This window comes from Pan troglodytes, chromosome X (assembly GCF_028858775.2).
Source record: "Pan troglodytes isolate AG18354 chromosome X, NHGRI_mPanTro3-v2.0_pri, whole genome shotgun sequence".
In the NCBI taxonomy this organism is placed as follows: Eukaryota; Metazoa; Chordata; class Mammalia; order Primates; family Hominidae; genus Pan; species Pan troglodytes.
The window spans coordinates 149,427,078-149,499,166 of NC_072421.2; the positions used below are offsets into that span (position 1 = coordinate 149,427,078).

The following is a 72,089-nucleotide window of genomic DNA, read 5'->3' on the forward strand; positions in this document are numbered from 1 at the left end:
AAACATATGATCTGACAATCCTGCACTGGGTATCGATCTAAAGGAAATAAAATCACTATCTCAAAGAGATATCTGCACTTCTATGTTCATTGCAGCATTATCTTGGCTACTGTGGTAGCCAAGATATGGAAACAATTTAGGTATCAATCAACAAATGGGTAAATAAAGAAAATGTGATACGCACACATACACACGTGCAATGGAATATTACTCATCTTCTTTATTGAAGCATATTTTTTTCTGGGTATAGAATTCTAAATCAGCAGCTATATTTTTTCTGTGCTTTGAGCACATCATACTATTGTATTGTGTCTTCTATAGTTTCTGTTGAGAATTGAACTGTCCATCTAATTATTTCTTTTTTGAAGGATGATAGACTGAGTAATAGCCTCCCCAAAAGATATCCACCTCCTAATCCCTGTAACCTCTGAATATTGCCTTATATGACAATTTACTTTATAGGTCTGTATGAGAGAGTGGCAGAAAGAGATTTGACACAGACAAAAGAGAAAAAAGCAATGTGATCATGGAGGCAGAGATTGGAGTGATACAGCTACATGCCAAGGAATGCTGGTTGCCAGGTGGAAGAGGCAAAGAACAGCCTCTGGAGAGAGCACAACCCTGCTAGATTTTGGCTCAGTGATGCTGATTTCAGACTTCTAACCTCCAGAACTGTGAGAGAATAAATTTCTTTTAAGCTACCAAAGTCGTGGTAGCTTGTTAAAGTAGGCATAGGAAAACGAATACCTGATGACAATCTATAGAATATTTGTAGATGATTTGAATAGGTATTTATTCAATTGCTGCCCATCCTTATCACCATTTACAGAGACTTTAAAAGGTTGTTTTTAAATAGTTTTTACTAGTTTCACTTGGCAGTGGGTCTGCAGAGTTCCTCATACTGTCATGCAAGAAGAAGTTTTCTCCTCTTCAGTTTTTAATTAGCAAAACTCTGCAGAGTCCTAAGGCCAGAACCCTTTTCCCAGACTTCCCCAAAACTTACTCACATGATTACTCTTCCTTCTATGAACTTTTTTCTTTAACTTCTATTTTAGATTCAGGGATACACATGCAGGTTTGTTATATAGGCAAATTGCATGTCACAGGAGTTTAGTGTACAGATTATTTTGTCACCCAGGATATAAGCATAGTACCGGATAGGTAGTTTTTCCATCCTCACCCTCCTCCACCCTCCACCCTCAAGCAGGTCCTGGTGTCTGTTGTTCCCTTCTTTGCGTCCATATACACACGAAGTTAACTCCCACTTATAAGTGAGAACATGAAGTATTTGGTTTTCTGTTCCTGTGTTAGTTTGCTTAGGATGATGGCCCCTAGCTCCATCCATGTTGCTGCAAAGGACATGATCTCCTTCCTTTTTAGGGCTACATAGTATTCCATGGTGTATATCTACCACGTTTTCTTTATCCAGTCTACTATTGATAGACCGGTTCATTCCATATCTTTGCTACTGTGAATAGTGTTTCTATGAACATGCACGTATATGTGTCTTTATGGCAGAATAATTTCTGTTCCTTTAGGTACACACCCAATAATGAGATTGCCGGGTTGAATGGTAATTCTGCTTTAAGTTATTTCAGAAATTGCCAAGCTGCTTTCCACAGCAGCTTGACTAATTTATATTCCCACCAACAGTATAAGTGTTCCCTTTTCCCTGAAATCTTACCATAACTGTTATTTTTTGACTTTTTATTAATTACCATTCTGACTGGTATGAGAAGGTATCTCATTGTGGTTTTGATTTGCATTGCTCTAATGATGAGTGATGTTGAACATTTTTTCATATTCTTGTTGGCTGCATGTATGTCTTCTTTTGAAAAGAGTCTGTTAATGACTTTTGCCCACTTTTTAATGGGGCTGTTTGCTTTTGCTTGTAAATTTAAGTTCTTTATAGATTCTGGATATTTGACCTTTGTTGGACGTGTATTTTGCAAATATTTTTCCCATTCTGTAGGTTATCTGTTTACTCTGTTGATAGTTTCATTTGCTGTGTACAAGCTCTTTAGTTTAGTTAGGTCCCATTTGTTAATTTTTGTTTTGGTTACAATTGCTTTTGGTGTCTTCGTCAAGAAGCCTTTGCACATTCCTATGTTGGTAATGCTATTTTCCAGGTTATCTTCCAGGGATTTTATAGTTTTAGGTTTTACACTGAAGTCTTTAATCCGTCTTGAGTTGATTTTTGAATATGGTGTAAGGAACGGGTCAAGTTTCAATCTTCTGCATATGGCTATCCAGTTATCCCAGTACCATCTTATTGAAAAGGAATTCCTTTCCCGATGGCTTGTTTTTGTCATCTTTGTTGAAGAGCAGATGGTTGTAGGTATGTGGCATTATTTCTGGGCTCTCTCTTATGTTCCATTTTTCTGCGTGTCTGTTTTTGTACCAGTGCCACAATGTTTTGGTTACTGTGGCCTTGTATATTTTGAAGTCGAGTACTATGTTGTGCTCAGCTTTGTTCTTTTTGCTGAGGATCGCCTTGGCTATTTGAGCTCATTTTTTGGTTCCATATGAATTTTAAAAGAGTTTTTTTTTTCTAATTCTGTGAAGAACGCCATTGATAGTTTGATAGGAATAACATTGAATCTGTAAATTGCTTTGGGTGGTATGGCCATTTTAACAATATTGATTATCTCTATCTGTGAGCATTGAATGTTTTTCCATTTGTTTATATCATCTTTAATTTCTGTGGGCTACTACCTAAAATGTTTGCCTCTTTTCTTACATTCTCTTGAACTGGGATCTAATCTAAGTATAAAAATAGAACATAATTGCTTTTCTCATGAAGGGCCAATATTTCCTGGGATGGCATTAATACTGTATTGCCCCTAACAGACTGGATTTAAATTTTGACTACCACATGGATGGCTGCTAGTATTTCCCTTGTTGTCAGTCAGACTTAGTGATAAAAATAAGAAACACCTAACTGACCTTCCCGTAGGCTGCTATTATTCAGTTATTAAAATATAAAACAGATTTGAAATACACACCACACTGGGTCTCCAATTTTGAGGCAATTATTTTACTTTTAGACGAGCTCATAAAGCTTTTAGAAGTCCATCCTTTTGGCTTACAAAGCATCTGCTTTGTTACTACCACCGTGCTGGGGTCCGTGCTGGACTGATTACAACTTTTTTGAAATGCAACATGGGACTATCATGTGCTTCGGACCACACTTTTTGTCCCTTTTATGAATTTTTCCCCCAATTTCAAGTGCTTTACTTGAGACACATATATTTGACCTTGGAGAAGTCATAACGCTGCATTTTCCCTCATGAGTTTGTATTTACTCCAGTGGGAATTAGAGTAATCCTCTGTCTGAGGATTTTACTTGTCTGACCTTACTTCAGGTCCCTATCAGCTTCACTGGGGCCAAGGCAAAACTGCATTTATCAAAGAATTAAACATGCCACATGGTGGCGTGAACCTGGGAGGCGGAGCTTGCAGTGAGCCGAGATCGTGCCACTGCACTCCAGCCTGGGCGACAGAGCAAGACTCTGTCACAAACAAACAAACAAACAAACAAATAAACCAAAAACAAGCAAACAAAAAACGTGCCACATGGTTATTGAGCTCAAACTAAGAGTGTGTAAGCTGCACTAGATTGAATGTGCCCCACAGGATAAAGCAAACATCAGTTTCAGTATCCATTCTTAGATCTTATGTTTTCAAATTTATAAATCAAGAGGTACAGGACCCCTTGGATTCCCTTTCTGATTTGGAACTCCAGGTGTGCTCCTTTGTGCAAAGACTGAGAATTGAAACAATTCACTGGAGGGAGAGAAAAGTCTCACTTGCAAGAATTTTATCCACTTCATACAGGAATATTATTCGCTAAACCCTAACAATATTCCCATCATTTTTCTTCTTTACCCTGGTCTCAGCCATCATGAACTCTCACCTAGACTCTTGCAGTAGTTTTATAGATAATATCATAGACTAATTTTAACAGTGTAGCTTGGGTGATCCTTTTAAAAACTAAGTCAGATTAGAACATTTCTCTGATCAGGAGCCTTCACACTCAGAGGAATAGTCAAAGTACTTACAAATGACCAACAGATTGTGATAGTTAACTGTATGTGTCAACTTGACTGGGCTAAGGGATATCCAGAGAGATGGTAAAATGTTATTTCTGGGTGTGTCTGTGAGGGTTTTTCCAGAAAAGGTTAGCATATGAATAGGTAGACTGAATAAAGAAGAACACCCTCTCCAATGAGGGCTGGCATTTTCCAATCTGGCTAAGACCTCAAATAGAACAAAAAAGTAGAGGAAGGGCCCACTGTCTCTGCCTGAGCTAAGACATCCATCTTCTGCCCTCAAACATTGGTGCTCCTGGTTTTCAGGCCTTTGGACTTGAACCAGTACTTATACCAGCAGCCCATACTTACTAGGGCCTTCAGACTCAAACTGCAACGTACACCATTGGCTCCTCTGGTTTTCAGTCTTTCAGCTTGGACTGGAACTGCACCCGGTCTTCCTGGAAGATAGCAGTGCAACTGATAACATTTACTCAGTGATGAACTGAGATGGTAGAGAATGCATGGCAGATGCAAAATATCAAGTATTTGAGAATTGCAGAGGAATTAAATACAAGAAAAATAGAATGGGTGAACGGTGCTGGGAGCAATAAAAATGTTGGAGAGAGGCAATCAAAGGCTGAGGGTGATTAGTCACCCATTAGAGGTTGTGTGTAAAATAGAAGACCTCCTAGGCAACATATAGAAACTCTACTTGCAGCCAGAAGGTAGGCAGGAAATGCTGACTATGAGAACCGGGGCGTAATTATGAGAAGAGCAGGATAAATTCTAAATTTCTGGAGGTCAGCTACATAAAGGTCAGTGCCCTGATTGGTACCCTAAGACAAGAAGGAAGAACATCTAAGTTGATGTACTCTAGCATCTTGATTGCCCAAACTTCTCTGAACCTTCTAGGCTTTCAAAGGGGACCATTTCTCCCTATTAAAAAACAGTACTCCATGCTTGCTTAAAGTCCATGTGACCTTTATAGACAATATGTATCCCCCTCAAGGTCTGCTTCCACTCACCCTCCCATATACCAGAGCAATAACTAGCATTAAGTTACTGTATAACCTGGTCAGAGAAGTGCTAAACTTGCTAGAAGATGAGACAAACTGTTTTCCAAAGGAGCTACAAGATCTAGCAAATATATACCATCAAGCTGTGACGGTAAGCATGGGACTAGGTTCTGAGAATGTTGGATCAATGGAGGTGGAGCATAACGTTGGATAGGAGAGATATTATAGGTATAGGAGTACTCTCCTGTAACAAAAGATGTAACAGCCTGGCCAGGCCCCTGGGAAACAGTGTTAATGTACTGTTTACATGGTTCTTAGAAGCATTAGGAAAGTGATGGGCCACACTAAGTGAAGGTAAAATGCCAGAACTGTCAAGACTGACAGTGGAAGAAGGGATCAAAACACTCAGAGAAATTAATGTGGAAGAGTGGATATCCTGCATCAGACCAGAAAACCCACCGGAATGGCCATGGGAGAGGCAGGAGGATGCTCGGTTTAGCACAGCAGTAAGTAAATAAGTAAGTACCAGTAACATGAAGAAGTTCAGTGATGGGTATCTGAAGGAAAAGGTAGCCAGTAAAATATGCTGTTACAGAATTGGGTTCCCTATTAACAATAAGAGGATGCTTCAATAATGGAGACCAGGTGATGGTGATTAACCGTTATAAGGAAGGTGAGCACAACTATCAGAATGAGCAACAACATCAAAGTAGCAGCCAGAGGTCTGACTTGAAGAGGGCTATGAAGATAATTATTAGAAAATAAATTTTCTAGTGGCAGATACCAAGGCTGTTGCTCCATCTGTACCACCAAAATAATGGATAATCAGGAGGCAGATGAGGGACACTTCAATAAAAAGTCATGATTCCGTGCCTAGTTTCTGGATGTGAGCCATTCTTCAAACTCAGAATCCATTCAATGAATTTGTGTGTGTGTGTGTGTGTGTGTGTATGTACATAGACACACTAATTTTTATGTATAATATGTACACTATTCATTATATATATGTATATACTATTTTATATATATATATATATACACATTAACAAACATACATATATGCTGTGTGTGTGTGTGTGTGTGTGTATTTTTTTCTCATCCTGGGCCGCGTCTCCTTCTACACAAAGTTAACGACCAGGTGACTAGGTGCACTGCTTGCAGCTCCACTCATTGGGGAGATTTTTCCCCTCTACTGACTTTTAACATGAGTAACTTCACACTATGGGGCAACTGTAACACAGGGGTCTGGGCTACTGCTCTGGCACTGACTCTTGCCTTCTGGTGATGCTCAGGCTCAATTTAGGAAGGATTACTACTGGATATGTCTTTATGACTTGGTAGTTCTGATAGCAACTAGCTAGCAGGCACACAGTCACTTGGTGTCCCATGGTCAAGCATTGTCTCTATCAGGGCCCAAAAGCACAATGGAAGCTAATTGTCTTACGTGGATGGCATGGCCATTCTCCAGAACCCTACGGGTCTGTATGGCCATCCTCCCATGGGGAATGGCCTTAAACCCTACCCTGCCTCCTTTCTTATCACTGACACCTCTGACACTGCACGGTCTGTCAGATGAGATGGTCCAAGAATTGCTTGCACTGCAGCCAGGACCTACTGCAGATCCCTCTCTTGCTCCCAGCCTCTCTCACAGCTCTCAGCCTTCCATGTCACCCAGTGTGTGGACTGGAGAAGTTATCTTATGGGCGGGACATTTTCTCCCACAAACCCAAAGAGGTCTACCAGGTGCACTACTTTCTTCTTTGCAGTGGGAGATTCAAGAGGCAGTGATTTGTCTTTTCCTTTGGTGGGGACATCCTGGCATGCCTTTGACCACTGGACCCTTAAAAACTTCACTGATGTAGAACTCTGAATCCCCATGGCCTTTATCTTCCAATCCTCTGGTGTGCACATGTCTTACTAAGGCCTCCAGTGTGCAGGCTACCTCTTACCTGTCCTGTCCAATCAGAATGATGGTGTCAGGGTAACGGATCAAAGTGATGTTTTTCATGATATCCTGACAGCCTAAATCTTGTATGACAATACTATGACTGGAGGTGTGAGAATTAACATAGCTTTTAGAAAAACTGTAAATAAATGTTCTTATCTTGCCCACTGTTTTTAATCCGCTCTTCTAATTAGAATGGAAAAACACACACTTGCCAAATCTGTTGTATACCATGTACCTACTCTAGTGACAATATTTGCTAGCAACAATCACAGCAGCTGTGATCTGAACTACCACTTAGTGAAGCCCTGGCTTCATTAGCCAGGATCCATCCAGTTTCTACAGGGGCCAGACTGATGAATAAAATGGAGATGCAATAGGAACATCCTTAGGATATTGAAGGGTAGCATTAATTTCCTGTGTTTGGTTTGCAAAATTGTGTTTGATTTACTATCTTGGCAGGAGGAAGGTATTTTAAGAGGTTTTCACTTGGCTTTTCCCACTACAGAAGCTCTTATAACGATCAGAAACTCGATGTGGGGGTTACTCCAACTTCCAGGTACAGCAAATCCAATTATGCATTCCAGAACTGGGAGGATGATTGGACGCGTCTGTGAATCTGATTGGCCCACTAAGAACTGCACTCCAGCCAGGACTAAATTTATTTATTGGTTTCCATAAGCCTGCAACTCTAACAGAGAAGCCTAATAATGCTTTAGTCTTCTGGTATCGGTGTTAATTTAGACCTATATCCAATAGTTCTTGAAATGTCTGGGTGTTCCCTCCTCTCCCAAGTGTACAATCACCTGAGTAAATAGATGGAAAACCCATTGGAAAAGGAGTGGGGATATAATCACAGTATATACTTGCCACGGTGTTGCAGTGTACTTCCTCCTTCGGACCTAGCCGCTTGTTCTGTCAGTAGGCTACAGTTCTGAAAATTGCCTCAGGTGCAATAACTGAGCAAAGCATCATGCCTTTCTAATTTGAGAAATCAGCCTTAGCTTTCTGATCCTGCATCCTTGCCTTTTCAGTGTAGATTTTAAGCAACACCTTTGTTTACTATTAATCTGTTCTTACCTGCTTTGTTGACCATCTCTACAACTTCCTGTAGGTCAAGTTTCTGTGGATGCCCTTCCAACTTTGCTAGTTAACGTAACAGACCCTGGTTTCTGGTGGTTAAGCACTGCTACTTGGTCTCTATTCCTTCAGGGCACTGTCATCCCCATTGCTATTAGCCATCTACTGTAGACTGAATGATTGTTGCCCTCAGATTCTTATGTTGAAATCATAGCTCTTAATGTGAGAATATTTGGAAGTGGGACCTTTAGGGAGTGATTCGGTTATGAGGGTGGAGGCTTCACGAATGGAATCAGTGTCCTTATAAAAGAGACTCCAGAGAGCTCCCTCACTTCTCCAGCCATGTCAGGCCACAGTGAGAAGATGACTGTCTGTAAACCAGGAAGCAGGCTCTCACCAGACACAGAATCTGCCAGGGCCTTAACTGTGGAGGTCCAATCCTCCAGAACTATGAGAAATATTTTTTGTTGTTTATATGCTACCCAATTCATAGCATTTTGTTTTAGCAGCCCAAACAGACCAAGACACCATCCAAGGTAATATTTCTGCTATGGTCAGTCCCGGCCTGCAGAGAATAACTACTTCATTTCTTAGTGGTGTTGGTGCTTCTCTAATCAATGCATTCCTCGTGGTTTTGGGGAATTACATGCCCTCTGGGTCCTCTCATGGAACGTAATTGTCTTTGGGCCTCACCTAGTAGATGATAGTTCTAATCAATATATTGTAGCATGCAGATTTCCCTCAGTCTTTGAATCTTTTTTTTTTTAATACTGTTTGCCAAGGCAACTCAGGCATTTCCACCTCACTCAGCGTTGATCATCACTTTCTTCAAGCTTCTAGGAGCCACTCTAGCAGAGATTTTTGACCCATCCCTTGGGTTTCTTGCCAGGTTTCAATCTCATGTCTTGAAAAACTGTCCAATGTCAATAGATTTCTGTTTATCCATTTTTATGTCTCAGTTATCTTAACAAAGGATCCTCAAACCAAGTCCCTGTGCTACCCCCCGACCCCTTCTAGTACATGACAGTTAATTCTTTATAGCTCATCCAGGGTGTAATCTTTTATCTTTTTATGAGACCTAGGACTGTCCTAACAGATTATGTCTGTTTCTTTTGTTTTTTTGAGATGCAGTCACGCTGTGTCCCCCAGGCTGGAGTGCAGTGGCGAGATCTTGGCTCACTGCAAGCCCGGCCTCCTGGGTTCACGCCATTCTCCTGCCTCAGCCTCCCGAGTAGCTGGGACTACAGGCACCTGCCACCATGCCTGGCTAATTTTTTGTATTTTTAGTAGAGATGGGGTTTCACCGTGTTAGCCAGGATGGTCTCGATCTCCTGACCTCGTGATCTGCCCGTCTCGGCCTCCCAAAGTGGTGGGATTACAGGCGTGAGCCACCACGCTCGGCCTTGTCTGGATTTGATTCCGATTATTGGCTTAACAGCCAGGAAAGGAAGTTGGGGTGCTCTTGAAGCAAACACCTGTTATCTTGATGGAGAATAGTCTCCAAAAGGTCTTCCACTACTGAGAAGTGCTAACTCTTATAGGGAGGGGTGGACTACCTCTACAGGCTTTGAGAGGGTTCAGGGAAGTCTACAAAGCCTCAATCCTTGATAGCACACATCCAGATGAACTCACTCAATGTTTTGGAGTTCCAGGCTTTTCAAAACAGGGCCCTCATTTTAGCCTAATAGATAGGGCTTGGTTGGACATCTGGTCATATCTGCAAATTTGCAAATCTAACTCTCAAGTTCTGCATTTGATCCTCATCTATGCCTGATTTCCCACTGAAGGAGATAAAGTCCTCTTCGTAAGTTTCCCAAATGGCCCTCTGACTCTCTTCCTTAAATTTTAACTGTTGTTGACTATGTCCTCAGTTTCTCCTTATTTCTCTGTAGAGCATCAGTACAATCTAGTAATAACTGGCCAACTCTACCCTTGTTGTATATACAATGTTCCCCTCACAGCCTTCAAATGCCTGAATCAGCAATGGGGTTTCCCCCCAACGGGGATGTTTTCCCAGGTGACTGTCAGTGAAATCTTCAGGATCTGGACTGTCACAGTGTGCCAGGTACTACCTATGCCCCATATACTACTCAAGATGGTGGTGAGTAATCCAGTCTGAGAACTCCCTTTAATTGCATGTTTTCTTGTATTATTGCAATTGGTAGACATATCCATGCTCTTGTACCCCTGTTATATTCAGTCCTGGGCTAGGAGTAGCCCAAGAACAGCATGACCTCACATGAAGCATATTTATGCTGAAATTTGTCATTTATCAGAAATTCAAATGTAACTGGAAATCCTATATTTGCCAAATCCAGCAACCCTTCCACAGTGGCAGGGTTAGAGGTTATATGTAGGCACAACAGCATAGCTACCTACACATTAAGGCTCATTTAGCTATTGTCCTTGCCTATAAAAGATGCCAATGGTGAGTCCCCAATATGTCACCATTCTTGAAGGAAACCAATAAGCAACTTGGGGACAAATATGGAGTCTCTTCAAAACTGGATGGAGCAATAATTCAGTTTGACTGCAATTGACACAAATTCTAGTTATGATTATTTTCCTGGAGGTCCTCAGCCAGTTGTTGGTCAAGAGCATAGTGTTTGACTATGACAAGATTTTATATAATCTTGCCAACAATATACAGAGACAAGATTTTATATAACATTGAATTGGACCTAGAGGTTCCCTTTCCAGAAAAAGGAAGGCAACACTGGGGACATGATCTGGAATTCGATTACATGCCATACTCGCCTGAAACTGCTAGCCAGATAGAGTGATGAAATGGTGTATTAAAGACAGAGCTGAAGCGTAAGCTTAGGGATGATACTCTAAGAGGATGGGATTCCACTCACCAGGAAGCATTTTGGACCCTAAATCAGTTTGCACCCTATGGAGTAGAATGTACAGGTTTGGGAACTGAGGAGTAGAAGTAGAAGTTGTTTTGCTTATCCACTCCTGGTGACCCACTTAGGGGAATCTGTGGCTCCAGTTTTCATAGTTCTGGGTCCTACAGGTTTAGAGCTCTTAGCTTCCAGATTGCCAATGCCTTTACCAGGGAACACAAGAGTTCCATCAGATTTTACCCATGGCCGTTGCTTGGTCATGTTTGGCACCAGCCAAAAGAAAACAAGTCACCTTCCTGGCAGGGGTAATTGATTCTAATTACCATGAGGAGATCATGCCATTTCTTTACAGTTGGGGCAGGCAAGGATAAGTTTGGTATCCAGGGGACCCATTTAGATATCCCTTAGAAATGATAAACAAGTCCACCAGCCATGGCCTGAGAATGACATGGTATCCAGAGGCTCAGAACCTCCAGGGGTGAAGGTTTCAGTCAGTCCATGAGGTAAGCTACCTAGATAACCAGATACTAGCTAAGGGTGAGAGGAATTCTGAAATGAGTAGTACAGGACAGAGATGATGAGTATCAGTTAAGGCCCCAAGACCAGCTCCCATAACAGATGTGTAGTAGTGTGTTTCATTAGTCTTGTAAATCCTCTAAGGAAAAGAAGCTCAACATAACCAGGGGAAGATGATTCTGTTGTGTATTTGTATGACGCAAACGAGCCTCAGCGAGGTAAGGGATGAATGATCGTGGATGCTGCAGTGTTCCACCAAGTCCTTCCTCTACCACTGCCCGTTGGGCACAGCTCTCACTTCGCCAGCTGCTGAGATTGTTGGAGGCTGACAGCCTTTAACTGAGACCGTCTCAGGCATACCCATGCTCATGCTCACATTCAGTGAGAGAGTATAAGGGCCCATCCCCCTTGCCCTGATTTGTGATCATTCAGAAGGACCATCTCAGCTTGAGAACTTCTAATTTGTTAATCTGAGGCTCTTAACAGCCAATGCATCGTAGTCCAATTTCTTCTCCACCTGACCTTGTTCCCTGCACTCTTCCCAAAGGCAGGGATCCAAAGAGCACTCCTCAACCAACTTCCTGCCTTCTAATCTTGGTCTCAAAGACTGCTTCCCAGAAAACCTGACCTATGAAAATGTGAAAGTGTGTTTTACTCTACATTTTTTTCCTTTTTTTGTTATTATTTCTTAATATGAACACTGTTTTCAATCTTTTCCTTTCTTGTTTCTGGTATTTTACGTCATGCTTAGAAGGGCCTTTCCCATTCCAGGAATATAAACATATTCACCCATATTGTCTTATAGTGTCTTTATGGTTTCCTTTCAAAAAGTTTTTAAATTTTTGATTCATCTGTAATTTGGATGAGGAGAGACATAGGGGCCTAGCTTTATTTCTTGTTTTTCAAATGCTTAATTGGTTCCGTGCTATTTATTTTTAAAATTCCTTTAACGCTCCAAATGTTTCTAATGTATAATGTTTTTGTCCTTTTTCCAATTTCTAGTTATCAATGCCTAACTCAGTTTTCTTCCATTGTGTTTAGTAATTGAAATGTTTAAATTATGAATTTTTCTCTAAGTGCAGTGTTGGCTGCATGTCATTCATTAATTTTATTTTTTAGATATTATGCACTTAATTATGATTTTAATTTTTTCCTTTCAAAATAACTATTTATGTGAGCTTCTAAAAATTTACCGATGTAGGGATTTTATGTATTTGTAGATTTATTACAGTGTGATTAAAAAATCTGGTTTGCACTATTTCTGTGTTTCAAAATCCGTTTAAATATGACTGCTTACAAATTTGCATGTCTACATTGCCTAAGAGCCACACTGCCTTTTTTCCTCCCTATATCTTTAGTGAGGAACTACTTTCCTAGTTCTAAAATTGTTCCTTATATTTTCTGTGAGTTTCTTGCATGCAAAGTGTTTGAGCATCATTCTAAAGGCTTTCTGGCAAAAATGGCTGTTCAAATATAGCCTTTTTGTCTCCTCTTTGGTTCTCATTATTGTTTCTGAGTTCCTTTAGAGTTAGAAGTGTCACAGGATGCCAGGGCCACACTTCCCAGCATACCTTTAGAGTCTCTTATTTTGAAAGGTGAATAATCCAAGGTGTCCAGGCTTGCTCCAAGCCTGGCCAGGGTATTAGCATTTCTAAGGTCCAGTCCCACTCCATTATTAAGTCCTTGTGTGACAGGAGACAAGTATCTCCTGTTTTCTGTGCCTCAGAATCCTCATCTTTCCATGGTAGAGGAGGGGAATGTTTTGAGTCTGGTGGTCCCTAGGAACCGTCTAGTTCTGATAAGGGGGGCTAGAGTGATAGGCAAGGCAAAAGGGACACGGAGCCAGCAGGGGCATAGGAGCAATTAAGGGAAACTGTAAAGGGTGCCACATACCCAGGTGCACTTCTCCCTTCATTCCCATTCCTTACTAATGAGAGAAGGGTACATGGTCCATGCCTGGCAGGTCTGGAAATTATGGATGGGAGAGGGGAGCAAATATTTGGGTCATGGATTTCAGATTTAAAACCTGGGCTGAGAACAAACTTGAACACCAGAGAAACCAGCCACACCTTGAATGCTTTGCTGATATATTTATTTACATATTTCCCCATTTCAGATGATGGTGACAAAAAGTAAATGGAGACCCCACCCTATCCACCCCCCAACAAATTACAGACACAGATTTCACTTAGCATATAGAAGCATTGGGGCATGTCCAAATTCATTCCACTGGGTTACTACAGCCAGGAGAGATTTGATCTTGGGGGCAGTCTGAGCACCTCAGGCCCAGAAATTGAGCTAAAGAGAGGTCGCCATTCTGGGCCCTGCCACTGGTGTGTCAGCAGAGGTGACAGAAGAGAATCATGGTGAACTGAGCTGCCTAGCCCTATCATGTGGTCTAGAAGGTGAAAGTGGGCTCTTGGATAGCTTCCAGTGAGATCCACAGTCCCACAGAAATCTGTGCCTCAGGGTTTCCATCTGCAAAATGGGGATAAGAATCCTGCCCTAAAGATGTCACAGGGCTATCATGAAGCTCCAATCAGACACAACTTGTCAAAAGTGCTTTGCCAAAGTTCCAGTGCCATACAAATTTAAGGGAATTTGATTGATTGATTGTGATGGTTAGAGTGCCCCGGGTATAACAGTGGACTGGTTTATGGGTCCAGGGGTCAAGCAAGTGATAGAACTCCGACGGTGTGCCCTGGGTGGGCACCAATCAATGGCGAGTAATGCCTGTTGCAAAGCCGAGTTTCCTTAGTTTCTTGGCCCCAGGAAGTCACCAAGGCCTAGTGCCTGGGTCAGGGCTAGGGGAAGTCACTGGGAAAGTTACAGAAAAAGTCACAGGGGTCAAAGAGAAGGAAGAGGGTGGCATATAAAGCAGGGAGTAGTTACTATAATCACACACAAAAATAGATACCCATTGGATGAAGGGCATTGAATTGGTAGTGCAGACGAAACATGGAGCCAGCAAGGAGAGGGAGATGTCACAGCAGCAGACAGAGAGGAATGCTGTCCCAAATAGGCTCTCTTGCTGCCCCCCCTCTTCCTAAAGGGATAATGCCAGTGTCTATCTATCTGCAGGGAAACGGGTAGCAGGGAGAGAGAACTGAGAACATAATAATCTGACCAAAGGAGAGGGATCTCTTCCTCCTGTTATACTGCTGCCCAGCATCTTAATGAGGTGCCAGGTATAGGCAAGCAACTAGTCGGTGCACTTTGAGGCTGAGGCCAGAACTGGGCCGAAAGCACTACAAAGGCAATAGTGGGCTTCTGGAAAAATGCAGTAATTGTCTGGTTGTCAGCATTGTTGGAAGATAGCTAATCCGCCTGCACTTAGGCATGGTTTTAGGGAGCTGATCACTAAGTGGCTGTGGTTTTTAACACTGAGCATCACGGATGCTCCTTGAAGAAGAGGAAGGTGGCCCATTTATTCATAATTTGAAATGGTCTTCTAAGAAGACTCAGTGAATGGGCCAGGTCGGGGAGAGGGGCAGCAAAGACAAACACTCTGCAAACTTCTGTTTGGGGAATGGGGCAGAAAAAACTCTAGTCGCTCCTGCTACTGCTGCTGCTTTCCCCCAACTCCCTTGGCAAGGGGCTTGGACCTCCTGGGGAACTGGAGAGGTTGCCCCACAGGGTACCAGCTGGTACCTACAAGTTAAGGCAAACAAGCCAGTAGAGCACATTGAAGAAGAAGAAAGTCACTGGGAAAACAACTCTCGAGTAGTTATCCAGGCGGTAGACATGGATGCAGAGGCGGCCCTGCTGCCAGGTACTGCCCTCACAATCGGGGACCATGCAGAAGTACTTCTTAAAACCCTTGCACCACTCACAGCAGGCCAGCTTGGAGCAGAGGCTGCGGGGACCCTCAGGGCTACCTGGGCTAGGGGGCTGCTGGGCTGAGCAAGACGGGCGCTCCTCTCCATCACTTCCCTCAGTGGTGACAATCTGGCACACAAAAGCTTCCTGATGTTGGCGGGCACAGGCTCGGGAACGTGCACGGGTACGGGCATGGGCACGGCTATTGATACGAGGCTAAAATGGACAAGGAAAGAAGTGGGGAAAAGTCAAGGGAAGATAACCCAAGTCTAAGTGCTGCCTCCGGATTTTCTGGAAACTGTCTTTGGCACACCATATCTTGGCTTCTCTCCTCCAACTTCTCACCATGACATCAGGAAGTTGATTCAATCCCCCCACCACCCTGGGTAACATTCCATCACTCAGCAAGCTGACCACCCATGTGCCACAACCCCAGTACCCTTGCTAGCACGTCTCCACACTCCAAAGCCTTGCCACCACTCCCACACCCAGCTCATACATGGCGGAGTTTCGGAGAAGCATGGGCTTTTGTCTGGTTGTAGATCAGGAAGTTGAGCACAGCGAACTCCAACAGAGCGCAGAAGCAGAAGACGAAGCAGATGGCGATATAGAAATCCAAGGCTGTGATATAGGAGACACGCGGGAAATTCTTACGAGAAAAGGTGCCCAACGTGGTCATGGTCAGAACAGAGGTGATCCCTGCAAGAGCACAAGAGTGATGGGCTCAGCTCCTGACCTATGTGCGACATTGGTTAAAAGACTCCATGACAAGGCAACTCTGCCCTGGCCCAGCCAACTCCCAGCCATGTGCCTATGCGTATACCTGTTTCTCCTCTTACCTAGAGAGGTCCGGGCTGGAGCAGACTCTGTCTTGATCCAAAAGGAAACCCAGGAGAGCATCGTGGTCACGGAAGAAGGGACATAGTTTTGAAAGGCAACATAGCCAAACCGCCTGCTCACATTGAAGAAAATCGTCATGACCATGAAGTCACCTGAAAGACACAAAAAACATCACTGCATTACAGTGCTGACACGACGGTCCCCCTTAGCAGGACGTGAACAGTAAGGGTCTCATTTTTCAGCTCACAGTATTCCCTAGGATAGAGGCATGATGTGACAATGCAATACATACAAATTGGACCAGAAGAAGCCCAGAAAAAAGACTTACTGCAAGACCAATGGCCAGTTGAGAGCTAAGCCAAGGCCAGAATCTTAATAGCTTCCTTCTCAGTTCACTGTCCTACACCCAATGTCTGTCTCTGCAGGTTGGCAAGAGAGTCAGGTGAAAGTGAAAAAATCAATTAGCCTTCTAGATATCATGCCCACGCAGCTGATATCCAGATGGCTGACTAAGGGCTTCGTACCCTCTGAGGCACATCACACCTGCACTGCTGGCCCTCAGAATGTCTACTCTCAGCAAATGAGACTAGGGAAGTCTGTGCTGTGGTGGAGAAGCACAGAATGCTTTTGGCCTCCTTTCTGCACATTCATGTGATGGCAAAATGCCTTAGTGAGTGAGCACTGCTCCACAGGTGGTCAAAACCGGCACTAGCCTGCTCCCCAAAGTTTTGGTGGCTCCCTGTTTCACATGAGCTATATAGACTATCTGCACTCTGGAATCTGATGCTAAAGGCCCACCATGACCCGGCTCCCACTGACATTTTACACACGCACCTTACCCAAAGCCAATCCCATCTGCTCACAGATTTCCTGAGATGGCCTGCAATTTTACACCAAGATTCTAACCCTGGACTCTTTGGTCTTAGTCTATGACCCCTAACCCAAACTGAGTGTTTCAGGAAAAGAGAAGAAAAAGCTTAAAATGAACATTTCAATCAGCCCTCCAGAAGTCAGGTCTGTGGCATACACATCCACAGGGCAGACTGAGGTCCTCAGAGTCACTTGGACATTGTGTCCTTGGTCATGGCTCTCAGCTAGACGGTCATGGCTCCTCCAGGACCTGATGACAACCTATATCTCTAGTTGGCATCTTCTTTTGTAGCATTCATGCTGCTTTATGCTCTGACACACCCTCCCCAAGCACTCTGCTGCTATCATGACTCCCGGGCTGGTGTGGGCTTTTCTCTGAGCCCAGGACATCATTTTCCACTTTCAGCATGACATTGCAGTTGCAATACTGTAAAATTCCTAGGCCTATAATTAGGTCGTCTTTTAAGTCCCTTCAAGGCAGGGCTCATGCAGGCCCTGTGGCTTAGCCCCTGCCCATCCAAGCTCAGAACAGCCTGGAACCCAGCAGACACTCAGCAACTCTTGCTCCTGTCAGGCAACAGCTTTGTAAAGCAGATCAGAACACTAACCTGTCCGTGTGTCCTCCTATTTTGGAAAGTGGATCAACTGCCCAGCAGGTCTGGGTGGGCTGGAGCTGAATGAGAAGAGCAGCCTTTCCTACTCACCTTGGCAGCACTGAAACTCAAGGAGCAAAGCTTCTCAGATTCTTCTGGAAGAAGGCAAGGGAGCGACCTGTTGTCAGTGGGAAACCTGTGTGTTGAGTATAGCTTTGGGATAGAACTCCTCCAGAGCTGCTGCACGGACCACCCTCGCACTTGCCTACTGGCCAGAATGTATTTATCAAAAGTCCTCTTGCCGTGGGATCTTGACTGCAATTTAAGACACTTCTAATTAGTTATACCCAGGCCCTGCAAAATTGCTGGGTTTATATAATATATTCTTGTTGCACGAAGATTTATTATTCTGTTGGATGATTCTATTTTAATTTTATTTATTCTGGCCAAAAACGAACCTTCTCCGCTCGTCAAGAGATGCCAATTTGTCTTGAAGGACAAGAGAAAGATGCTAACACACACTTTCTTCTTCTTGAGGAGTGAGAGAAGCACGGGTAAGGAAAACAATATATCTGGGGCTGATGAACCAAAGCAAAAAAATATATGCTAAAAATGGTTTTCTGCTCAAACTCTTATCCTCTTTGACCAGATCACGGTTGGTCACTGCAGTGTCAGAGGGACACAATTAAATAGACCATGTCCAGAGGACTGGGACTAGAAGAATGAATGGACCCAAAGCTTTGAAGAATAAGGGAAGAAAAATAAACTAGGGCTATGTAGACTACAACAGACTATGATCCATGCCGGGAATGATGATGTTGATCGTTTAATCTCGGCCCTGTGAAACAGTGGCTGGACTAATGTAACCTGGATAGTTCCAAGGAAAAAGAACTAAGCCTAATGTGTGGAACTTCCAGAGACTCCAATTTCAGAAGAACAGGGAGAGTTTTCTGATGAACAGAACTGTCTAGAGGAGAAGGAAACCTCCTTGTAAGACAGTGAATTCCTGACCAGCAATAATATTCCATCAGAGGCTCCACAGCCATCAGTGAAGGGCAAGCCTCTCTCTGGAGGCAGGGCTGGACTCTCTTAGAACCTCCTGAAGCAGAGATTCTCTGGATCAAGGTCCAAGATGGCCAGAGTAGCAGGCTACCACTGCATTCTGAACCCTTAATCGCCGAGCACGTAAGTATGCTCCAGATGGAGAGACCTGCCCCAGGGCCCAACTGGAAGAGTTTGAGACCAGTCCCAAAGATAACTCTGACATTGAAGGAACCACGTCTCCAGATCAACTAGTCTCCAGCAGAGGAGAAAGAAGACCTCTTTTCTCCTCAAGAATCCTCCTCACTCCCAAGGAGGTCTGGTGCTTACCTACTGTCATTGCTTTGATGATGATGCTGGCTCTGGGGCTTTGTAGTCACTAGGGCACCATTTTGAAACAATGCACAATCATCTACTAAACGGAACCACTAGTGACTTGAAAGCCCCTGGGCCTTATCTTCTCTGTCACTTTTGATGATGGGTCCCCACCTATCCGGGAAAAGCTGAGGTGCAGAAAACCAAGAGGCAGGCCCATGGTTAGCTGGCAGAAGAGCAAGGCTCCCAAGTCAAAGGTAGTAAAACTGCTTCCCCAGAGTCCCCAAGAAAAAGGGCAAGTATTTTTAAGGTAGGCCAGCCCTCTGCCCCTGCCTAATACTGTGCAAGCAAAGCTCTAGCCACATGAGCATGAGCTTTCCCTCATCCAGAGACTGACTCAATAAATGAAACAAAAGCAGATTTTCTCCCTAGTCACATGGTAGCAGAACAAGATGCCTCTCACGACAAATGGCTGGTTGGGTGACTGGCTCCATCCACATTCTGGAAACGATGAGGGCAGTGCCTTCACTGCCCTGAACTTGGTCAGGATGTGTGAAGAGTGTTTCCAGGGTTGCTCTGGGAGCTACCCTGGGGAGGTCCCTTGGCTCCTCATTCAGATCACCTAGGAACATAAGTGAAGATGCTCACATCTAATTGGGAGCTGAAGTGTAAGATACCCAGGACCTTCCCCTTTAGTCTTTGTCAGAGAAAAGGTCAGAAAACCAGTGGCCACTATGTCTATGTGGAATCCACCATGAAGCCTTTGATAAGAATCTGTGCTTTTCAGACTTGTTCCTTTAAGATAAATGTCAATGCAGCAGCCAGTGTAGCTGCTGTAACTTCCTCCAGACTTTCCCAGCCTTAAACTAGCTGACATTAGAACTCTAGCCTCTACCTCCCACTACAATGGACTTTGCTTCCCATTCAACCAGACTGGATTGGTTCTGGGTATGGAGAACTCACATGAGCTCCATTCCCCAAAGTCATCCAAAGAGGTCAGTGTTGTAACCTCGAAACTGAAGGGTCTGCATGAAAAAGCCAGCTGCACATTCTGACAGCAGCAGAACTTTATCTACTTACCTAACCTCTCAAGGAGCTTGGCAAAGCACTTACTTCTTTGCAGATGAGACTGCGACATAGTTACAAAGTCTCAGTTTCCTCTGCAAACAGTTGTAAGTGCTTAGCAATTATAAGACAGGAGCCATGTCTTACAATGTTTGCATGGGATGACTGCAAAGCATTTGTATGGATGGCCATCTCCAATTATCCCTACCACCTTCCTGGACTTCCGCCAAGCCCTGGCACGCTTACCAACTGGGGTTGTGATTATTTCAGTTTTGTTGCTCACTCCTGTAAAATCAAACTGGAAGAGCTTCCAGGAGTTCTTCTCATTGATTTCAAGCTTGAAATTTTCCCACTTGTAGATCATCTCATTCTCAGGATAGGAAACTGGAAAGGAATGTGAGAAAGAGGGTCTTATGAGACTTGGAAGCCCACCTGAGGTCTCCAATAGCATGAAGTCAGCCTGCACAATGCCTTGGAGTCCTGTCTCTGGCCTCACCAGCTGTGGGACCTTGCCTCTCTTACCTCATTGTTGAAGTCCATTCAATGAGTGCGTTTACTGAGCATTCCTCAGTATCAGGCCCTGGGCCAGAAATACAGAGATGAGCAAGGCATGAACCCTACACTCAAGCAATCACATTTAATTTTATAAGACAGTGAGAATACTACTGTGATTTTTGGAGGAGCTCTGAAAAACCTATGTCCACAGAACAGCAGGGAAACAAAAAGTAGATAAAGATCACTTGGGGACATACTCAGAAAAGACTTCATAAAGCAGGTGATATTCCCATTAAATCTTGAAACTCAAGTAAATATTCTCAATAAGAATGAGGTTGAAGGGGTTAAGGGGCAGTATAGAAAGGTGAAACACCTGGTGTATTGTGGAAAGGACAAAAGTTCAGGATGGCTAGCTCACAGAGGATGAGGTGCACAGGATTGGGTGGCAGGGTCCAGTTCATGAATGGCCTTGAGGTTCATTCTAAGGAATTTCAAATTGATCCATGAGAGTTAACGGCAGATTCGAGACTAAGAAGTGACCCAACCTAGGTGACCCTTCAGCTAGGTCACTCTGGTCCTTCTGTGAGGACAACATGTTGTCAAGGAGGCCAGTGTAGTAATCCAGGCAGAATTAAATTAATGCAGGTGGAAGTCAAAGCTGTACAGGGTGCAGAGAAATAGACAGCATCGATAGAGACTGGGAGGAAACACCAACAGGATGTGCTGATTGATTAGATGCAGGAGGTGAGGGAGAGGGAACATCAAAGTTCTTGATTTGGGCAACCGGGTGAGTGATGGTCCTCTTCAATGAGACAGATGGGAACCCAGAAGCAACACACTTGTTTTGGTGGTAGAGGTTTGGAGGAGACAATGAATTTCATTTTGGACATGTGCAGTTTCAAAGTGAAGATGTGGCAAAAGTCCAGGTGGAAGATAACAAAGGCCTAAACCAAGGTAGTGCCAGTGGAGATGGAGAGGAGCAGACATACTTGAGATACACTTCAGAGGCACGTGGAAGGGATGAGCAACACAGTATTGTTGGCAGGAAAGGAAATGAGGGTGGAGGATGGAAGTCCTGCACAACCTTGGCAGCATTTTAGAAGAAAAGCAGAGGCAGAAAAATGTAAATGGCAAGGATGAGAAAAAGAAGGAGCCCAGCATGTTTCTGGGGCCCCAGAAACTTAAGAAGGTACTCACAGCTAGAGAAAGATAGAGGGCAAGAGTGAGAATCCATTGGAAATCTGAGCATGTGGAGTGAGCATCCAGCATCAATGGTCATCCTGGAAGGGAGAAAGGAGCCTCATTAGGCTGGCCCTAAGCACTTCCGTATCCACCCAACTTTGGTCTAGGGACTACCACCAATGAATGGCCAGAGTCAATTTTTTTCTTTGTTTGTTTGAGACAGAGTCTCACTCTGTCACCCAGGCTAGAGGGCAGTGGCGTGATCTCAGCTCACTGCAGCCTCTTGCCTCCCAGGCTCAAGCAATTCTCATGCCCCAGCCTCCCGAGTAGCTGGAATTAGTGCCAGCACACCCTGCTAATTTTTGCATTTTTAGTGGAGACAGGGTTTTCCCATGATGGCCAGGCTGGTCTCGAACTCCTGACCTCAAGTGATCTGCCTGCCTCAGCCTCACAAAGTGCTGGGATCACAGGCGTGAGCCACCGTGCCTGGACCTCGCTAGAATTTAAGACAAAAAGCTCAAAGGAGAGATAACAAGAGAGAAAACAAAACAAAACAAAACAAAACAAAACAAACAAACAAACAGCTTAGAAGTATCTGGTTACTCTGGGCTCCATCATTAGAGAAACGTATGGAGCAACTTCGATCGGCTTTTGTTTTCTCGCCCAGCCTAGTTTCCAGGACCTGCCAACAGCCTCCCTACTATCCCCCACACACAACCTTCCCCTGCTGGGAATTCAAGTATCCAACTTGATCTTAGGTACCTTTGCCACTACCGTGCTGCTGCTCTGCCTGAACAATTCCACCACTGTGGACGTATCTTTACATCGAGTGCCCACTTAGGATGGAATTGTCTAGATAATGCAGTCATACTGGCACATCCTAGTTGAGGGAGCTCTGGACTCGGAGCCAAGTAACTGAGTACCAGTTCCAGCTCTGCCACAAACTTGGTGTGTGGCTTTAAGCAATATCTTTCTATTTTGAGGCCTCTATATCTGTTACATAAGGGGGCTGAGCTCATGGTCTAGGAAAGCTGGACAGGCCCTTAGAGGTATCATTCAGGATGAGATCTCTGCCCATGGATCTTTAGCTAAAATTATCAGAAGGGGAGAGAGAATTCCAGGAAGTGAGACTCCAGAGGCTTGACATACCTAATTGTGTACAACACCTTGCCATCCTTGTAGATGCGGACCATCTGGTTGGGCATGGTGATCTCATGCTCGTGGGTCCTCTTAGAATTCCTAAAAAAGGTGTCCGGGATCCATAGCTGGCTCACCACATTGCCATTCAGAACAAGAGACTCAAAGGTGTCGTTGTAAGAGAGGCGTTCGTCGTACCAGGTCTGGGAGAAGATGATGTCAATGGTGTATTCCTGGTGGGAAGGACAGAAAAGCACATACTTGGGGATGAACAGAAAAAGGACATTCACATGCAAACATATTGTTTGCCACTCCCTAACCTAGAATCCTAAAGGCAATGTGGTGGAATGCATTGAGCACTAGACCAGGAAGCAGGAGTGGGATGAGGTCCCTTCTCTCTGCTCAAAGACTCTTCCAATGTCAGAACTAGAAGGGAACTCAGAGGTTACCAAGCCTAATGATCCCAAATGAGAAGTCAGTCATGCCCTGCTTGATTACCGTGAGCAAGGGGAGCTAGGTCCTCACATCATGCAGCAGTTAACACAATTCTCACACAACTCAGGACAATAGAAAAGTTTGCCTTAAACAAAGCTCCCTACTACTTTCTCTTATAATCCCCACTGTGCTCTCAGGTAGCACATAGAGCAAGTCTAGTTTCAGTTCCAGAGGAGAGATCTCCAGAAATGATACGTCATTGAATCTGTCTTTTTCCCACATTTCTGAAGTCAGGGTGCATCTTACAATTGACACATATCTTTAATGGGGCATTTCTTATTCTTTCTTGACAGTGGCTTAAATTGGTTATGATCTTAAATCAGAGCCAACATTGAATCAAGGAAAGGCACTTGAAGACTGCAATCTTGCCCTCCTGAGTCTTTTCTCTAGGGTAGACATTCATGACTAAAAGTTTTCAGCTTCAACAACCCAACCACTTGTTTTACCAATAGATCTGCAAGGATTGCACAGTCAACTGACAGTCTGCTCACAGGCGATTCTTTTCACCAAAGTGTGATAGTACTTGTTAGTACTTGGTCCATAGCACTACTACTCACTTTGTGCTGTGTTTATCCTACAAGGTCAACCACACACTTTAAAATGATTCCACACTTTGGGAAAGTGTTGCCCAACAGAATGGCAAATGTGACTATGGTCCATGCAGATCTTACTGACATGGAGCAAATTGAAAGACACTACTGGATAAAACTGAAATCTAGAGCACCTTCCTGGTCACACCATAGTCAAGACTACTGGATTAATGCAGTTGAATTAAGGAAGCCTATGATCACTAGGTATACATGATCAACATGAACACAACAATGGGATAGGTGAGATTTGGTGATCTTTAAAGGTACTGTTAGCTCTGACGTTATAGATTCTGAGGATTTTCATTAGCACATGTTTCAGGTTTGTGTGTCGCCGCAACTATCCAGTTGTTTTTATGTTTCCTTATAAGTGAGAATAAGAGAACCTTTCACTTAGGCAAACGATAAGACAACATAGGACTTGATCACTAAAAATGACATGTCTGTACACTACGCCCACACGTGGAAATATAAACATGGAATTATGTCAAAATAAAAAAAGATTAGAAAATATCCAGAAGACACTGACTGACACTACAGAAAACTGAATGCGCCCTACAAATAAATGATTTCAAGGTAATGTGGAGGCAAGGAGAACTGTTAGACTCTAGTGACAATTAGTCTCACTTTTTTTTTCTGTAGAATTGTTTCCATTTATAATCAAAGTCTTAAATAAATGTTCTTGTGACAATTAGTCTCACTTTTTTTTTTTTCTGTAGAATTGTTTCCATTTATAATCAAAGTCTTAAATAAATGTTCTTGTGACCTTGGCTAAAACTCGTATCTTTCTCTGTTATCCTCTTTGTTAAATGGGAGACTATAAATAATTTGTAAGTGCCCTCCTCCTCAAAACAACTGCCCTGTTTCCAGAGCTGACATTGACACCCTCCCTTTACCAGTGGGCAAAGGTTCCATGCTATTCTGTGATGGGCTTATCAAGTAGATAGACCCTTTGGAATCCACTTAGGTTTGTACAGAGGAAGGTGGCATGAGTTTGGCTGTAGGAGTTTTCTATTTCCAGGTGTTCCAAAATAAAATATAATTCCCAACTAGATCACAGTCTCAGAGGATACATTTCATCTAGAAACAGACAGGCGATGGTGGCTTAATTCCATGGGCTGGGCTCTTCATCTTATTGCTCCTGTGTAGGCTGTGATGCTACTCCAGCCAGGTCAACACCCTCTCAGTCCCCACATTTCCATAGTAAATCAAAGATCCCAGCTCAAAATTGTTTTAAAAATTTACAAGCACACACACCATTGATTGCATACAGTGGAGTTTCCCCTTTCAGCTTTTATTTGGGGAGCACCAATGTTAATTAACCCCAATCCTTCATTCTCCAGAATTATAATAAAAATGAAGTGTTGTGGAGGCCAGGCGCCATGACTCAAGCATGCAGTCCCGCCACTTTGGGAGGCACATGTTTCAGGTTTGTGTGTCACCACAACTATCCAGTTGTTTTTATGCTTCCTTAAAACCTTCTGGGAGGTTTTACAGCCTTCTGGGAGGGCGGATCACGAAGTCAGGAGTTCAAGACCAGCCTGGCCAACGTGGTGAAACCCCATCTCTACTAAAAATACAAAAATTAGCCATGCATGGTGGCAGGCATCTGTAATCCCAGCTACTCGGGAGGCTGAGGCAGGAGAATGGCTCGAACATGGGAGGCGGAGGTTGACGTGAGCAAAGATCGTGCCACTCCACTCCAGCCTGGGTGATGGAGCGAGACTCCATCTCAGGGGAGCTGGGGGGGAAAGGAGTGTTTTGAGTCACGAGAGAAACCTCTATTTAGTCTCATGTTTTTTAAACAAGGAGAATCTTTTTTTATTTTGCTTATTTTGTTTTTCCTTTCAAATAAGCACCTGTAACCTCTGAATGTGTGTGTTCGTGTGCATAGATATATCCGTGATTATTTGGTCTCCAGATATTGTCTGTCCCATAAAATGTCTGTTAAACATCAACAATGATATTGAATAGGAAGAAGCTAGAAATGTACACCACTGGTGGTGAAGGGAGAAAAAAACCCTACTGCAATAGAACTCCAAGCAGCTCGAACAGCAAGTACCACAAGCAGGCCAAGGCAGAACTCTGAGTTATTTTAGAGATAAGGAAACTAAGGCTCTATGAGAAAGGGGGCTATCCAAAGTCACACAAATAGTCAATGGCAGCCTGGCCCTGGGATGGCTTTCACTTGCACCAACAATCTCTTTAGGTACCAAGGTCCAATTTTCTCTGCAGAATCCCTAGGTCTTTCCGCTGACTTCTTGTGCATCAAACAATGAATACCCACAACCATGGAGGCGGGCACGGCCCTTGGGGAAGAAATCAAGAAAATCCCTGATTGCCTTTGCTGCCCAGGACAAAAGATTGTAAAAGCAGCCACCAAACTGCTGGGGGCCAGCCATGGAAGGGAAGACTGAGAATGTTCCCTGGAGTAGGCCAGAGAAGCAGACAGAAAAGAGCTGGCAGAGCCTGGCTCCCATTTGAATGAGAGCCTCTGACCCCGACCTGCCCCACCTGCCTCCACAAATGTCTTCCAAGTGTTTCTACTGTCCCAAGTGGCTGGCAGTTTAAACTTGGCCAGCAGAGCCTCCTTCATTCCCAGGCCTCGTGAACTGCTTGGTAGCCAGTGGGAAGCCTTTCCCTCTGCACTCACACTGTGTTTATGCTCTATGTTATGAAGTGTTTCAAATAAGCATTTAATTTCTATTCGACAACTGTAAGTTCATTACATATCAACTGATAACTAACAGTTCACTTTTTCCCCAGTTTGACAAAGGAGCTTGCGATGTACATCCCTTTTAGCTCAGCCGAAACTCTAGAAATTCAGTGTTTTGGAACTAGAATCAACTGCGATAATTACCACAGCAAGAAAAAGCGTTAGCAACTATCGATGCTATGATGGGCAGTGATTCCCAGATTGTTCATTGCCTTTTAATCTCAGACTGGGTGTTACAAAACTGTGCACTCAGGTTTCCTTCCTGGAGGACAAGGCCTGCTTTCTAAACAACGTCTGACTGAAAGGTGTTGAAACTCCCCTCAAGCAACTACACCAACTATGTACCCAATGCTGGGACTCACATTTCTGAGAAGGCTCAGCTTCCTCAAATGTAAAACAGGGATCCATATCCTAACGGCAGCTTTGGCTTCCATGCAGGCTGTCATGAGGATCCAAGGAGACAAGAATGTACTGGGTACTGGTATGTTCTGTGACTATGTGGCAGAGACGTGTGTCCCCTCCTTACCAAGTACACCACAGAACAGGGACCTCCCACAGCTTTAAAGAACTATTTGGAACCATGTAGAAGGCAAGGCATTTCAGGAAAATTTAACACCACATGTGAGGGTTTGGAATTTTCAAAAGACACTTGGCTCAGGCTAAAGTGCCACCTTACTGGCCAAAGAAAATAAAGTTGTTGTCTCTTTTCTGAACCAGTCCTGTGTTCCATGCTAGGTTTGGTGACTGCTGGGTTATTAGACTATATCCTTCAAGCATTGTCAGGTGAGGCCACTGCTGGCAGCATGAATAGCCATGGAGCAAGGAGAGACAGCGCATTCAGCTACTGTGAGTGGGGCTACTGCTCTGCTACAAGGGCTCTTGTAGATAGAAATTGGTTTCCCAAACAGCAAGGAGATTTTAGTCACAAATTCTCCACTACTCTTCAGTTTTACAGGATGCTGTCTCACCCAGAAAGCAAACCAAAGCATCTTAGCGCCCCCTGCTCCATTTGTCAGTGTGTGGTTCTCTCCACTCCACCTAAGGAAATTTAGCCACCACCAACTGGGTGGAGATTGACATGCTAGAAAAGAAGGGGCAAACCAGCTTGTGGAAATTAGACCGGTTACTTCCAAATCAGGTTGGCAGTGCCTTAGTCAGCCAAAGGAGCAGAGAACTAGAAGAAAGGAACAAATAAATAGCTATGCAAATTTCTGGGAGCCATGAGGTTACTGTGGACTGAGCACTACATTTGGCTTTTGGCATGCTGAAGAGGATAGGCAGAGACTGCTGTAGGAGGCTCTCTGCCCAGCTAGAATAGCATCGTGAGCCACTTTCCCCACTCCTACACCAATGACCTGAAAGGGTTAACAGTGACAACAATGGTGGGACCACAAGCCCTCAACCTCTGGTTCTTGCACAGAACTTAGTGCTTCTTAGTTTATAAACAATGCTAGCAAAATTAATTGCTAAATTCATACCCATTTTTAAAAGGTAAATTGCAAGACTAAAAGGAGACTACAATTCTCATAGTGGTAAACGCACTGGTAGCAGCAAAAAGTAAATCTGATTATCAAGGGAAGAGTCAAGAAAACCCCACCAATTTTAAAATGTAGACAGAAACTCAAAAACATCTATCTGCTCTCATGCTTCTGTTCTTGTTAGTTCTCAGCAACTCAATTCTAGGAGTTGCTCTAACAGAAGAACATCATGACCATGTGTAGCCCGCAGACTCTTGAGATGTCCTCCAGTGCTCTTCACTTCCTGGTGTTTGTGCCCTTCTGTAATCCCTTGACAGGGATTACACTTGACTTGGGATGGACCTCATGATTTGCATCTGATGAGGAGAATATCACAGAAGCAATGGGATGTCACTCCTAAAATTAGATTATAAAACGTCCGTGATTTCCATCTTGAGCACCTTCTCTCATACTCTTCCTCACTCTGAAAGAAGCCAGCTACCATATTGTGAGCTACCCTGTGGATAGGTGCACATGGCAAGGATGGAGGGAGACCTCCAGACCACAGCCAGAGAGGAACAGAATCCTGCCAATCCTGTGAGTGGTCTTGGAAATGGATCCCCCCTCAGTTGAGCCTTCAGATGAGACTCCAGCCCCAGCTGACACCTTGATTACAGGCTTGTGAGAGACCCTGAAACAGAGAACCCAGCTAAGCCATGCCTGGATTCCTGACCCACACGAACTGTGAGATAATGATTATTTGTTGTTTTAAGACACTATGTTTTGGGGATAATTTGTTACATAGTAATGCATAGGTAGTGTGCCTGAAGAATCAGGCAGCCAAAGTCTCATGGTTTGGGAGTGGGGAACCTTGCTTTTCCACTTAGCCTATGTGAACACCTTGATTTTCCATGAAGGTTAACTTAGCATTGAGGGTCTATTTGCAAGGCCCATCTCAGAGCCAAGGCTCTAACTCACCCAGTCACATGGCACTTTTTGAGTACCTGTGAGTATGCTAAAATTTTGTTTGCCCTGGGCCAAGCCATGTCTGTGGCTGTGATGGAGTTGCTTACCAAAGCCTTCCTCAGTGTCAGGCTCTGCAGATGCAAGTGATTCTTGCAGAGCATCATTCATCACTCATTTGCTTAGCTAACATATATGGAGCCCTTGACATCAAGGAGTTCATGGAGAAGACAGCAAGGCCGACATACCACAGATAATTACAATGAAATGATGTAGGCAAGATCAGGTAAACACCTGTGATATAAGCTGGAAAGATGTAACTGCCAAAGAGAAGAATGTGGTGTGAGAAAGAAAGGAGCAATTAACAGGTGTGGAGGTCAGGGGAGATGCCATGAATGAGATGCTGTCTGAGCTAGATACCGAAAAAGAAGGCAGCTGACAAGTAAGAAAGTGGAACAATGGCATACCAAATAGAAAATCACTTGAATGAAAGCTCAGAGGTACAAGGTGGTCTGGGAACACCAATATTCTAGTGTGACCAAAGCACGTGGTCTCTAAAAGGGTGAAGAGGAATACAACCATGGAGGGCCTTCAACTGCATGTAGTAAGCAGTGCTGGGACTGCAGGAGGTGCATCACTTGGGAGGCCAACTTAGTAGGTGGAGTAGGTGTATTCTAGGTGGGAGATGATGAAAGCTAAATGGGGGCAGTGCTGACACTATGATGATACGAGTGGAAAAGGAAAGAAGGAAGTAGAGCAAAAATATAGAACAGTCTTAGAGCAAGAGCTAGTAACTTTAGACTTATGTCCATACAATAATTATCAGAAGAAAAGAGGCAGTCCATTGTGGTGTCTAAAATTGCTTTATTATTTCTATTTTGAATGAAAAAACTGGAAGATATGGTCATGATTCTGAAGATCCTCTTCAAGTAGCAAGGGACTTACCTTGCTACTTTTCCAGTCTCATTCTCAAACCAGTGGTTAAAAAATCCCTCCCTCCCTCCAGAAAATAAATTATTGGAGTTGTTACAGAAGTACAGAGCAGAAAGCAGAAGTCTGTGGAAGGTCCCATAGGTCAGCCCCTGGGCTAGGAAATAGTACTAAAAAAGCTTAGTACTCACCATGTCTAGGATAGAGAGAGGACCAAGGCTGTTGACGGAGATCTCAACAGTGACCACAGTGGGCTTCTCTATAAGGGAAGCAGAAGCAGCAGAGGGTAAGTGTCAAACAGGCGCATGGGACAGGGGAGGAAGTGGTCAGAGGGGATGAAAGGGGAGTCAAGTAAGTGTTGGACCACACAGTTTCAGCATCTAATCCTATTTCTTTATTTATTCTTTCATGGCAAAACCAAGCTCACGGACTGTTAAGAATTGGACACACATCTTGAAGATCAACAATCTAGTTTAGTCCTCTCATTTTACCACTGGAAAAACTGAGGGCGAGAGAAGGGAAAAGTCTTGATCAAGGTCAATGACACTGCTGAGAATAGAGTTAATATCTCTTACCTGACAGGTCAATAGCAGATGTTCCTGTCCATGAGCATGGCACCCTCTGTTACTGCCCAGGTGCATTCTCCATGCCTATGCCCTCAACCCCTGGACCCTCTAGGAGGGGAAGAACGTCGTTCTGCTCCTCACCTCCAATGCCAGGGCGCAGTTTGTGGTCATAATTACTCAGGATAGTGTTCAGGATGCGAGAGGCTTCTGGCAGTTTGCCAACTCTGCGCCCAGTCTCAGTCTCAGTTGACTTTGTTTCCTCAGAGAGGAGCTGATTTTCCAGAGGCTGGGGCTGGGGGCCATAGACAACATCACGGGAAGAGGCTTCATTCTTTGATTCAGTCTGAGGTCCCTCGACCCTAGAACATTCAAACGAAAAATGAAGCTCTGCCCTGCACTCTGTAGGGGCCCCAGCTAGTGCCTCTTGGGACAGAAGCAAACCAAAACAAGTTTTCAACACAAAACTTAGTTAAATTGTGACTGGTAATAGCAAATTATAAGACAGTGACAGATTAGGCTTGTGAATTTCTTTTAAACCTTGCTGCTCTTTGGGGACTTTCTATGCTGTCCCTCTTTTATGATCACTCTTTTATTTAAAAAAAAATCAACAAAACCAAGACCTAGATTTTAAAAGAATGTTACACGTGAAATGAAGAGGGCATTTATGTCTGAGCGCTGGCCCACTGTGACTAGCCTTGGCCTCTAGTCAGCCTGACCAGCACCAACCGGGAGTGAGGAGCAGGCAGAAGGCCAGGGCTGAGAGGAATGCTTGCGAAAGCCAGAGCGGCCTCTCCCAGAGAGGACCAGAAAATTGTGGGAATATTTTGCGGTTTTGTTGGTTGTGTAATACTCGTTGCACTGGGGGCAGGGGAAGGGGATGAAGGGAAGGAGGCTAAAGAGCAGCCTTTGTGGGTGTCTCAACAGGAAAGGCGGGAGTCCTCCACCCACAGACAGCCATCCAGGAACTGGCTGCCCAACAGGAGTCCACCCTGAGCTCCACAGCCATGCACCACAGCCAAGAAAAAGAAGAAGATTAGTAAGAATAATTGAATTAAACAAAAATGTTAAAGGCCATCTGCCAAGGTATGAAACTCACCGATGGTGTTAGAAGTCCGGATAGTGCTGCCTTTGCTGGGAGGCAGTGACAAAGGGGGCTTCTGAGGTCCTGCTCACATTCGGGTCCTTGATTTGGCTTTCTTTACACCGCTGTGGTCATATTCTGACAACTCATCAGCTGTACACTTATGATTTGAGCACTTCTCTGTATACATGTTCTAATTCCATAAAAAGTGTTTTTAAAAATCAAAATGCCCCACTTGCTAATATCTGGATCTTATTTTATTTAAAAGCAAACTCTTGAAAAACAAACAGAAATCATTTATGACACAATAGGAGAGATTTGAACACTGAGTGGACAGTTGAGACATGAATAAATTATTCTTTCATTTTTGGTGTAATTATGGTATTTTCTTATGTTTGTGAAATATTAATGACTAGAAATACATACTAAAACAATTACATATAAAATGATATGATGTCTGAGATATGCTTCAAGACAATCTAAGTTGGAATTGGAGGGTGGGTGGGGTAAAAGAAAATAAGAGTGGCCATGAGTTCATAAACAATGGGGGTGGTGATGGCTACATGGAGATTCCGTGCACTGTTCCCCCTACCTTTATATGTCTTTAAAAAATTATAATTAAAAGTCTTTTTAAAAGCCATCGTCCCATATTAATCTGTGATACTGGAAAGCAGGAGAGTGGTTTCCTTTGGGGAGGAAAGTGTACGGGGACAGGCATTTTGGAGATGCATGTGTGTGTGTGTGTGTGTATGTGTCTCTGTGTGTGTGTGTGTGTGTGTGTGTGTATGTGGTGAGGGGGTTGCAATGCTGCATTTCCTGATCTAGGTGTTGGTTACACGGGCCTGTTTACCTGTGAAAAGCCACTGAGCTGTTCACTCATGATGTCTATGCTTTTCTACCGGCACGTCACACTTCCAAAAGGATTTTTTTAAGCCATAAGGCAATTTGTTTCCTAAAATAAGGGGTAAACAGGGCAAGAGACGTTGGCATGACCCCTGTATTGCGGACCAAGGGACTGCCAACTTAAGAAGCAAAATGCATTTTTTCTGCAGTATTTCAAGCTGTTAGAATTGCTTAAGTGGCATACAGATGTGCCAAATCCACACCATTTCTCATGTCTGAAGTGGCTACTTCCCATTGTGGGCGAGGGAAGAACTGGGCTTGGAAAATACAGTTTCTACTTTCAAACGCCATATCTAGAAGATGTCCTCTTTCCCTGAGGCCAAACTCCCATCCATCTCAAAAGATAAGGGCCAGTGACTATGGGAAGACAGGAGGAAAAATGGAGACCTGAGACCCTGTAAAATGAGTGATGTGGCTGGAAACGTGGCACAATCAGAACCGGCAGTCAGTGGTAGACTGAGCACTGCCAGACAGGACCACCTAAACGCCTGAAGCAGCCCCTCCCAGATGTCTGAAATCCATGGACGAGATCCTCCCCGCTGCCCCAAGTTTAAAAGTGCAGAGGCAAACAAATAAACCTGAAAGCACTGAGACCACCACAGCCCTCCTGCCCCTAGACTAGGTCTGCAATAAAAATGATATCAGAGGGTCATAAGGTGGCTTTAATCCTAAAATTGGCTTTTGCCAGTTAAAAAAAAAACACAACAATAAACAAACAAAACAAAACCTCATCTTGAGGTCCTTGGGGTTGAAGAGCTACTGACAATGCATACCTTTCCCCAGCCAGCCATGAAGCTCACTTTCGGGGCTAGACAGAATAAAAACTTGAAAAACACTCACACATTGGAATAGTGGGATTTTCCAGGGCAGTTTTTCAGACATTCACATGTCTCTAGACATAATGGTCCAGCATGAAGTTGAATCTCTGCACTACCCCCTCCCAAACAGTCGACTGTTGGTGGTGTGAGAAGTGGGGGGGGGGAGGCGCATAAGAAAAGATGTTGGATTTTTTTCTAAATCAGATCTTTTTTTCATTCTACAGATGGACAAACTGAGGCCCAGATAGAGGAAGGACTGTGCCCCAAGTCACACAACTAATTTGAGGCTAAGCCTGGACCAGGGAGAGGTCTTCTGGTTCAGTGTGGCCCAGTACACCCCATTGTCACCTCCTCAGCTCTTTCCTGACACCACAGGTTGCTATGCTTGAAGGGTAGTTTCCATTTCCCCAGTCCCTTTTCCCTGCTGTTTTCCTCTCTGACCACCCCTTCTTATTTCCCCCACCCCAGAGCCATCTTTTGCCCTAGCCAGTCACCACGTCAGCTTTCTCAACTAGTCCAAATCCCATTTTGAGGGATGTGGATGACTGGAAATTGCTAGCACGCATAGAAAAACATTTATCAAGCCCCTGCTGAGGCTAGCCCCACTCCAGGGCACCAGTGAGCCAGCAAGCAGCTACACATCCCCTTCTCTGAAGAGCTAACGCAATCTGGGGTAGGGAGAGAAGCCACCCCACCTCCCCAGAACAGATAAACAAGACACAAGCCCAGTGCCATGGAAACTTCGAGAAAGCTCCACAGATCAGGAAGCTTGCAAATTTGTGACACTTCACACACAGCAGGAACCATCTCAAAACAACAACGACAAAACGAAGCAGTCATCTTCCACCCCAAAAAGCCACACATCCAGGGCACGACCCTCCTAGCCAAGTCTCAGGGCGAGGAGAAGGTGTGAGGGAAGATGGTTGTTCAAGGGAAACCCGAAAGGGGAGAAGGGGATTGAAATCTACGGCCCAAACCACAGACTTCAGAGGAGAATAATATTCCTGGCCTCTGGCTCCAGTCTGCCCAAGGCCCAGCAGGGTGTCTAGGGATGAGTTAAGGAAGTGGGAGGCTGTCAGCGGTGGAGAGGGGGCATAGCTGGTGCGGGAACCCTTAGACTAAACCAAAGCTCGTGCCTGAGACTGGCACCAACAGGAGCAGCGGCATGGGAAGCAAGTAAAGTCAGAGTTGCCTGGCGCAGTGCCTGGAACTCAGTAGGCACTCTTACAAAAAATGTGAGCAGCAGAGAACACACGAGGCAACACTCACACATTTTTGGCGCAGTTAAGCTCCCTCGGCCCGCGCACCCCCTTCTCAAAATGCACCTCCGGCCCCCCAGTAGCTGAAGCCTGCCTTGGCTGGTCACCCCGGGGCCGCTCCCCTGTTCCTGCGCAAGACTCCGAGGAGTGCTTGTCACCAGGCCACCGCAGTGCTTCTGAGAGCGGGAATCCGCGAACTGGAGTCCCGTCTTCCTTTTGGCGTCCTGTCTTCCTTTTGGAGCTCCCCTTCAAGGACCCCGGGAGCCCATCCTACAGTGAGGCGGGCCGAGGCTGGCGCGCATCGAGGGGACGCGGGACTCGGCCAGCCCGCGGTAGGGCCGGGGCAAAGCGGGCGCGGGACTCGAGGAACGCGGGGCCGCTGGGGTCCCGGGAGCCGTCCCTGCTCCCGGGGAGAGGGAGCTGGGCGCGAAGGGCTCCCGGGTCCCGGGATGGAGACTCACCTCGACTGGAGGATCAGTAAGATGCCTAGGAGGACTGGAAGAACTTTGGACAACATTTCCGCGGAGACCGGCGCGACCACCTGTGCGGAGGTCGCGGCTCACGCTCTGGCCGCACTGAGCGCGGTGTGGAGGCTTTTGCTGGGCTCCAACTTTCACTCCTCCCACTCGCCCCGCCCCGTCCCGCGCTCCCCGCCCCAGGCCCGCCCCGATGGAAATCTCCGACGACGTGACGGCTGCTGCGGTGGGGAGCGGGGGAGGCTCGTGCGGGCGCGGGAAGCAGGCGGGAGCCCGGTTGCTGAGGCCCCCCGTCCCCACGCCGCCACTGCGGCGCTGCCAGACAGCCAGGGGCGGGGGAGGCGGAGGGAGGAGGCGGCGAGCCCGCGGCGCGCGGCCTGGGCGGAGGAAACCCGCGGCCCCAGGCTGTGGCCGGCAGGGAGCTGCTTCAGGGACAAGATGTGGGGCTGGATGTGCTTACGCCCCAGAGGCGACCCCCTCCTGCCCGCTGGCACGCCGCGGGGTCAAACTGTGCTCTCCAGCCGTGGCTTCCTCCCCGCCACCTGTTGCACCCCATTGCTTCCCCAAGTGTCCTGGCTTCAACCTCCCTCTCTGGTTTTCCCAGCTCTCAGCCCACACTCTTCAGTCCTTCGGAATACAAGTCTTGTCATATGAAGGAAGCCGGGTAACTCAGCACCTTCCTTGGCACCGAGAAGAAGAGAGACAGGGGTCTCCCCAGCAAGCTCTGATGTGAGGTATTCCACAGGGCAAATTCCCAGGTATCTGGGGGCAGGGAGGACCCGCCAACAGAGGACCAGGCGGAGACATTCACTGGAGAATTTTCTCTGAACCCCAAGGGGGCACTGCCACAATGTGGCTCCCGCTTTGGCCCCAGAAGCTGAGTGTGAGAGGGACCAACTGGAATAGAGGAGGCTTTGGAAACCTCCTTGAGACTGGATGGCGGATTCTTTCTGGAGACTTGGCACCAGGTGATAGCAGAAGAAGACACGAGAAGGCACAGAGGGGGAAGGGGAAGGGGCAATGCCCCTCTTCAGGGGAGACACGTCAAGAGTCTCAAGCATACTTGGACTTCATCTTCTTTCCCTAGACCCTTCTGATTTGCTTCAGAAGGAGAAGGAATGGCAAAGATTTGTGTACCAAGCTGATGCCAGACACTAGCAGCATCCTCACCTGTTGCTCCAGAAAGCGCTGTGTGCATCCTGGAAGAGGCTTAGCTCTACCACACTCATCTACAACATCCTCTTCACCACCCCACCTCCCAAGCACATCACTCTGCTTTGTCCTCTTCACAACACTGCTCACTCATTGATGATTATCTTGGGCATTTTTTATGAGCTTGTTTACAGTGGGTCTCTCCTACTGAAGTAAGCTCAGGGACAAACACACACATGCATACACACAAAATGTGTCTGTTGGGGTCTCCACTGTATCCCTAAGACTTAGCAGAGCTCTGGGTACACAATAGGCACTCAACCAAATGTGTCACTGATTTGTGTGCAGCTGTGTGTGTCCTACTACCACTGAGTTAGTCCACTAGCACCTGGGGCTGCCTTCAGACTACGGTGCAAGACAGAAGAGACCGCAGGACATGTTTAGGTTTGCACAGCCCCTCACCCCCGCCCCCCGACACACACCGGGAAGAGCCCCATACTTTCTTTCATGCTTTGCTGCTGAAATTTTTAATAATTTTTGAACAAGTGGACCTGCATTTTTCTTTTTTCCTGGGCCCTGCAAATTATATAGCCAGTTTTGCCCTGGGCAGAAATGCCGCAGAGCAGGGAACAGGCAAACACGCGGCTTTGCTGAGGCCATGAGGAAGAGAAGGCTGCCAGTCCATCCGCCTGCCGTCCTGTCCGACACCAGACTGCTATGGAAAGGAGCATGTCTGCCCTTACTGTAGCCAGCCTGGGATTTGAAGTGTCCTGTATGCATGTCTCTTCCTCCACTGACATTGGACCTCCGGGAAATGAAGGTTTGTCTGATTTACCTGTATTCCCCTGGGTTGAGCACAGTGACCAATGACCAGTAGGCATTAATTACGTTTGCTGAATGAGCGACTGAATCCCAGGCAGACAAAGGAAGCAAGTGATTACAGCTCCCTCGTCAGAGATTCCCAGGCACTTTTCTCTTACAGGTTGATATTAATCATACTTTGCCATCTTCCTTATAAACCTCATCGAAGGGATAGCTCATCCACAGGATAGCTGTGAGGATTTGTGGAGGCTACAGAATGTTATTATTATTTTGTAGTTTTTCAAGTATTTGCCACATGCTTGTCTAGGTCAGGCCATCGACTTTATGATAGAGGAATATATGGCAAGGACTCAGATGATGTCTTGGCCCTTACATATGTTTTTCAAGAGAGGAGTGGGAACTTGTGGTAAAATTAGTAAAAAATTACTATTTTTTCAAAAAATTACTAACACAAGGTACAAAGTCATGAGGGCCCCAGAGTTCCCAGGAAAACACTTATGTGGTCTCGAGCCTCTCAAAGCAAGAAAAGGGTATTATAGGCAGCAGAGGTGCAGAGATGGACATTCCAAATTGAGAGCCAGCCAGGGTGTTGAAACCAGCTATGTGTGGTGTTCGACAGAGAACAAGGAGGAGATTGCCTGAGGCATTTGTGAAGAGAAATTTTTGGAGATAAAGCTGGAGTGGGAGGCTGGCCAGGCAATTGCACTTTATCCTGTGGGCAACAGGGGAGTTGCAGACGAGTACCAAAAGGGTACATTGTACGTCCAAACGCTGTTTCCAAAGATCCCTCTGGTGGGGGTAGGCGGGAGAGTTTGCGGGATGGAGAGCTGGAGCCTCTTTTCTCCCAGTGAACAGGATCAGAGCCACAGGGATGGCCAGAAGAGGAGCCGCAGGAGGGAGCAACATCTAAGATGTACAATTGACAGATGGAGTTGGGGAGGAGGCAAAGGAGGGAGGTTTGTTGGAACAGGCTCACAGGGTCTTCCCGGGTGACCAGGGTGGCAGAACAGAATAATGAAGGCAGGAGGAGGAGAAAGAGCTTTTAGTCACAGCCATGATAGCAGCTCCCTGCATTTTGCATTTCACTTTTTAAAGTTCCATTAGAAATAAACATTCTCATTTAGTGTCTAGGTACGTGTGTGTGTGTGTGTGTGTGTGTGCATGTGTGTGGGTGCACACCCCTCTCCCTGGCTGTTTGTACTTCAGGTGTGCTTCTCTTCAACTAGATATTCAAGCTGAATATAAACAAAACTGTTAATACAGCAGCTGTATTTTCATAACTAAACCAAACTACCCATTGATTGGAATAGCAGTGAGCAACCCCCTTGTCAGTTGTGAATTATCAAATTAAATAACCAACAGCAAACCACCATGTGACCTACTATATATGTGATTTAGGGACAAAACCAGAGTTGCTGGTCATAAAGTCTGTGTGTTCATGCCCTAGCATGGCCTAAACTGTAGCACATGCACACATGCTTTTCTTATTAGCTCAAGGAAAAAATACCAGCCCAGACAAATCTTACATGGCTCTTAGCTTGTTAAGTACCTGGGCTAGCAGCAAGACCGAGATGCCAGGGACACTGGGGAAAGCACCTAGAGAAAGAACTATGTACAGGGCTAAGCCAAGTGCAGAAGTGGATGAAGGAGCAAGCAGGGGACAACCAGGCTTCAAAGCAGATAGACTAACAATGGAGGCAGAGGCAGTACAGGGTAGTGACCAGACCTCTGTGCTCCACTGCACACAGGGCACAGTTTGAATTTCAGATCATCCCCTAACTACTGGCTAAATGACTAGGAGCAAGTTCCTTAAAGCCCCTGAACCTCACATTACTCACTTGTCAAATGGAAATTATGATACTTCCCACCTCACGTGGCACCTGTGATGATTCAATGGCAAAGACCAGGTAAAGCAGTTAACACCATGTCTGGCACATGGTCAGTACTCAACAAAGCTTACCTGCCATTCTCAACATTACTATTATTAGCTAATAACTGATAAATGACAGCGCAGGCACACCTGGTATCCTTGAGGTCTTGAGTAACACCAGGAAGTATCTGGCCAAAGAGCAAGACCTCAGCCCTAGACATACACTGCAGAGCAAGGGCTCATGTCCCAAGGCGGTTGAAATGCTGTGGACAAAACAGGATTCTAGACCTCAGGAAACTGGACCACTGTGAGCACTGCAGGCTGGTGGCACCAGGCTATAAGGAAGGAGAGAGGCATGACTGGGGATGGAGATTGCCTGGCACATGGGTGGCATTCAAGACCGTGGAACTGGATGCAGTCACCCAGGGAGAGATAAACAGGCTTAAGCTTGAGTCCTGAGAGGGGTGTCAGAGAAGCCAACACAAGGGAGGGCATTTCTTGTAGGCTGGTGGTTTTAATCATGTGCTAATAAGTCAAGGACTGAATGGTGTCCAGTGGATGACTCAACAAGGAGGTTATTGGTAAGCTTCGGGCAGGGGCTGATCCTCAACACAGAGTTGAGGGGGAGTGTGAGATGGACAGGTAAGAGAAAAGGGCGTATGACTGTAGACAGCTTGCTTGAGAAGTGGCTCGAAAGCAGTGAGAACTGTGACTGTCTCCCACACCAAATACAGGGAGAGAGGCTTAGTGCAGGGGCCGTGTCTGATTCTGCTCTGGGCTAGAGGGTTTTAGAGAAGGAGAGGAAGAGATTTAAGGAGAATTCCCATAATGCTGGCAAATGATGTTGGTTGAGAATGTTGAGATCTGGAAAGTGTCTGCTCTGAAGGGTGAATGTGTGAGGAGGATGTGAAATCAGCAGGTATAGACAACTCCTCAGGAAGCTCAACATGAAGGAAGACACAGTGCAACAGCTAGAGGGAGGCAAATATTTGAAGCATTTTGATTTTTGTGTTTTACAGATGCATGAGACAGAAACATGTTTATAGGCTGAGAGGGAGAAGCCAATTGAAGGGGAGAGGGTGGAAAGCCTTCATGAAGCAGGTGTGTATGGTCAGAGCCCAGTGGGGAGAATTGGCTGCTAGTAGAGGATGAATGCTTCTTCCTCAGAGGAGGGAAGGACAGAAGGAGAGGAGAGGACACAAACAGACTCATTCATTCATTCAGCTAATATATGTTACTATGTGCCAGGTACTAGCCTAGGTGCTAAAGATCATAGTGATGAGAAAAGCAAATTGAAATCCTTGTTCTTGTGAGGCATACATCCCAGAGAAATGAGACAGACCTCAAATAATAAATATAAGGAACAGACAAGTTACTTATATTTATACAGCACATTAGAAGGTAATAAATGGTTTGGAGAAAAATAAGCAGAATCTGATAAATAGGATTCGGAGTGCTATGGGGGGATAATTTTAAATAGGGTGCTCAGGGAGAGCATCACTGAGAAGGTGATGTTTGGGGAAAGAGTGTTCTAGTAAGAATCAAGAAAAAGTGAAAATGATTAACATGTTCCAGGCCCAACAAGAAAGTCAGTGTGGCTGGAATAGAGTGAAGAAAGAGGAAGTAGCAGGAGATGAGGTTAGAGAGAAAACAAGATTGAGCTGGAAAATCATGGAGTGTCATGTAGCCATTGGAAGAAGTTAACTTTTCTTCTGATTGAAAGTGGGAGTCACTGGGAGAGTTATGAGAAGAGGAGTGACACAATTTGAATTACTTTTTTAAAGGACCACTGCCCTTAGAATAAATTGATGATGGTGAAGATAAAAACAGAGGGGCTAATTAAGGGGCAACTGCAGCAATTGCAAAAGAGATGATGCTCACAGTGGAGATAGTGAGAGGTATTCAGACTTTGGCTATATTTTGAAAATGGAGTCAATAAGATTTCCTGCCAAATTATATGAAGTGTGAAAGAAAGAGAGACGTCAAGGATGGCTCCAGAATGGTAGAACTACCAACAGCTGAAATGGGGAAGGCTATGGATAGAACAGGTTTTTGTTTGCTTGCTTGTTTGTTTGTTTGTTTTTTCTGCTGTTTTGTTTTGTGGGAGTTTGGTTTTCCTGGAGTTTTGGTTGGTTTTGTTGGAAGATAGGTCAGAAGTTCAGTTTTCCACATGGTGATTTGAGGCGTCTATTAGACTTCCAAATTCAGGTGTGATCCTGAGTCTGAAATGTGGGTGGGAGAAAAGTGTAGCCTGGATATATACATTTGGGAATCATCAGTATAGAGATGGCACTTAAGGCCTTGAAACTGAATGAGATGAACATGAGAGTGAATGTAGCTGGAGAAGGGGAGTGAGACAACGACTGAGCCCCGAGGTGAAGAGGATAGGAAGAAGAGAAGGAGCCAGGGAAAAAGACTGAGAAATGTGACCAGTGAGGTAGGAAGAGGAAAACATCCTGCAAGTCAAGGAGAGAGCGATCAACTGTCAAATGATGCCGGCAGGTCCAGAGGAGTAAGACTAAGAATTGACCATTGGGGCTAGCAACATATAAGTCATTAGTGCCCTTGAGAAGAAAAATTTCTATGGTGTGTGCGTGTGTGTGTGCGTGTTGGGAAGGGTGGGCAGGAGAGGTAAAAGACTGCTCAAGTGGGTTCACAAAAGACTAGGAATTAGAGATAATGAGCTTAGAAACCTCCTCGGAAGAGTTTTGTTGCAGAAGGCAGCAGCAAAATAGGGCAGTTGTTGAAGAAGGAAGGAGACTCTAGAGAAGGTTACATGGGGAAAATAACAGCATGTGTGTATGCCAAGGGGAATGCCTAAGTGCAGAGTCAACCCTTTATACTACCAGGGAGGGAAGAGGAGTGCCGTGGTGTCACTGAGTCAGCAAGAAGGGATGAGATGTAACCCTTTGGAAGCAGAATTAGAGGAGGTGACTACCCTACCTCCAGACTCTGAGAAACATGGAGTGTGGAGAATGAATCTCTTCACTTGCCTCCCGGAACTGGTACCTAATCACAATGTATTGATTGGGTTAAGGACTGAGTGAATAGTCGAGAGGCCTGCAGGGGAAGCTACATTCTCCAGGCAGAGAGGAACTGTAGTTGGATTTGGACAAAGAGGTAGAAGTAGTATTCAGAGATGAGATGGGAGTAGAGGAGGCATTTTTCTCCTAGAGCAAGGTGCTGGTGGGCCAGTGGGAGGTTTTGAAGATGTGGAGGGGGCACAGGAGTGCTCAGAGGTTCCGTGGAAGTTGAAGAAATGCAGAGTAGTACCACAGAGCACAGTGGAGGGCTGAGGTGGGTCTTGCTGAGGTTTGAGGGAGATGATTAACTGCACCCTCTCCCCTCTCTTGGAAATTCAGAGTAATTAACACAAAAGACATTGGAGTCAGAGAGATATAGAAATGTGGATATTTCCCCCACATCCCCTATAGTTCTCACCTTCGTAAAGCCCTTCCCCCAATGTACAACCCTGCCTCCTTTGTGTATTCTCATTCTTTGTAGGAGGGTAACACTTCCAGCTCCTCCCTCCTCTCTCACAGGCGCTGTTCTGGGTGTTGAGGATGCAGTGACAGGGCAGATTAAGTCTTTGCCTTCATGAAGTTTACATGTTTATGCAGGGAAACGGGCAATCAGCAGACAAGGAAATAAATCTGATAATTTCCAGTATGAAATGCCATGAAGAATGACTACAGGATAATGACTGGGGGGGACTCTCAGTCTGCCCAGGGTGCAGGGAACATCTTGGTCTCCTCTTGGGCTCTCTGGGAAGCTTGGAACCACAGGGTAATCAGCTCTGAAGGCCCTTTTGCCATTTCTAATTCCAATGTGGAATAAAGGGAGCGGGAGGAAGGCAAAATGACAAGGCTATTAATATACGAAAGGCTGCCAAGCCATTATCGTTTATTTCAAGTGGTGGTAAAAGCAGATGACTCATCCTTCAGAGCTGCAGGACTTTGCACCAAACAGTCTGGATAGTTTATTGGCTTGCCTGTTTTTCTGAGCTTGAAGTCAGGGGGACAGGGCTTCTGAGCTTGAATAATCCTGAGGAGCCATATTTCCTTACCCCAACCCTAAGAAAGACTTTCCCAGAAGGTCTCAAGGGAACAAATAGATGTTTCAGCAATGGTTTGGAGCAAGGAAGCTTCCTAGTGAAGATGAAGCCAAGCAGCTACACTGAAGAGTCTTTTTTTTTTTTTTTTTTTGAGACAGAATCTTGCTCTGTCGCCCAGGCTGGAGTGCAGTGGCATGATCTTGGCTCACTGCAACCTCCACCTCCCAGGTTCAAGCAATTCTCCTGCCTCAGCCTCTCAAGTAGCTGGGACTACAGGCACGTGCCACCACGCCTGGCTATTTTTTTGTATTTTTAGTAGAGACGGGGTTTCACTGTGTTAGCCAGGATGGTCTCGATCTCCTGACCTCATGGTCTGCCAGCCTCGGCCCCCAAAGTGCTGGGATTACAGGCGTGAGCCAACGCGCCTGGCCAAGAGTCTTTGTGTTTTTCTTACCCTCCCTTACCAGCCATGCTTGCTTGCCCTGCTGTAGGTTAGGGAGGAAAAGAGGGAATCTCTTTCTGACATTTCCAGTAGTATCACCTTTTCCCTGGCAATCTGGTGAAATGTAGCCTACTAATGAAAGACATTTCTCCTCCCAAAGCTGTGGAAAACCAATTGTTGAGTTCATAATGCTTGCCAATCAGTTAGAACAATTGGGAATGTTGAGATTGGTCAAGTGCCCCAAGAGGCTCCTTGGATGGAAGAGCTGCCATCAAATTTATGGTGTGTAGCAGCCTGTCCTACAAAAGGGATTTGCTCCAACAGATAGGGAAGTGAACTCGTCAGGGAAGTAAGTGTAAAAAGGTCTTTGTAAAGAGCAGGTGTTCTGTCTTTTCTGATGCATCATCAGTGATATCACTGGTTGGGCCTCAGTTCCAGCATTTTTATTGCTGGTGCTCTTGTATGACATAGAAAGGGCTCAGTGGTGAGCTAGATCACTTTGATACTGCCTGTTTCTATGGGCAACTTTGACAGGAACAACAACAGAGAATATTTTTCTCCCTCTAAAAGGGCTGTAAGAGAAATGAGGATTGGAAAGAGACTATAAAAGACTTGATGACATCAGCCTTAACTTTTTCCTGGAATAGAAGTCTTCCTCACAAGTAGGGCATTCAAACTCAGTTTGAGCCAGAGATGAGGAGCTCACTACCTCCACAGGGCAGCATGTGTCACTTTTCAATAAGCTCCACAGCAAAATAGTCGTTTGACATGGTAAGTGAAGAATTTTCTGAGAGAAGGTAGAGGAGTCAATCAGATCATCCCTTACTTTTCAAGTCCAAGTTGGCCAGGACAAAACAGTTAAACTTGAGATTAGAGAGCCTGTCCCTACTACTCTTGTGCTATGTGCACTCAGGCAGCCATAGTTTGAGCCCCCCCACACACACACATAGAGGCATCCACTCTGTGACATTCATTATTTATTTTCACAAGAAAAATAAGTAATTGACACATTGTCCTAATAGTTCTGATGTGATATAGACCAAAGATTAGCCAAGTATATAGAGACATCATACTTATCTCAATGTCCCAAAATCAATGCTAAAGCTCCTGCCATTTCTTCATAGACAAGCTTTTTGGAACTTCACTCAGAGTCTGTTTACACTTAGTTTACAAACAGATCTACCTGTCTTGCAGAAACCTGGTTTTCCAGTCCACAGCAGCTTAACAGCAAAACTAGAAGAGAACAGGGCTTATTCACCTGATAATCCAGACTAGAAATAGTTATTAGTATTGTTGTATTTTATGCAATTAACCATCAAATTTTCAGTATGTTCTTGGCAAAATCATTTTTCTTTTTCTGAACCTCAGTTTCTGTTTTTGTTTGTTTGGTGTGAGAAACTCCCTTGCATACTTAGGCTGTGTTATTGCTTAAGTCACCTATTGTGTTAGATAATTTACAGTACTTTTAGCTGCAAATAATGGAAACCCTTACTCAGACTGACTCAGACAACAAAAACATTTGTAACAGGAAGTCCATTCGTGTGTGGGCTGCTGGGTTGCTTAATTCAGCAGCTCGACATGTTATCGAAGACCATCTCACAGACATCACAATGGAGTTGGCTCTTTTCTTTAGTGGCAGAACTTGAACTAGAACCAGAACTAAATCTAACATCATATGACAGCTAACACGGTTCTGTTAGCTGCCTGTGCTGCCTTAGGACTGTGGGTATTCCCAAGTCAGCAGGTGCTTTCTGTATGAGGCTGTGTTTGGGGAAAAAAAAATCACTGGAAGCAGAAGAAAGCTGTCTCAGGGCACTCTTGATGTCAAATAGGCTTCCCTAACTCTAGGAAGAATCTGATTCCATGATATGGCTCCTTGTATATCAGAATGGAAAAAAGCCAAAGACGTTGGCCAGGACTTGGTCTGTTCAGGATGTTTCTCATCGGGAGAGGTGAGAACAGTGGATACTTTAAGGGATAGAGTGAGAAGTGAAATTGGCATACGTTTTCTCCTTTATGTGTACAAGGGGCCTTTCAAGGATTTAAGGAAAGCAGTTTAGTCAGATTTGTGTTTTGTAAGGTTAACCTGGCTGTGATGGCAAGTCTGGATTTGAGGAAATGGGTGTGTGACCAGAAGTAGCTAGGTCTCTTAAGACTGTGTTGCAATATTCTGGGACAGAAATATTGAGAATTTGACCGAGGTCAGGGCAGAGGGGAAGGAGAAAAAGGGCTGAAAGTCTGTCAGATATTCATCCCAACCTGGTAGTTGTTGGCAGATTGTATGTAAGCTGGGAAAGGAAGGTTCCACTGACGGAGACCATTAGGTTTCAGGTTCCATACCCCGACACTCTGAGTGTCTCTGATGCCCTTCGCTGAAATGGGCTGCACAGAGAAGACAGGAAGCCATGTACTAGAAGATGGGGGTTTTGAAAATTTGGGATATGTTGACTCTGAGTCCAGGTGGAAGTTTCCAGGAGGCGGTTGAATATATCAGGCTGGAGCGTAGGACAGATATTTAGGTTATAGATTGACTTGTTAATATTAGGAATAGTATTGTACAGAACTATGTGATTTACAGAGCAGCTCCATCTTCATGATTTTATTTAGCTCTCACCCAAACTCTATGAGGTAGACATTATCTTTCCCGCTTCCCAGCTGAAATAACTGTGTCTCAGAGAAAGTAGATGACTTGCCTAAGATTACACAGTCAGAAAGTAACAGAGCTGGGGCTAGAATGCAGGTCCCTCAATGCTGAGTGCCACATGCTTCCCCTTGTTCTTCAGATAGCGATGTCAGCCGCAGCAAGATCATGATAGAAGCTGTGGCAATTGCTGAGGTCCCTGGGAAAGCTTATGAAGAGCCAGAAGAGAGCTGGGCAGAGGATGGAGTCCTAGAGCTTTCGTGAAAGTAGACGTAAGTTGCCTGCAGCTGGGCCTGCAGAATTCTGATTGATGGGACAAAGTTATTATTCCACTTGCCTTTGGACCTTGCCTAGTCTCTTGACCCTGGGGATGCTGCAACTTTGCCTTTCCCAGCTCTCCTCCCACACCTACCCCAGCCTTCTCCTCCCTTTGCTCCTGCTGGAGTCACTGGGTTCTGGCTTGCAGTTTGGATCACGGTTCTGTACATTGTGCCTTGTAGTTCTGAACCTTGGCCATGTCCCTAGATTGTTGACTCACTGGATCCACCCTGGGCCTCCCTGGTTTGGTTTTGGACTCTGTCCAGGGCCTAGGCTGCCTGCTGTGTCACAGGGATTCAGCCACGTTTCCTCATCCCCTCTCAGGCCTGTTTTCTTAACAGTAGGTCACTGAAGAATGGCTGCGATTTGCCTGATTGGCAAACAAGACCCAGTGAAAGTTCACAGGGCATCTTCAACAGAAATGAGGGCTTTGCAGACTGGAGAGCTGTTCTCTAGGTGGCCCTTGTGGAGAGGCAGCACAAAAAAGTCTATAAGGCAAACATCAGCCAAATCGGGGAGAGTTGGAGGAAAGAGGGTACCAAGGAAGACAATGCAAGCTCTGGTTTCTGCCTTCAGGGAAACGAGATGCCATTTCTTTGAGTCCTCAGCAGGAAGCAGTGAGCAGGAGAACTGCACTGAGGACAACCATACTTCTTGTATCACATTTTCCAGCCTGGGGAGTGAGGGATCTACACAAGAGTACTGAAAGGAAGTTCACCACTTTTAGCATCAATGCTCTTGAAAAGTATTATTTAAACCATATTATGAGGGAAACTCATCTCCCAGATAAGGCTTATTTTTCTACCCTAGGGAAAGGAAGCACACTAGACATATGTAACCTGTTCCTAATGACTCCTGGTTCTTATTGTAAACTTCACTTCCTGTCCTTGGCCATGACAGCAGTTGTCTTGGTTGCCACTTAGACAAAGTCACTTTATTCCTATGGAAAATGGCCTAGATGGATGTGCTTTTTGTCGTGTCTCTCTTTTTACAGGATTTTTTTTCTCTTTCTTTGCTGTCAATCTGTCAACTGCCACTTCTTATGATCATCACTGAGCTTGCTGCTTGCATGAATCCACTTTTTCTTGCTACTTCTTATTTACTTTGAGATTGGAATTTAAATACCTACGTTTCATAGAATTTTATGTAAACTAAAGTTTGTGGGCTCTGAGTGAAATCCTGAGGGGGCCCTCTCTGAAGAAAGTGCATGTGATATGGAGCTTGGGATTCGTGGTCACGATTTCAATTGCTCTGGAGGCTTTCCCTTTTTTTCTTCCTCTCTCTCTCTCAGTTGTGTTCTCAATAAGTGTGCCTTATTCATTCTTTCAGCAAATATTTTCTGAGCACTTCCGGTATGTCAGGGATTCTTTTGAAGCTTGGGGATACAGAAGCAAGCAAAGCAGGAAGGATCCTTGACCTCCTGAGGCTTTCATTTTGTGGGAGGAAATGCTTTGAAAATAAGTCCATGACACTATATATTTGAAGGTGGAAAACGCTAGGAAGATAGATGAAGTAGAGGAGGGGGTGATATAGTGCTGAGGGTTCAGGTCATTATTTGTATTAGGATGCCATGATTGATAAGGGAATTGGATGGAGAGAATGAGCCATGTGGATATCTGAGGGGAAAAATTCCAGAGAGAGGGAGGAGAAAGACAAGGGCCCCGAGGTGGGTGAGCGCATGCCCACTGTGTCAAAGAAATAGCAATGGGGCAAGTGTGACTAAGCAGAGTGGGCAAAGAGGAGAGTGGTAGGACATAAGGTCAGATAGGTGGCAGGAGCCGGATCCTGAAATGTCTTCAGAGCTGTTGGAAGGACACTAGTTTTCACTCTGAATGAGACGGGAGGACCATTAAAGTGCTTTTCAGCAGAGGAGTAGATTTTTGGGCTGAATTGTGGACCCTCTACAAATTCTTAAGTTGAAGTCCTCACCCCCACTACCTCTGAGTGTGACTGCATTTGGAGATAGGGTGTTTAAAGTGGTAATTAAGGTAAAATGAGGTCATTAGAGTGTGCCCTTATACAATGTGACTGGTGTCCTCATAAAGAAAAAGTGATTAGGACACAGACACACCCAGAAGGAAGACCATGTGAAGACACAGGGAGAAGACACCATCTACAAGTCAAGGAGAGAGGCCTCAGGAGCAGTTAACCCTACCTACACCTTTGTCTGTGATGTCCAGCCTCTAGAACTATGAGACAATGCATTTCTGTTGTTTAAGCCACCCAGTCTGAGGTATTTTGTTATGGCAGCCCTAGCAGACTAATACAAGTGGCATGATCAGACTTAACTTTAAAACAGCATTCTGGCTCCAGTGTAAAGTAAGAACTATCGAGACACAAGGGCAGCCACATAAATTATCTGTGGATATGAATATTGAGGGAGCATAGTGAAAGTTGTTCAAAAGTGTGTGTTGGACTCAGAGTTGAAGGAGCTGATGAACATAGCCTGGAAGAGAACGAAAGGGAGGGTATGCCAGGGAGTGAGTGACGTACAATGGGATTGAGAACCTGTTTAAAGAAATGATGCAAAGGACAGAAAACACCTTGGTCTGACAAGGCCTAGGAATCCTCATTGGGAACACATACCATCAAACTGGCAAGATAAAGAGAGTCTTGTTCATGTGAGGCTGTGTTATGTCCTGGGAAGTGTGAAAGCAGTACACAGGGCAACAATGGAGGTGAACTGAACTAAGAACTATATGCAGATGACTCTTAGAAAGCAGGAAAGATGGAACATAGGATAGTAAAAAAAATGCACGTGCTTGGAGTTAGGTGACTGGAGTACTAACCTCAGGCTTGCCACTCGTGTGGGAGATAATTTGAGCCTTGATATATTTCTTTTTCCATTGGAGCCAAAAATTTACACCTTGCCCGCCTCACAGTACTGTTGGGAAGGCCAAGTATGATAAAGGCTAAATAAATTTTTTTCTAAGTTATATAAAGACCTTTAGGTATAAATGCAAGTGAAAGGTTAAGCCTAGCTTGTAGGTGTGAAGGAAGCAAGAGGAAATTGGTGTGGCCAAAACTGCTAGCTGTGTAGCTGAATCTAGTTTCATTTTCTTCCATAAAAGAAAATTGTAGCTGGGCATATAGCTATCCAGCAAGACCACATTTCCAAGAATCTCCTGCAGTTACGTACTGCCATACGACTATCTTATCAGTAATGGAATGTAAGCAGAAGTAATTATATGTCACTTTCTGGCCTGAATCTTAAGACCACAGTATGTCTCCTCCTTGTACTCTTCTCCCTTCCTACCAGCTGGAATCCTTTTATGGTGACCACCCATACTTAACTATGTAGATGATGCTAATGTTGTAATGGATAGCCAAGCAACAACTTGGAAGGAACATGGTTCCTAAATGACTTCAAAGGGGCTGAGCCACTTGCCAATCAGATTCCTTCACATCAGAACTCTTAAGTGAGAGATAAATATCTGCTTTGTTATCTCAGTCATCCCTTTGGTGAGTTTCTGTTACAACAGTTTGCCTTTACCCTAACTAAAATGGAAATGTATCTTCAAGTAGGGTACTATTGCAACAACATCTCAGCAGGTAGGTTGCAGGGACAACAATATTAATATTATAGGCTTGAAAGCTGGTAACTTTTCATGTCATGGCAAAGCATGAAAAGCATGATAGCATGGCAAAACTGTCAACTAAAATAACTTTGAATGCAGTATGATGCCTACTGAGACTATAACTCTAGAGAAAGTGATTGGAGTCAGTGTCTGTGTTGGCTGTTCCTTGATGCTTTTAGAAAAGCATTAAAAAGAAGTGATCTCAGACAAGAATTTCCCTGACCTGCAGTCTGAGATGGAAGGAAATAGACGCAGTCAAAAGGTGTGGGATCCTTGGGTTTGGGAAAGGCAACTACTTAAGTAATTTTAAGTGGCTACAAAGAAGACCAGCATTCTCAAAGTTACAATAGAACTTTTCAGCCAATCAAAAAAAGACGAGAGAGAGAGAGAGGAGAGAGAGAGAGAGAGAGAGAGAGAGAGAGACTGTTGAAAAAGATTAGACTAAGGGATTGCCTTAATGCCTAAACCCATTGTTTTCAGCTTATTTCAGGGAGCGACTCCTAAAAGGGTGCAGAGCATTATGAACCAAAGAAGTAAAGAAATAAAGCAAGTTTAAGAGCTGTGTCTACAGACTAAGATATAAAACTGACTGGAAGCAAATGTACCAGAAGTCTACCAAATTTCGCGTTAAAAATCGTTACAGAAATTTTCACTTGGGTAAACTGTAGAGAGAATAGCACGGCGAACTCCCAAGTACCCATTTTTTAGCCCTGCTTCAACAATCATCACCTCATGGTAAATTTAAATTCATCCATACCTCCACTTATCCCCTGACCTCTTGCTTCCCTGGGAATACTAACACGTGTTGTTTTTTAAATTAACTTTTTATTGAAGACACACACACACACACACACACACACACACACACAGAGAGATAAAGAAAGGTGGGGGGGAGAGAGAAATGAACATAATCCCTAGAGGTACAGCTTAATAAACATATTCTTGTAATCAGTACTCATCTCAAAAAACTGAACATGATCAGCTCCTCAGAACACCTCTTGGGCTTCCTTCCAGTAATTACACACCCCAAGCAAATAACCGCATTATATTGATTTCTGTCACCATTGAATACTTGTGTTTGTTTTGACTTTTGTATAAATGGAATATATAGTTTGTATTCTTTTGCATCCAGCTGTTACTGCTAACCAGAATGTCCATTGAGGTTCTTCCATGTTGCGGTGTGTATCAATAGTTACTTCTTTTTATTGTTATGTAATATTCCATCATATACTATATTTTAAAAGATCCATTCCACTTTTATTAGGCATTTAGAATGTTTCAAATTTTGGGGGTTATTATGAATAAGCTTGATTTTAAAATTTTTACATATTGGTAAATGAATGTATTTCTTTTAGTTATATTCCAAGAACTAGAATTGCTGGGTCAAAGGGCATGCATATTTTCAGCTTTAATAAGTGTGGCTAAACACTTTTCTGAAATGGATGCACCAATTTACATTCCTGCCAGCAGTATATGAGAGTTTCTTTTGCTCTACATCCTCATGAACACATAGTATAGTGAGGCTTTTTCATTGTAGCCACACTGTCGGGAGTGCAGCGGTATGGAATTGTGGTTATAATTTGCATTTCCCTGATGTTGTTGGGCATCTTTTCTTTTGAGCATTTGAATATTTTTGTTTTGTTTGTTAAGTTCCTTTTGTCCACATTTCCCCTGGGATTTCTACATTTTTGTTATCGATTTTTAAAAGTTCTTTATATATTCTGTATATGAGACTTTGTTGATGATATTTTAAATATCTTCTCCCATTATATGAGATTTTTATAGCCTTTTAAATATATTTTTCCTGTCCCAATGCTATGAAGATGAGCTCCTGTATCGTTTTCTGGGAGCTTTAGCATTTTATCTGTCACACTTAGATGTGTAATCTTATGGAATTTATTTATGTCTCTAGTGTGATATGGGGGTCAATTCATTTTTTCCCAAATAGATATTGAATTAATCCACCATTGCTGTGGCATTTTTTGTTATAAACCAAATGACAATGTTTATATGCATTTTCCTGGTCTATGTTATTACGTTGGTCTTAATTATTATAGCTTTGTCATAGGTCCTGATGTCTGGTAGTGTTATCCCTCTGACTTCGTTCTTCCAGATTGCCTTGGCTATTCTTGGACCTCCGCATTTTCATATAAACATTAGAATCATTTTGTTAATTTCTATATACACATATACACACACAAACATACTCAAGCCTGCTGGAAATTTGAGAATTGTGTTGAATCTATAAATCAATTTTGGGAGAGTTGGCTTCATTAGAATATTGAGTTTTCCAATCCATGAACATATTTACACAATTTCAGAGAAACTTATGGCTAAAGAAATCAAAACTACCCAGTTTCCATCAACTGACAAATGCACAAACTGTGACATATCTATGCAGTGGAATATTACTCAACCATAAAGAGCATTGAAGTACTGATTCCTGCCACAACATGTATGAACCTTGAAAATAATATGTTAAGTGAAAGAAGACAGTCACAAAAGGTCACGTATTATATGATTTCATTTACATGAAGTGTCCAGAATAGGCCAAATTGTAGAGATGGAAAGCAGATAGTGGTTGCCTAGGACTGAAGGAGATAAAGGGAGTGGTGGTAAGTGATAGCTAAAGGGTATGGAGTATTTTTGGGGGTAATAAAATGTTATAAAATGGACTCATTTTATAACACAACTCCATGAATACATTAAAGAATATTATAAACTTTAAGTGGTGAATGTGTGGTATATAAATTATATCTCATTAGAACTGTTTTACACACACACACACACCCCTGGTCTGCCAAATTTCTTGATTGTTTAAGCCCTAAATCAGCCCCTATAAAAAATATATTCTCCAATATTGTATCACTTGGAGATTTTGGAGAATGGGTGTCTGCAGTAATTTGATGAGGCTGTGGGTTGTTTCCCTTGTGAGCACTGTTGTGTGTGTGTGTGTCTGTGCAAATAAGGTTGCACACAAATATTGAGGTGGACAGGTAGGTGGATTGTAACGAATATTGCTAATTGCCCACCAAAACCCACTTGGCATTTATTGCAATATAATATAATTGTTAGAGAACACATGGCTGCTCATGGTGACTACATTTTCCAACACTCTCTGCAGTTAGGTATGAATGTATGACTAGATTCTTGCCAGTAAATTAGAAGTAGAAGTGATGTGGGCTCATTCTAAGCCAGGGCCCTAAAAGAGTGGATGTTCTCTTCTCCATTCTTGCTGGCTGAAATCCTTTGGTGGTAGCCACTGGGTTTGAAATATGTAAAAGATGACATGTCTTAAGGGATAGAAGGAATGGGAGAGCAATGACTTGGAAGGGAAGAAACTGAGTCCCAGAATGACCTTGTTATGCAGCATTGGATCATTCACAGGGAGAATGTTACATGAAAGAGAGATACAAATATCTATTCTTTATATGTAAACATACGTGTATATTCACACCTTAATCTGCTCTATTACTGGTTATGTTTTTAGTAGCTTATGTTTACCATAACTAATACAATAAAAAGGACTTCATTTTTGTGCTCCCTCTTCAACTGAAAATCTGGAATTTGGAAGCTGACAGTTAACCAAGCCCAAAGAAGAATCCACCAATCACATCAGGATTTATGATCATCACCTTGTTACCTGGCCTCACTCAGAAGAAAGTGCCTACATGTGGCACTTCCTGTCATGCCAATAATTAGCAGTTGGCCTTCAGGAGAAATCACTCATATAGGAGGGCCCCAGGGATGGAGAACAATACCAGGCAGAAAGGACTGAGGTCTGGCTCTGAAATTATGGCACAAGCTGAAAACCTCAAAAGTGTTTTCTAGACTTCTGGCTCTCTAGAGTCCCACTAGGTTGCTAAAAATTTTGTATCCTCTGCAACAGGGGTGTCCAATCTTTTGGCTTCCCTGGATCACATTGGAAGAAGAAAAATTGTCTTGGGCCATGCATAAAATACACTAACACTAACGATAGATGATGAGCTAAAAAAAATCACTAAAAATCTCATAACGTTTTAAGAAAGTTTACAAATTTGTGTTGGGCTGCATTCCAAGCTATCCTGGGCCACACACAGCCCATGGGCCATGGGTTAGACAAGCTTGCTCTACATTCTATGTCCAGGTTGGCTCAGACTTTGAAGTAAGGAAAGCTTACTCACTCACTCATATGGAAAGAACTCTTTGGTAGCAGGAAGGCCCAGGGGTAAAATTATCTCCAAATTTTTCAGGCTGCTTTCTAATTTCAAATAAAATCATGCTTTATTTGAAGAACTTTTAGGGAGTGAGAAAAGAAACCAAACAAATACCCAGTGAGCTTTTTTAGGGAATAGTGAGGTCAAGTTATAAGGGTTATTTGATATTTTTAGAAAGTGGACTCTGAAGGTTGGACCAGACTTGCTCCTGAGTCAGTAGCTCACTGACTCAGGGAGGGAATTCCAGAATTCTACTGCTGACAGAAAGGGCTCAAAATCCAAAACTGTTGATGTTACAACATAGACAGTAATTCTCAGAGAGGGCAAGGAACTTGCCTAGGGTCACCCAGCATGTCAATGGTGGAGTTGGGATAAGAATTAATGTTGACTACGTTCTTGTCTAATTATTGCCCTAGCCCAGACAAAACAGAAAATCTAATTTTCTGGAAATTACTAGTTATGTCTATGTATTTTGCACAAATTTTTTTTTCTACCTAATTATTGCTGTCTGGGAAGCTTGAAAGGATTGCTAAGCAAAGACCATGGAACTACCTCTAACCAATAGGGCCTGCGCTAAGGAGGTGCACATGAGAATTATTTTGGCTCCATTCCACTAACCTTATGAGTCAAAATTGCTGGTCATCCTCCTTCTACAAAAGCACCATGGAAGCACTGTACCTAGTGCTTCTCACCATCTCTGTCCCCTCCTGCTCCCCCAGCCTTATGGGCATTGAACCTGTATATGTGGGAGGTCTGAGTCGACACTGTATTTGAAGGACAGAGAACATTTCTTTGTTTTTCTGTCTCTAACTCCCCTCCCACCCAGCAGGAACTCAGCAAAGCCCAAAGGCTGGAATCGCTTAACAACTGTGACATTCTAATGGGATACATGACCAAGATCATGCAGGTGACTCGCAATGTCTGGTGAGCAGTTCCAAATAGTTTTAACTAGAGCTGTGACCTGGTAAACAGATTAGATAGCAATCAGTCGAACTATTTCTTTATGATTAATAATGCAGCTTGCATATCCTCAGCTATAGGCTAGATGATGTGAGTGACAGTTCAAGATGGCTTTGTGGAGGTGGGGCCCACTCCACTCCTCCAGACATAAGTGTTCTTTTTAATGAGTAAGACCATCCGCAGAGCTAAGTATTGGAAAGAAATAAGCTTAAAGGCTAGGGAAATTCCATGTGTGGGCAGACATATGAAGCAGTGCTTGAACTTCCATAGTCATCAGAACCACCTGAGGAACTTGTTATAAGGCTGATTCCTGGGCCCTGCCCTTGATGTTTTGATACAATAGGCTTGGGCAAGGAGATTCTGTTGCTGATAGCTCAAGAAAAAACTGCATGTTGATTATTGGTCTCAATTACACCAGAGACTCACCTGACCCAGAGTCAAGTGAGCTGGAAGGTTCTTCTTTCCATCTTCAAATGTACCCAGTTACTCCAGTTGGCCAGCTAGTCCCTGGTCAGCATGCCACCTGAAATAACCTGACAACAATAGCCTCTGATACCTGTACTAACCTTTGAAGTTACTGAAATGCCTCCCAGGAACACATTCATTTGATTTTCATGTTACCCTTGGGGTAGGGCTGGCATGCTGGCTTGAGCATCCCATTTTACAGATGAGGGACTCGGTGAAGGAAAGTGTCTTGCCCAAGGCTTCAAGTCAGAGTTGCCAAGCTGTGATTCAAAGCCTTGCCTTCAGATTCTAGCTTACAGAGTGTCCTGCTCCCCCAACCTCTGACCTGTTCAGTCAGGAGGCATTGAGCTTCTGATGTTACCCAACTGCAAAAGGCCATTGGAGACTGCCATTTATTCCAATCCATCAAGTAAGTGAAATAGGACTTTGAAAAGTTAGACTCAGAGGTGCATATCCCTGGCAAGTGAGAACTGTGAAGCAAAGGCCAACTCTCAGAAGAAGAGGCTGCCAATATCCCTCCCATTATCCAAAGCCCAGTCCAGACCTCTGCTATCCTCCTCCATCAGCCAGGCTGTCCTCCCTGAACAGGGTGCCATCACCCACCCCTCTCCTTCCTTCTCTCCATCAGAGCACACTGCCCTGGAAAGGACTCCTGTCCTCAGAATCGCCAGGTCTAGTGGTGCACACTAACTTACTGAGGTCAGGAAAACCTGGGAGGCTTGGCTTAAAGCCCAGACTATTTCTCGAGAAGGGTCTCTTTCCATCTTCAGACCTAGGGATCCTCCCTGCTAATCATCTTTCTCAAACTTGCCATCTGACTATATTTTAAGGAATTGGCCCCAAAGATTGGCTTCAGTGTAGAATATAGCCCCTCAAGCCCCATATACCAGCTCTGGGGTATTAGAGGCTCTTCTATTCATCCCCATGAATAATACACAATTTGCTTATGGGAAAAGCCTTTGGAGCTTGCTTGAAGCTACAAGGGAATCATACAGAAGCCCAACTAGTGTCACACATAACACGTCTGAGGGGTCGGCTTGCTAATTGTCCCCTCTCACATTTCCCCCTCCAAGAAGATCCTCATCTCAGCCTCAGTATTATTTCTTTATTCAACACATTTTTTATTGAGAGCCTGCTGTGTTCCAAGCATGGTAGCAGGCTCCGGCAATACAGCAGTAAACAAAACGTACAAAAGATTGCTATGCTAAACGGGCAGAAAAGAAGAGTAAGGTGTGTGTGTGTGTGTGTGTGTGCATGCACGCGCAATGCACTTTTAAATAGATGGTCCTTCATTTAGAAGGTAATACTTTAACATTTGTCAAAGACCCAAAAGAGGTGGAGGGTGAGCTACGTTATGGATATCTGGAAAAACAGCATTCCAGACAGAGAGAAGAATCAGTTCAAAGTCCCCACAGTGATTGCATGCTTGGCGTGTTCCAGGAAAAGTAGGAAGGCCAAGTGTAGCAAAAATTGAGTAAGTAAGGCAACGAGTATTAAGAGTTGAGGTCAGAAAGAGGAGGGGAAACAGATCATTAGGGACTTTAAGGCTATTGGAAGGATTCTAGCTTTTACTATGAGTGAAATGGGGGAAGCATTGTATGACAGGGAAGTGTCATGATCTGGATTAGTTATTTTAAAAATCTACTTCGTTGAAGCATTTTTTTAACGTACAATAAATACACCAAGTTTAATTGTACTACAGTTGCATAACAGTTTTAGAATACGCACAGCTTGTCAACACCACCACAATCAGGATACTGAATGTTTGCGTCACCTTAAGAAAGTTCTAAATGCTGTTAGGAAGTCAGTCTCCCACTCCTGCCTCCTGTCTCATGTAACGCCACTGCTCCAATTTCAATGACAATGCATTAGCTTTGTCTAGTCCAGAATTCACAAAAGTGCAATTATATAGAATAGACTCTTTTATGGCTGCCTTCTTTTGCTAAATATTATGTCTATGAAATTAATTGATGTTGTGTGTAGGAATATTTCATTCCTTTTTAGTGCTGAGTAGTATTCCATTGTACAGATCTAACACAGTTCGTTAATCCATTCACTTTTTTTTTTTTTTTGAGATGGAGTTTTGCTCTTGTTGCCCAGGCTAGAGTACAATGGCGCAACCTCTGCTCACCTCAACCTCCGCCTCCTAGGTTCAAGCAATTCTCCTGCCTCGGCCTCCTGAATAGCTGGGATTACAGGCATGTGCCACTAGGCCCGGCTCATTTTGTATTTTTAGTAGAGACAGGGTTTCTCCATGTTGGTCAGGCTGGTCTCGAACTCCCAACCTCAGGTGATCCACCCACCTTGGCCTCCCAAAGTGCTGGGATTACAGGCGTGAGCCACCGCACCAGGCCAATCCATTCACTTTTTGATAGATATTCATATCATTCTTAGTTTTTGTCAAACATAAATATGCAATGAAAATTTGGGTAAATATTTGTGTGGACATATATTTTCAATTCTTGTAGGTAAATATCTAATAGTGAAATGGCTGGGTTATATAGTAAGTGCATGTCTAATTCATAAGAAACTGCCAAACTGCTTTACAAATTGGTTGTGTCATTTTACATTCCCACAAATAGTGTAGATGAGTTTCAGTTGCTCCCTGTACTTGTCAGCACTTGGTATTATCAGCCTTTTAAATTTTAATTTTAGCCATTCCAATGGTGTATACTGCTATCTCATTGTGGTTTTAATTTGCAATTTTCTGATTAATACTGTTATGTGAGCACCTTTTAATGTTTTTGTTGGCCATTCGTGTATATTTTCTTTTAAGATACATCAACTCATTTATTTTGACCATTTAAAAAATCAGGCTGTTTTTTAAAATTATTTTTAATCTGAAAGAATTCTTTATATATTACAAACATAAGTTGTTTATCAGATATATGCGGTGGGAATATTTGATCTTAGTGATTTGTCTCCTCATTTTCTCATTTTCTGTCCTCCTGATTTTCTGTTTCTCCCTCTCCTCATTTTCTGTCTTTGGAAGAACAGATTTATTTTTTTTTCAACATATTATTATAAAACCGTTGACACACATAACAAAGTAAGCACTTGTATACTACTATCTAGATACTACCATTGTTGGTTTGTTTGTTTGTTTGTTTTGAGATGGAATCTTGCTCTGTTGCCCAGGCTGGAGTGCAGTGGCATGATCTCGGCTCATTGCAACCTCTGCCTCCCAGGTTCAAGCAATTCTCCTGCCTCAGCCTCTCAAGTAGCTGGGACTACAGGCACATGCCACCACGCCTGGCTAATTTTTGTATTTTTAGTAGTTTAGTAGAGACGGGGTTTCACCATATTGGCTAGGCTGTTCTCAAACTCCTGACCTCATGATCCACCCGCCTTGGCCTCCCAATGTGCTGGGATTACAGGCGTGAGACACCGCACCTGGCTGATACTACCATTGTTCTACATATTTGCTATATCACAATTATCCATCCCCCATCAAATATCTAATTTTATGTGTGTATTTTCAAACTAATTACAGATATAAGTTATTTTCCTTATAAATATTTAGTTAGATATGTTATCAACTAGAATTCAATATTTGTCTGCCATTTTTTCTTTTAATTTAAAATGTACATGCAATGAAATGCACAAATCTAAAAAGTATATCCCTTGAGTTGTGACAAATTCCAAACCTGAGTAAGCCGTGCCCTTGGAAAGATGTAGAACGTTACCATAACCATGTACCATTACCTCATGATCCTCTCAGTCAAACTCTGTCTATACCTCTGTCTGTACTAGTCTCTGGAAGCAACCATTGTTCTAGCACTTTTTTCTTTTTTTTTTTTTTGAGACAGAGTCTTGCTCTATCGCCCAGGCTGGAGTGCAGTGGCGCTATCTCGGCTCACTGCAAGCTCTGCCTCCCAGGTTCATGCCATTCTCCTGCCTCAGCCTCCCGAGTAGCTGGGACTACAGGCACCCGCCACCACACCCGGCTAATTTTTTATATTTTAGTAGAGACGGAGTTTCACCGTGTTAGCCAGGATGGTCTTGATCTCCTGACCTCGTGATCTGCCTGCTTCGGCCTCCCAAAGTGCTGGGATCACTTTGGCTTGAGCCACCGTGCCCCGCCTGTTCTAGCATTTTTAAGGATTACTTTGCTTGTTCTAGAACTTCATATAAATGAAGACATACAGTATGTACTCTCTTGTCTATGCCTTCTTTTACTCAGTTTCAGATTGCTCTTCTTTGCTCTATTTTTGAGAGATGAATTAATGTTTTTGTGTATATCAATAATGTCTTCCTTTTTAATGCTGAGTGGCTTCCATTGTATGAATATACCATATTTTGTTTATCTGTTCTTCTGCTGAAGCAGAAGTTCCCAACCTTTTTGGCATCTCGGACCAGTTTCATAGAAGACAGTTTTTCCACAGACAGTGGGGAATGGTTTTGGGATGAAACTGGTCCACCTCAGATCATCAGGCATTTTATTCTCATAAGGAGTGCACAACCTAGATTCCTTGCACGTGCAGTTCACAACAGGGTTCCACTCCTCTAAGAAGCTAATGCCCGCCAGGCGCAGTGGCTCATGCTTGTAACCCCAGCACTTTGGGAGACCAAGGTGGGCAGATCACTTGAGGTCAAGAGTTCGAGACCAGCCTGGCCAACATGTTGAAACCCTGTCTCTACTAAAAATACAAAAATTGGCCAGGTGTGGTGGTGTGCACCTGTAATCCCAGCTACGAGGGAGGCTGAGCCAGGAGAATCGCTTGAACCCGGGAGGTGGAGGTTGCAGTGAGCCAAGATCATACCACTGCACTCAAGCCCAGGCGACAGAGTGAGAAAAAAAAAGAAGAATCTAATGCCACCACTGATCTGACATCTAACAGGAGAGGTGGAGCTCAGGCAGTAATGTGAGTGATGAGGGAGTGGCTGTAATTACAGATGAAGCTAGCTGGCCTACCACTCACCTGCTGCTGTGCGGCCTAGTTCCTTAAAGGTCACAGACTGGTACCCTGTAATGGGGACCCCTGTATTGAAGGACTTTTTTTTTTTTCTAATGTTTGGCTATTATGAATAAAGCTGTTATGAACATTCTTCTACAAGTCTTTTTATGAACACATTTTATTTTTTCATTTCTCTTGGATAAATACTTAGTAGAATGGCTGGGTCATATGGTAGGAAAATGTTTAGTTATCAGAAACTTCTAGACCTGTCCCAAAGTGCTTGTAACATTTTATGTTTTAACCAACAATGTGTAATAGCACTAGTTTAGCCCTAGTCTTTTAAAATTTTAGCCATTCCGATGTGTGTGCAGAGGTATTTCCTTTTGGTTTAATTTTGCATTCTCCTGATAGCTACTGATGTTGAATACTTTTTCATATGTTTTTAGCCATTTATATATTTCTCTTGTGAATTTTTGTTTTTTTGAGACAGGGTCTCAATCTGTCACCTAGGCTGGAGTACAGTGGCATGATTAGGGCTGACTGCTGCCTTGACCTCCTAGGCTCAAGCAATTCTCCCACCTCAGTCCCCCAAGTAGCTGGGACTATAGGCACATGCCACAATGACTGGCTAATTTTTTTTTAATTTTAGTAGAAATGAGGTCTCATTATGTTGCCCAGACTGGTATCAAACTCCTGAACTCAAGCCATGCTCTTACCTTGGCCTCCCAAAGTGATGGGATTACAGGCATGAGCCATCATGCTCGGCCTCTTGTGAATGGTTTGTTCACATATTTTGCCAACTTTTAAAGTGTTTTTATTTTGTCTTTTTCTTACTGAGCTGCAGGAGAGCGCATATATATATATTCTGAAAAACAGCATTTTGTAAGATATGTGTTGGGAATACTTTCTTCCAACCTATGATTTGCCATTCATTTTATTAATTATGAGCAGAAATAAGTGTCTTATTAAACAGAAATTTTGATTTTAAGTTCACTTTATTTTTTATTTATGATTAGTGCTTTCTTTTTTTTTTTTTTTTTTTTTTTTTTTTTTGAGATGGAGTCTCGCTCTGTCGCCCAGGCTGGAGTGCAGTGGCGCGATCTCGGCTCACTGCAAGCTCCGCCTCCCGGGTTCACGCCATTCTCCTGCCTCAGCCTCCCGAGTAGCTGGGACTACAGGCGCCCGCTACCACGCCCGGCTAATTTTTTGTATTTTTAGTAGAGACGGGGTTTCACCGTGTTAGCCAGGATGGTCTCGATCTCCTGACCTCGTGATCCGCCCACCTCGGCCTCCCAAAGTGCTGGGATTACAGGCGTGAGCCACTGCGCCCGGCCGATTAGTGCTTTCTGTGGCTTAAGAAACCTTTGCTTACCTCCAGTTCTCAAAGACATTCTTCATTTTTCTTAAAAAGATTTAGGATTGTAAGTTTTTACATTTAGGTATGTGATTTATCTTGAATTAATCTTTATGGTGTGTGGTAGATTGGAGGTGTGTGTTTTTCAATATAGCTAACCAGTTGTTCCAGCACCATATGTTCAAACTTTTTTTGTTGCCCCTTGTATTGCTTGGAAACCTTTGCGAAAATCAAATGACTGTGCATGTGTCTATTTCTGGCTTCTCAATTCTGTTCCACTGATCTATGTGTCTATCCTTATGGCATTTCTACACTGTCTTGATTAAAAAGTAGATCTTGAAATCTAGTAGTATAGGACCTCCAACTTTATTCTTCTTTGTGGGGGCTTTTGATTTTACGAAAGCACAATTTATCATTTTTCTCCTTTTATGGTTAGTGATTTTTATGCCCTGGTGAATAAATATTTGTCTACCCCAAGATTATGGGAATTTTCTCCATTTCTATCTAAAAGTTTTTTAGTTTTAGCTTCTACATTTAGGTTTATGCTCAATTTTAAATTAAAATGTTGTATATGGTGTGAAGTGAGGATTAGGATTCATTTCCCCACCCCCCCCCACAGATATCCAGTTTTTCTAGTACCATTTATTAAAAAGACTTTCTTTCATCATTGAATTGACTTTACACCTTGTTTGTAATGGTCTGAATGTTTGTATGCTCCCCAAAATTAATGTGTTGATGCCTAACCTTCAAGGAGGTATTAGGTGGTGGGGCACTTGGGACGTGATTAGATCATGAGCATGAAGCCCGCATGAGTGGGATTAGTGTCCTTATAAAAGAGGTTCCAGAGAACTGCCTTGCCCCTTCTACCATGTAAGGATGCAGCAAGAAGGTGGCATCTATGAGGAACAGGCCCTCACCAGACACTGAACCTACCTGCTCCATGTTCTTGGACTTCTCAGCCTCCCATAAGAAATAAACTTCTGTTTTTTATAAACTACTTTGTTTATGGCATTTTGTTATAGCAGCCCAAATGGACTAAGACATTGGTCTAATGTCAATTACATTTTGTATGCACAGGTTTCTTTCTGAACTGTCTTTTCTGTTCCAGTGATTTTTATGTCTAAGTATTACACCAATACCACACTGCTGCTTTGCTGCAACTTTATTTTCAATCTCAAAATCAGGTAGTGGAAGTCCTTTACTCTGTTCTACTTTTACAAAATGGTTTTAACTATTCTAGTGTTGCGGGAAGTCAGGGACCCCAAACAGAGGGACCGGCTGAAGCCATGGCGGAAGAACATAAATTGTGAAGATTTCATGGACATTTATTAGATCCCCAAATTAATACTTTTATAATTGCTTATGCCTGCCTTTACTGCAGTCTCTGAACATAAATTGTGAAGATTTCATGGACATTTATCACTTCCCCAGTCACTACCCTTGTGATTTCCTATGCCTGTCTTTACTTTAATCTCTTAATCCGGTCATTTTCATAAGCTGAGGAGGATGTATGTCACCTGAGGACCCTGTGATGATTGCATTAACTGCACAAATTGTTTGTAGAGCATGTGTGTTTGAACAATATGAAATATGGGCACCTTGAAAAAAGAACAGGATAACAGCAATGTTCAGGGAACAAAAGAGATAACCTTAAACTCTGACCACTGGTGAGCCAGGCGGAACAGAGCCATGTTTCTCGTCTTTCCAAAGCAAATGGGAGAAATATCACTGAATTCTTTTTCTCAGCAAGGAACATCCCTGAGAAAGAGAATGCATCCCTGAGGGGAAGCCTCTGAAATGGCCGCTTTCGTGGCAGCTGTCTTCTATGGTTGAAACTGTAGGGATGAAATAAGCTCCAGTCTCCCATAGCACTCCCAGGCTTATTAAGACGAGGAAATTCCCGCCTAATAAATTTTGGTCAGACTGGTTGTCTGCTCTCAAACCCTGTCTCCTGATAAGATGTTATCAATGACAATGTGTGCCAAAACTTCATTAGCAATTTTAATTTCGCCCCAGTCCTGTGGTCCTGTGATCTGGCCCTGCCTCCATTTGCCTTGTGATATTCTATTACCTTGTGAAGCACGTGATCTCTGTGACCCACACCCTATTCGTACACTCCCTCCCCTTTTGAAAATCACTAATAAAAACTTGCTGGTTTTACGGCTCAGGGGGCATCACGGAAACTGCCGACATGTGATGTCTCCCCCGGACACCCAGCTTTAAAATTTCTCTCTTTTGTACTCTGTCCCTTTATTTCTCGGACCAGCTGACACTTAGGGAAAATAGAAAAGAACCTACGTGAAATATCGGGGGTGAATTTCACCCGATATCTGGCTGAATTTCCCCTGATATTCTAATACCTTTGCATTTCCATGAAGATTTTGGAACGGATTTCTGTTTTTTTTTCCTAGTATAATTTTGATTGGAATTGCATTAAATGTAGAGATCAATTTGGGGGAATGGACATATTAACAATATTGTATTTCCATTCCAGGAGTACACTATTTCTCTGTATTTAATCTTAAATTTCTCTTAGAAATGTATTTAGTGTGGGGGTTTATCATAACTTTTATTACATTTACTCCTAGGTGGTTTATATTGTGATGCTATTGTTAAAGACATTTGTTATTTATTTCCAATTGTTTATTGCTGGAATATAGAAATATAATTGCTATTTGCATATTGACCTTGTATCATGGCATTTTTTTAAAATTTATTATTATTATACTTTAAGTTTTAGGGTACATGTGCACAATGTGCAGGTTAGTTACATATGTATACATGTGCCATGCTGGTGCACTGCACCCACTAACTCGTCATCTAGCATTAGGTATATCTCCCAATGCTATCCCTCCCCCCTCCCGCCACCCCACAACAGTCCCCGGCATTTTGTTAAATTTACCTGTTTACAAATTCCGTTAGGACGTGTGTGTGTGTGTGTGTGTGTGGTAAGAGAAAGGGAGAGACTTTTCTTTGAATTCTTCTTAGAATTTTCTTTGTGGAGTTATATTCTCTGTGAATAAAGACAATTTTCCATTTTCCTTTCTAGCCTGTATGCCTTTAATTTCTTCTTGTTTTATTCCTCTGGCTATGACCTCCAGTACAATATTGAGTGGAAATGGTACGAGTGAATATCCTTGCCTTGTTCCTGATCTTAGGGGGAAAATATTCGTATGTTTTATCAGATTGAGAATGTTTCTGTCTATTCTTTGTTTCCTGGAAGCATTTATAATGAATGAATGCTGATTTTTGTCAAATGCTTCTTAAAATTCTATTGAGATAATCACATGATTTTTCTTCTTTATTCTTTTAACTTGGTAAAATACAATGATTGCTTTTTGAATGTTAAATCAGCCTTGCATTCATATTATAAACTTTACTTGGGCATGGTGTGTTAACATTTAATATATTGTTGGATTCAATTTGCTAGTATTTTATTGAGGATTTTTTGCACTCATAATCATGAAGAATGTTATATTTTTTATTTCTTAAAAAAATTTTATTGGCCTTATAAAATGACTTAGGAAGTGTTCCACCTCCTGTTTTCTGAAATGATTTGTATATGATTGGTTTTATTTCTTATCTAAAGTTTGAAAGAATACACCATCAAAATTATTTAAGCCTGTATATTAATTTGTGGGCAGTTTTTAAAAATATATAAATTAAAATTGTCTAGGAGACATGTGTTGTTAAGATTGTATATACCCTCTTAAGTCAGTTTTGGTAAATTTTGTTTTCCGGAAATGTGTCCATTTGATCTATATTATAAAATTAATTGGCATAAATTTGTTTATAATACTTGCTTATTACCCTTTTAAAATATGTTGAAATTTTGGTGATAACCTCTCTTTCATTATTATTATTAAAATTTTATATTTTCTCTTTTTCCTTGATTAGTTTTACTTTGAATTTTTCAATTGTGTTAAACTCTAACCACTAACATCCTCTATTATCCACCTGAAGGGCTGCAGTGGCACACTGCTAGCTGGACCCAAAAGCTCTGTGGAGTCTCCAGTACTCTAGCCCACAAGGAATACTACTCCCTAGGGAAAGGAGACTGCAGTACAACAAAAAGGGAGCCCCTGGGACAAAAGAATCCAAAGCATTAACTTTTCACACCCTGAGAGCTCCTTGTTGAGGGGCATGAGAAGTGATCCTGCCCCAGCAGTGGAACAAACACTGTGGTCAGCTTTGCAAGGAGAGCAAAATCCTCTTCCACTGGTAGAACAGCTTCTGTGCTTTGGCTCATGTGTAGAGAATGGGATCCCTCCTCCCCATCTGCAGCATTAGACATATCATCTAGACAGAACATACATTTTTAAAATAAGTTTTAGGCTGGACTTCAGACCAAATGGACATAACAGGTATTTACAGAACATTTTATTCAACAACTACAGAGTATACATTCTTTGCATCAGCACATGGAACGTTCTCCATTATAGACCATATGTTGAACCACCAAACATTTCTCAACATATTTTTAAAAATCAAAATTATATCAAGTATCTTTTCAGGCCACAATGGAATGAAACAAGAAATCAATACCAAGAAGAACTATACAAATACATGGAAATTAAATGCTCCTGAATGACCACTGGATCAATGAAGATACTAAGATGAAAATCAAGCATTTCTTGAAACAAATGAAAATGGAAATACAAAAATACAAAAACAAATGAAAATGGAAATATAAAATATCAAAACCTGTAGGAAACAGAAAAGCTGTGCTAAGAAGGACATTTATAACAATACATGCCTATATCAAAAAGGTAGAAAGATTACAAATCAACAATCTAACAATGTACCTTAAGGAAGTCGCAAAGCAAGAACAAACAATACCGCAAATCAGCAGAAGAAAAGAAATAACAAAAATCAGAGCAAAACTAAATGAAATAGAGACTAAAAAACAATACTAATGATACATGACATAAAAGTTGAATCTTCAAAAAGATAAAATTGATAAATCACTAGCTAGACTAGCCACGAAAAGAAAAGAGAAGACCCAAATAAGAAAAATCATAAATTAAAAAGGAGATATTATAACTGATACTTCAGAAACACAAAAGTATCATCAGAGACTATCATGCATGTCTACATACAAACAAACTGGAAAACCTAGAGGAAATGGATAAATTCCTGGAAACATAAAACTTACCAAGACTGAATTAGGAAGAAATATAAAACCTGAATACACCAGTAACAAGTAGCAAGATTGAATCAGTAATAAAACATCTCCCAAGAAATAAAAGCCCAGGATCAGATGGATTTCAAGCCAAATTTTACTAAACATACAAAGAAGAACTATACCAATCCTCTTGAAACTATTTCAAAAAATCAAAGAGGAGGGAATTATTTCTAACTCATTCTTGAAGAAAGGCCAACATCACACTGATACCAAAACCAGACAAGGACACAATGGAAAAAGAAAACTATAGGCTAATTTCCCTAATTAACATAGATGCAAACATCCTCAACAAAATATTAACAAACTGAATACAACAATATGTCAAAAAGGTAATATACCACAGTCAAGTGAGATTAATATCAGGGATGCAAGGATGGTCCAAAATATGCAAATCAATAAATGTGCTACATCACATCAACCAAATGAAGGACAAAAAGTACATTATCATCTCAACAGGTGAAGAAAAAGCTCGTGATAAAATTCGTCATCACTTTATGACAAAAACTCTCAGGTGGAGCCAAGATGGCCGAATAGGAACAGCTCCAGTCTAGAGCTCCCAGCATGAGTGACACAGAAGACGGGTGATTTCTGCATTTCCAACTGAGGCACCGGGCTCATCTCACTGGGAAGTGTCGGAAAGTGGGTGCAGGACAGTGGGTGCAGTGCACCGAGCGTGAGCTGAAGCAGGGTGAGGCATCGCCTCACCTGGGAAGTGCAAGGGGCCAGGGAATTCCCTTTCCTAGTCAAAGAAAGGGGTGACAGACGGCACCTGGAAAATCGGGTCACACCCACCCAAATACTGCGCTTTTCCAATGGTCTTAGCAAACGGCACACCAGGAGATTATATCCTGCACCTGGCTTGGAGGGTCCTACACCCACGGAGCCTCGCTCATTGCTAGCACAGCAGTCTGAGATCAAACTGCAAGGCGGCAGCCAGGCTGGGGGAGGGGCGCCCGCCATTGCTGAGGCTTGAGTAGGTAAACAAAGTGGCCTGGAAGCTCGAACTGGGTGGAGCCCACTGCAGCTCAAGGAGGCCTGCCTGCCTCTGTAGACAGGGAATAGCCAAACAAAAGGCAGCAGAATCCTCTGCAGACTTAAATGTCCCTGTCTGACAGCTATGAAGAGAGTAGTGGTTCTCCCAGCACGCAGCTGGAGATCTGAGAACGGAATACTGCATCCTCAAGTGGGACCCTGACCCCCGAGTAGCCTAACTGGGAGGCACCCCCCAGTAGGGGCAGACTGACACCTCACAGGGCTGGGTACTCCTCTGAGACTAAACTTCCAGAGGAACAATCAAGCAGCAACATTTGCTGCTCACGAATATCTGCTTTTCTGCAGCCTCCACTGCTGATACCCAGGCAAACAGGGTCTGGAGTGGACCTCCAGCAAACTCCAACAGATCTGCAGCTGAGGGTCCTGACTGTTAGAAGGAAAACTAACAAACAGAAAGGACATCCACACCAAAACGCCATCTGTACATCACCATCATCAAAGACCAAAGGTAGATAAAACCACAGAGATGGGGAAAAAAACAGAGCAGAACAAGTGGAAACTCCAAAAATCAGAGCACCTCTCCTCCTCCAAAGGAATGCAGCTCCCCACCAGCAATGGAACAAAGCTGGACAGAGAATGACTTTGACAAGTTGAGAGAGGAAGGCTTCAGAAGATCAAACTACTCCGAGCTAAAGGAGGAAGTTCGAACTCATGGCAAAGAAGTTAAAACCTTGAAAAAAAATTAGAGGAATGGCTAACTAGAATAAGCAATGCAGAGAATTCCTTAAAGGACCCGATGGAGCTGAAAACAAAGGCACGAGAACTACGTGACAAATGCACAAGCTTCAGTAGCTGATTCGATCAACAGGAAGAAAGGGTATCAGTGATGGAAGAGGAAATGAATGAAATGAAGTGAGAAGAGAAGTTTAGAGAAAAAAGAATAAAAAGAAATGAACAAAGCCTCCAAGAAACATGGGACTATGTGAAAAGACCAAATCTACATCTGATTGGTGTACCTGAAAGTGACGGGGAGAATGGAACCAAGTTGGGAAACACTCTGCAGGATATTATCCAGGAGAACTTCCCCAATCTAGCAAGGCAGGCCAACATTCAAATTCAGGAAATACTGAGAATGCCACAAAGATACTCCTCAAGAAAAGCAACTCCAAGACACATAATTGTCAGATTCACCAAAGTTGAAATGAAGGAAAAAATGTTAAGGGCAGCCAGAGAGAAAGGTCGGCTTACCCACAAAGGGAAGCCCATCAGACTAACAGCTGATCTCTTGGCAGAAACTCTACAAGCCAGAAGAGAGTGGGGGCCAATATTCAACATTCTTAAAGGAAAGAATTTTCAACCCAGAATTTCATATCCAGCCAAACTAAGCTTCATAAGTGAAGGAGAAATAAAATCCTTTACAGACAAGCAAATGCTGAGAGATTTTGTCACCACCAGGCCTGCCCTAAAAGAGCTCCTGAAGGAAGCACTAAACATGGAAAGGAACAACCGGTACCAGCCACTGCAAAAATATGCCAAATTGTAAAGACCATCGAGGCTAGGAAGAAACTGCATCAACTAACGAGCAAAATAACCAGCTAACATCATAATGACAGGATCAAATTCACACATAACAATATTAACCTTAAATGTAAATGGGCTAAATGCTCCAATGAAAAGACACAGACTGGCAAATTGGATAAAGAGTCAAGACCCATCAGTGTGCTGTATTCAGGAAACCCATCTCACATGCAGAGACACACATAGGCTCAAAATAAAAGGATGGAGGAAGATCTACCAAGAAAATGGAAAACAAAAAAAGGCAGGGGTTGCAATCCTAGTCTCTGATAAAACAGACTTTAAACCAACAAAGATCAAAAGAGACAAAGAAGGCCATTACATAATGGTAAAGGGATCAATTCAACAAGAAGAGCTAACTATCCTAAATATATATGCACCCAATACAGGAGCACCCAGATTCATAAAGCAAGTCCTTAGAGACCTACAAAGAGACTTAGACTCCCACACAATAGTAATGGGAGACTTTAACACCCCACTGTCAACATTAGACAGATCAATGAGACAGAAAGTTAACAAGGATATCCAGGAATTGAACTCAGCTCTGCACCAAGCAGACCTAATAGACATCTACAGAACTCTCTACCCCAAATCAACAGAATATACATTCTTTTCAGCACCACACCTATTCCAAAATTGACCACATAGTTGGAAGTAAAGCACTCCTCAGCAAACGTAAAAGAACAGAAATTATAACAAACTGTCTCTCAGACCACAGTGCAATCAAGCTAGAACTCAGGATTAAGAAACTCGCTCAAAGTCGCTCAACTACATGGAAACTGAACAACCTGCTCCTGAATGACTACTGGGTACATAACAAAATGAAGGCAGAAATAAAGATGTTCTTTGAAACCAACAAGAACAAAGACACAACATACCAGAATCTCTGGGACACATTCAAAGCAGTGTGTAGAGGGAAATTTATAGCACTAAATGCCCACAAGAGAAAGCAGGAAAGATCTAAAATTGATACCCTAACATCACAATTAAAAGAACTAGAGAAGCAAGAGCAAACACATTCAAAAGCTAGCAGAAGGCAAGAAATAACTAAGATCAGAGCAGAACTGAAGGAAATAGAGACACAAAAAACCCTTCAAAAAATCAATGAATCCAGGAGCTGTTTTTTGAAAAGATCAACAAAATTGATAGACCGCTAGCAAGACTAATAAAGAAGAAAAGAGAGAAGAATGAAATAGATGCAATAAAAAATGATAAAGGGGATATCACCACCAATCCCACAGAAATAAAAACTACCATCAGAGAATACTATAAACACCTCTATGCAAATAAACTAGAAAATCTAGAAGAAATGGATAAATTCCTGGACACATACACCCTCCCAAGACTAAACTAGGAAGAAGTTGAATCTCTGAATAGACCAATAACAGGCTCTGAAATTGAGGCAATAATTAATAGCTTACCAACCAAAAAAAGTCAAGAACCAGATGGATTCACAGCCAAATTCTACCAGAGGTAGAAGGAGGAGCTGGTACCATTCCTTTTGAAACTATTCCAATCAATAGAAAAAGAGAGAATCCTCCCTAACTCATTTTATGAGGCCAGCATCATCCTGATACCAAAGCCTGGCAGAGACACAACCAAAAAAGAGAATTTTAGACCAATATCCTTGATGAACATTGATGCAACAATCCTCAATAAAATACTGGCAAACCGAATCCAGCAGCACATCAAAAAGCTTATCCACCATGATCAAGTGGGCTTCATCCCTGGGATGCAAGGCTGGTTCAACATACGCAAATCAATAAACATAATCCAGCATATAAACAGAACCAACGACAAAAACCATATGATTATCTTAATAGATGCAGAAAAGGCCTTTGACAAAATTCAACAACGCTTCATGCTAAAACTCTCAATAAATTAGGTATTGATGGGACATATCTCAAAATAATAAGAGCTGTCTATGACAAACCCACAGCCAATATCATACGGAATGGGCAAAAACTGGAAGCATTCCCTTTGAAAACTGGCACAAGACAGGGATGCCCTCTCTCACCACTCCTATTCAACATAGTGTTGGAAGTTCTGGCCAGGGCAATCAGGCAAGAGAAGGAAATAAAGGGTATTCAAGTAGGAAAAGAGGAAGTCAAATTGTCCCTGTTTGCAGATGACATGATTGTATATCTAGAAAACCCCATGGTCTCAGCCCAAAATCTCCTTAAGCTGATAAGCAACTTCAGCAAAGTGTCAGGATACAAAATCAATGTGCAAAAATCACAAGCATTCTTATACACCAATAAAAGACAAACAGAGAGCCAAATCATGAGTGAACTCCCATTCACAATTGCTTCAAAGAGAATAAAATACCTAGGAATCCAACTTACAAGGGATGTGAAGGACCTCTTCAAGGAGAACTACAAACCACTGCTCAATGAAATAAAAGAGGATACAAACAAATGGAAGAACATTCCATGCTCATGGGTAGGAAGAATCAATATCGTGAAAATGGCCATACTGCCCAAGGTAATTTATAGATTCAATGCCATCCCCATCAAGCTACCAATGACTTTCTTCACA

General features: G+C 43.3%; 1 protein-coding gene and 2 non-coding genes across 4 annotated transcripts; all 3 read right to left on the reverse strand.

Moving 5' to 3' along the window:
• Window positions 1-13,515: 13,515 nt before the first annotated feature.
• GABRE (gamma-aminobutyric acid type A receptor subunit epsilon) lies at window positions 13,516-35,168 on the reverse strand. 2 transcript variants are annotated; one of them, XM_016944447.3, is made up of 9 exons: window positions 35,034-35,166; window positions 30,653-30,870; window positions 30,137-30,204; window positions 22,810-23,030; window positions 21,676-21,758; window positions 20,230-20,367; window positions 16,099-16,251; window positions 15,759-15,958; window positions 13,516-15,475 (listed from the first exon to the last, which is right to left on the reverse strand). In XM_016944447.3, the coding sequence occupies exons 1-9, from the start codon at window positions 35,087-35,089 to the stop codon at window positions 15,092-15,094; spliced, it is 1,521 nt and encodes a 506-aa protein (XP_016799936.1). In that variant the 5' UTR covers window positions 35,090-35,166; the 3' UTR covers window positions 13,516-15,091. The 2 variants fall into 2 exon arrangements, 1 of the variants encoding a protein (XP_016799936.1); XR_001714205.2 differs by having other exon boundaries at window positions 15,389-15,475; window positions 15,699-15,958; window positions 35,034-35,168.
• Window positions 18,969-19,049, reverse strand: MIR224 (microRNA mir-224). The gene has a single exon (NR_032056.1). It is a non-coding gene; the product is annotated as a microRNA mir-224 (primary transcript).
• MIR452 (microRNA mir-452) lies at window positions 20,020-20,103 on the reverse strand. The gene is given in 1 exon segment (NR_035808.1): window positions 20,020-20,103. It is a non-coding gene; the product is annotated as a microRNA mir-452 (primary transcript).
• Window positions 35,169-72,089: the final 36,921 nt, after the last annotated feature.

Coding starts and splice junctions, on each gene's coding strand:
- GABRE (XM_016944447.3), bottom strand. CDS start 35,089: ATGTTGTCCAAAGTTCTTCCAGTCCTCCTAGGCATCTTACTGATCCTC. Junction 30,205..30,652: donor ACTGCGCCCTGGCATTGGAG/GTGAGGAGCAGA, acceptor CTTCCCTTATAG/AGAAGCCCACTGTGGTCACT. Junction 16,252..20,229: donor AATAATCACAACCCCAGTTG/GTAAGCGTGCCA, acceptor TGTGTCTTTCAG/GTGACTTCATGGTCATGACG.